Below are 72,089 nucleotides of genomic sequence, written 5' to 3'. Positions count from 1 at the left end.
TGAGCATATTTTCACCGTGTTTTTAACATACTTTAACTGTATTTTACTGCCCACGAGCCAGTGGTAGAGTAAGAAAACTATATAGTTTTCCATGCCAACTCTGTATGTGGTGTACCACTGGTGCAATTCATTCAAGTTACTACAGTTTGGGAATCCAAGATAGGTGCTGGAAGTATGTGTTTAACACCACAGGAAAGTACCTAACTTCTGATACATGTTCCAGCAACAGACATAGTTTAACACAGGGGGTTTTGACATCTAACATAGATGGCAGGTTTTTTTCTGGTCAGGACAACAGACATCTCAAGTTACCGATCATCTACATTGTGCCACTTTCCATGGAGTCCACATTTTAACTCATTAGGATTCATCATGACCCATGTCACGATTTTCCTCCTTCTGCATTAATTTCTGGGAGAAGGGGACAGGAGGCCATCTTACTGTGTGCTAGCCTCGGTGAGTTTTCAGTATGATGCCTAGGCAAGCAGTGTGACAGTGGAAAGTCTCTTTCTACATGTTGTGACTACTACAGTCCCCAGGAGGTAATCCCAACCATTTTTCTCTAGTAAAAATTTTGATGCCTAGAGCAAGATCATTAGTGGCCACTGATTCTGTGAAGGTACCAAAACAGTAAAAGTGATGTTGTGTGCTATTGCACAGCAGCGAAAATGAGGAACCCTTCCTCTCCCCTGCCCTCCTCAACCAGATCTGAGCCTTGCCTGGTTGGTCTCTGCACTGTGATTGCAGCAATTTCCTTGTTTTGCTGTGGCCAAATTGCTCAGAAGTGTTTAGCTAGGTAAATATCTGTCTCTTGGCTTCATGAGTAAATCACTGTCTCTGCATACCTGCCGGCAGCACCTTTCTTCAGGGCTTACCTGTCCTAATGGTGATCTCAGTGGAAGGCATGAGTCACCTCCAGTGTTTGTGAGTCACCCAGACTTAGATAACAGCAACAGCGTTGTGGAAGAATTGCAGCATGTAATAGAAAACTCCATTATTCCATTAATTTTAAATCCATCTGTAGGTTATTGTAACAGGGTGCAATTGTCAGTGTGCTCTAGAAATAGCTTTAAGATTTTATAGAAAAACTATTATTATCTATTAAATTCTGTAGACCCTTGGTCTCTCTAAAGCCCTAGTTTCGTTTGAGGTTGTTTTCCACCTTCTGGAGCCGTCTTTCACAATGAAGAATCATACGAGCATGTTGAATTTAGACTCCTTCCCACTTAACTATCAGCTGAGCTCCTCCTTCCTGCTGACTGCTTCACATGATCTTGGGCTGAAGTCATTGGGAGTCTTTGATTCTGATTCAAGCAAAGCTAGGATTTTAGCTTTATACTCTTGTAGCTATTTCTGATGAAAACCTTGAACCATTTGACATATAACCTCTGAATCTGGCCTACTGTCTTAGCTGTTCAAAGGGCTTTTTATCTTCAAATCCCAGCATATGGACTCCCTGTTTGTTTTTTAATTCAAGCTGGCCTTGAAAAATGATAAAAACAGACTGAAATAACAAAGCTACTTCGCTTGTTTTACTTGCAGAGCTGAGAAACGGCTAAGCAAATGTCAGCCAGATTTAATTCAAAAAGAAAAATAGCCTTCTATCTTATGTGCCAAGCTTCAATTTGAATAATAATGAACCCCTGAAATTGCTGATAGGTAGACTCTTTGACTGTAAAAAAAAACCAACAAAAAAAACCAAAACAGAACCAAACAAAAAATTGAGGATGGTAGAGTGTATTATTGGGAACTATAGTTGTAGTTCAATGATGCTAGACACAATAGGGAGCAAATCCGCATTGTTACTAGTGAATGATGAAATTAGATCTCCAAGTCTAGAAAATTGGTTGTATCATTTGTCCTCTCCTGGGAGAGAGTATGGGGTAGAGGTGATGGCTGCCCTGCGTCCTGGTTGCCTGGGGGACCCCTTTGTTGCAGACACATAAAGTGCTCTAGCACACTGTGTTTCTGTTTTAGCAGATGAGAGGAAATGACGCACCAGGGTGATGGTGCCAGAAGTATGGTGAAAAAAAACACCACCTTTCTAGATAGCAGTCTTTAAGCTGCTCTCACGACAGGCATTTAAAAGAGATAAAAGTACAGCCATACTTTTCTTCTTTGCTGTTCTTGCCTGAGGAGGTAATCATTCTCAGGGACAAATGAGGGAAACATTTAATTACATTTCTGAGAAAGGCAGCAGAGACAAGCAATGAGCTTTCTACTCTCTGTGTGTGTTTGTGTATGTGTGTGAACACTTTGAGGGAAAAAAAAAATCTCAGTTTCCCTGGTTATTCATTGCATGTCTTCAGCCTGCCTAATAGATCTCCAAGAGGTTATCATTTATAACAAAACAATCATTGGGGGATACTTGTAATTTTTTTTTGTCCAATCAACTTTCCCAGTGGCTCAAAATTTTTAATGTTTATTAATGAAAGAAAGCCAAAGCAGGAGAAGAAAATCAATCTGTGAGGTAACAGGACGAAAAATACCCCTGAGACTGATAGTTCTTCATATGCTATTAACTATTCATCAGAAGTATGCTAACAGTCTCTCTGACTCATTTAGAATAGCTTATGTGATAAATGTGGTGTCCAGAGACCGTCCAAAGATAATGGCAAAAATAAAGACCATTTTCTTACAGCTAATTGCATAGTCTAGAAAACTAAGTTATAACTGTGTCTAGGAATATTTTAGTGAGACAAATGTATATTTTCTAACTGCCATGTCTAGCTTTGCTGCTAGACACGTCAGAGGAAGAGATAAGAGCTATCTTTTGCATATGCTTTAATGGAAAGCCTATGGGTTAGACTGCAGTCATCACTCAGATTAAATTGCAGTTAAGTGTGTGTGCCCAAATGGCTTTGGCCATTCATGCTAATGCTGAATTCAATCTAATGGAATGATTTTGACATAGTGAGGACTTGAGGACTGGCATGTTCTCAGAACTTTATATTCTGCTTTAAATGCCACATTCCTATCAGTATCAATGGGTGTTGAGCAAATAAAACCAACTCTTCTTGATTTGAAATTCTGTTCCTGAGTGTTGTGGTAGATTTAGAGTTTACTACATGCCATATCAAAAGGTTATATCCAGGGCATGGTGTCCATCTGTACGCATCCAGAAATACAGACGCTGGGATTTCTCCACAGCTGCAATAACATTACTGCACGTTGCAGTGTGTGGGACCACTCATGTCAGCTCCATAGATCATAGATAGTCCCTGGAACAGGATGCCAGCTCAGATTCCTAATCCGGTCCCCTCAGGTCTGAGAGTGTTCAAACTTTCAGAAACCTCCCCCTGGGGAAGTCTGGGGGAGAAGGATAGTGAAAAAGAAGCCTCAAGACACTTGGTCCTCTCCTCTTTAATCCTGCCACCCTCATTACTAAGCCTCTCCTGGGAGAGTTGTTGCATACTGTGTCCCTGTCCTCCTCTTTCTTCGTGCCTCAGCTTTGTGCTGTCTTCTGAAATCTCTGTGCATTTACTTACCTGTCTAGTTTCAGCAATTCCCTAACATCCCGTGTGTTGTTACAGTAAAAAGAAGTTCAGGAGAACCTCACTTAATAGGTTTTTGTTTTTGTTTGATGATTAATTTGTTCCAAACAGAAAAAAAAAAATAGAACTTAAATAACTTTTGCTCCCTACTGGGTTTTAGACAAATAGCAGATTTATATTATGGGAAAAAGTCACAGGGAAGAAAAATTGCGATTTTCCATTGTATAAAAATATTTTGAACAGTTTGTAGAGAAGTGACATAAGATAAAAGAAGCTGAGTACCAAGGCCAGTGCAAATGTCTGAACTTGTTTAAACTTCCAGTGCGGGAAGGTCAGGCTGTAAAATAAAACACGTGCTGCCCTGTCAGGTCACTCCACAGGATTCCAGGCTGCTAATTTTGCTTTAAAGTGCCTCTGAGTGATGTGACTTCTGTGAAACCTGCTTCCTAAAGGTCAAGCTGACATCCACCTCCTAAGTGTTGTATAATGGGATTTCCTGAATTCTTGAATGGGCAAAATATTTCTGGGTGGTGAGAAGGCACCTCTTTTTACATCTTAAAATGAGGGCTGAATTACAGACTGGATGCATGGATAAAGCTTTTCCAGAAGTTAGTGTGCCTTACATGTATGCTACTTAGAGCAAAATGTAACCTTCATCTGAAGTGTCTAAAACACAAAACGCTGTTAAGCACGGCACCACACAACACAGGATTAAGACCCCCAAAGAGCAAAGAGGGTAATGACATTGCACTTATCTCCCTTCACTGTCCTAATCAAGTCATTTTGCACAGATTCTGCCACTTTGGCTGTCTGGTTTTGACAGTTTTTAGATTTGCTGTGTAGCTGCTCCCTCCCACCAGCTATCCTTCCATGTCTCCCATTTTTCCCTCTGTGTAATTTGGTTCCTCCAAGATGGTCAGCAAAGCCATTTGGGAGCTCTGTCAAATCCTGGCACAAAAGACCTTTTGCAGTCAGCCCTTCCTTTGCTTAGCAGGAATGAATTCATCATGGGGGTCTCAATACCATCAAGTTTCATGTATAATTTGCAGCATTAATCCAAACTTGGATGTGACCTTGACTTCTTTCTCATGAATATGACATCTGGTTAATTTTACACACATGTTGCAAACTACCAATCTTTGTTTGTCTAGAGCCTGATGTATTTAACAGCTTGGGGAATGAAGACAATGCCAGCTACACTTGCTTCTCTTAGCCAGGCAGAACATATGTAACTCTCCAATATAAGCACAGACATGTATATATGGAAAATATGTTTTAAATCTCTGCTGAGGAAGTAGCGGTGCCCAAAAGTTAAAGGGAAGATCCTTTTAGCTTAAACAGTTCTAATCAAAACCATTCAAAGCACCCAAAAGAAACATTATTCAATTCATTTAACTTTTACCTGAGCATTGGCAAGCATCCATGGACCTGTCCTGAGCCCCGCTATGAATGGCTTTTGAATCTGGGAAGCAGTACGTGCTGAAGTGGTGTTTGGATTCACAGTAACAGCACATGTTCAGCTGTGTAAGAGCAGAGCTGAAAGGATGAGCAACCTAATACTTGGTTCTCCTTGCACCAGACATGTGGGAAGATATTTTTGTTTAAATTTACCAGTGAGAGGGAGGAAATGTTGCTGAGATTCTGGGAAGCTTCTGCCTGAGACTTGAAAGGGTGACGTTCTCTGGTAGACAAAAAGCAGAAACATCAGCAAGCTCTAAAGGAATTAAATCATCTTGGCTGGGATGAACTGAGGTTTACAGTGTGGACTCATCTCTGCTTGATGTAGTCTAGGGGAGCCAAGCTGAGCACATTCCTCAGCTAGCGCAGTGTAGCATCTCACTGCATAGACCAACAGGCAGATAGGGCCAGTCCTGCACTTCTCATCTGTCTGACCAAGGTTAAAGTGCACGTTGTTACAGAGCTTACCAATGCCTGTGTGTTTGTGCACAGGACCCCTCTCAGGCAGCAAAATCATTCTGGGATAGATTCCAGCAGTTTCTCCAAAAGTTTCTCCTCCTTTCCATGTTAAACCTCTACATAGGTTGGCTTTTCCTTCCTGTTGTTCCTACCAGTAGTCAAGTCACAGGAACTATTGTGTGACTAAGTTTTAAAAATCCTTTCTGCAGGCAGGAAGGCATTTGTGATTATCTCTGACTTGGGGGTATTGCTTTTTAGCAGATCTTGAGAAATCAGGCTGGAATTTCCAAATGTTTGTTGGACAAAGAGCGATGGTCGATGGGGTTACTGAGGACAAAGATTGCTGCACCAGGGAGCAGCTGAGGACCTAAAGGTTAAATCCCCCACTGGCAGCAAAAGACCAAGAATGAAATCCCAACAGCTATATACTATGCCATCTTTCATAAGGCTATTGTGCAAAACAAACCACTTTCACAGCAGGGCATCCTAGACTGCATTCTTCACTGGCAGTCATTTCTGAGCAGGCTCTGGCTCCCTTTCCCCTGTGGAAGACAGGCTGAGGATGCTTTATGCCCTCACCTGAAAGTGAGAGGTTCTTCTATTGCCATGAACTCTGAAATATGCGTTATGCTTCCGAGAGTGATGTAAAACAGTAATGCTTTTGACTCAGAGACTAAAATATTCACACTGGACTACTTGCCATGACACTTTTACAGCCCAGCTATAGGCAACTTGCTGATATGGATTAAATTGTCATTTTTATTAGAACTCTCCCTTTTCAGTGGTCTAAGATTTTTCCCTGAAAGGACTGTTTTGATTATACTGTTCCTCCTGCTTTAACTCTGGCCAAGAATTAATGTATGTGGAAAGTTCCAGCAAATACATTCTGATTTTTCTCCCAACTAGCTGAGTGTGAAAGGTCTGCCACAGAGAATGAGCAGCATGCGGTGTCTGGTCAGGGCGCTGGACTGAATGCCTCAGACAGAGGAAACATGGCTCCAAAGCAAAATTTAATCTTCACAATCCCCAGACTTCTGGGAAACTCGAATTTAAAATCTCTCTGTTGCAACCAACTCCCATGCCTCTCCAGAATGGGGTCATCCCTGCTCTTGCATATCTAAAGGTCTTGTGATTTCACACAGTTTGGGATATTAACCAGCACAAAACACAGTTCATGGCTTGGTGCCTTTTGCAATTTGATGTGCAGATGGTAGCTTTGAATTTCAGTGCTTCTGTGAATATTAAAAAGCCTGATAACATCATTTTGTTAACGTAAGATTGGATGCTGCTGATATCCTGTGCTGGAGCATTTTAAAAAGAGTTGGATGCTCCTTAAGTTACTGAGAGTGACTACGTTAAGGTCTTACTCCTGAAGAAGATATTAATCAGCTTTCTAAGGCTACAGATCCATCACAGCCAGCTATGGCCTGATCACCTCCTTCCCAGATTTAGAGCAAGGCTCAAAATGCCATGGGAGGATTGAGTCCGAGGAACGCATTTTGGCTCCTGTGCGGCGTGCTGGAGCAGGCAGCATGCCCCGAGCGTGTCATCTGCTCGCTGGCTGCCCGAGAGCCCTGCCACCATCTGCCTCCAGCCATGGAAACCCACGGGGGGATGGAGGGCTGCGCGGAGCTGGCGGGCCCGGGCAGCCCCAAAACACTGCGTGCTGCGTCCCTGAAAAGCATTTCCTTTTAAAATCAGTCAGCGAAAGTCATCGTAGGAGAGAGAGCGCATGAGCGAGCGAGCGAGAAGGCTCCTCGGAGATGGGGCATAAAGATGCACAATTTGGAAAGAAAACAAGCATGAGTAGCATCTTGATTTAGAAAGACGTAGAGCCTTACCACACACAAGACTTAGCTTAACCGCCACAGCGATATTAGTAGCTATGTCCCTGTTATACATTATAGATTTTACTTTGGTCTATGAATTTTGTATAATGACTCTCTTTGTTGATTATCAAAGGCTGACTTGGTTGCCCTCTAGCATCATGATGGCATTGGTGTCCCAACACTGAGTCGATGGTGTTTTAGAAATAGCTGGGTGGATCAGATTAACTCGTAGCTGTTGTCCAACTGTACCTTGGGGTTTCAGATACTGCTGCTCATCTCCATATCATCTATCTGTCTGGTTTAACCTCACTAGCACTGACACAGTCCCTAGTAGACTATAAGCTCCTAGAATATTTCCATTTTGGCTTGGATTTTCTGTTTAGCAAAGATGTGTAGATACTGTCAGACTCTGAAGGTAGCGTGGGTTTATCAGTACTCCCTCTCGCAGCCTCACATTGAAACAGCTTCTACAGATACAAGGGTCCTTCCAGACTAAAAGCAGGTACAGCCCAAAGGTCTCTGACTTTATCGTTTAAGTCTATGTTGCTCTAATTATAGCTGAACAATATATTTTACCATCTGCTGGCAGTTCTCTTACAAATTGCTAGAAAATCTCACTTCATTCAGAAGCTTGTCATCCAAAATTTAGTCTAAAAGCAATTTATTTGGAAACAAATGTTTCCAGATGCTTTCCTGAAATGAAGCACCAGCTTTGATTAAAAACAAACAAATAGCTGAGACAACTGAATGAGTTCTGGTTTGTGGCTAGTTCATGCCATGATGTTTCTTTCCTCTTCCAAACACCAGCAGAAGTAAACCAAGTGCACATCTCTATGTTTATGCTTGCACTTCAGGCTTGGCAAGGCGTGTGAGTGGGGTAGCTGGAGATGGCTGGGGTGGGCTGGAAAAGCAGAGCTTGTCAAAGTGTGCACATCATCTGCCGGGTAAGTCCCAAAGAGATGCCTGACTTCAGCTCCCAGTGACTAAAGGGAAGGTACCAGGCTGTAAAACATCCCGTTCTGCCTTTGGGCTGTGCCAATGACCATAAGATAGTCCCCTACTTTATTGAAAAATGGAAAAATGTTTTTTTATGCCCATTCTGAGCACTTCTACTGCTGACAAGACTACATAACCGTAGTCGTCAGACTATGGCCAAAAAAATGCCTTTTTCCAAAAATGTGTATTCTTCCTTGTAGGGGCTACTTTGGCTTCCCTGAAAGGAACAGGCCTGAAGTTTAGTAGCCAGACATGTTTCTGAAGAAGATGCTAGACTTAATGACAGTTTTAAGAGTAATTTCCACAGTGGGCCCTGCTTTATGCATTAGTTAAATTGCACACAAACTTTGCAACAATGGCATAAAATTCATTAACTCTCAATTTTTCACACAGCTGGATACTTCACCACATCAGACAGATACCTCAATGTGACTGAAGAAGGGTAAATCCTTTCCTCTTTCCCCCTCCTCTCTCCTCCCTCTCCCCCACTTTCCCCACTCCTCTGGTTGCAGAGTACTCAGATCTGCTTTCCCCTTTTGTGGAAGAAAAGGGCAAAGTTTTAGCCTATGAATTTTACTGAATGTAAAATGAAAGTCATCCATGTGTGAAGAGCAGCCATATGATATGTAAATCACAAAATCATGGACCATGTAGGGCAGCCTGAATTTGTTGTGGCTTTGGAGCCGGGAGGGGATTTCAGAAGCTGGGAGGAGAAGAGCAGATGACCATCTCTCCCAAAAGGAATCTGTGTTACTTGTTTTGGCCAGGGGACGGAGTTGGTAGCCAAACTGCAGCAGAGGGTGTGTGTGTGGGGGGGTGGGGTGTGAATTAAACATTTTAAAGACAACCTGTCTAAGTTAAGGCCTTATTAGTCTGTTTTACTGAGGTTCATGGAAGTGGAAGCTCAGGAGCTAATGTGGCAATACAGTGACTATTCTTTTTATCTAGACATTTTCCTATTCTTTTTATCTAGATTGTGGCTTGGTATTGTAGCATTATAAAGTGATTATGTATTTATGTGGGTAAGGGCTGGCTCAAGAAACATTTATTGTGTGAATGACTGTGATTGCATGCTGCAGTGTGGGACAAAGTGGAAATCCAAGGCAGACATGTTTCCATACTTGGGCAAAAATCTCTTGCATAGGAACATTAATCTCTCTTTAGCTATCAAGGAAATTTGCATAAGCAAATGTCCATTTCAGAATGGTACATATTTTGAGATTAACAAATATTCACGAAATGCAGAATATATGTTTAAGGCACATTTCAATAAGAGACTTAGTTGAACACTTGCCATTTGTCAGTTGGGTCCTGACAAATTGTGTGAGTTGCCAGTGTCTCTAGCCTCACCTGTCATGAGATAACAAGGAATTTCACTGAATTTGATTCAGTTAGTACTCTGAAAACAAGTGCCAACAAGTATTCATCCTCTTCACTCCTCCTTCTCTATCCTTCTTTCTGAAAACAAACCAAGCCAAAAGCCCTTCTAGGTATTTTGTAGCAGTGTTAATGTTTATAGGAAGCTGAGCAAGCCTCAACATTGCCCATATACTGGGTAAGCATAAGAGTCTTGGCCAGTGTTTGCAAGTATTTTATTGCTGCCCTCTAAGTCCTCATAAATGCCCTAATTTTCTGAGGGCCCTGCTCCCCAAAGCTCCAGCTGATGTTGAGAACAGGTGTGCACCGCTTTGTACTTCTGAGAATCATGACATTTTTTCAGGCACCCATTTCTACAGTGACAGATATCAGATGAGCTATTTGTTTAACTCACTTTAGATATCCAAGTTAGCTGGTGACCTAGTTGTCTGGCCACCAACAACTTTGCCCTTGGAAAGGCAGTAAAGGCTGTTATGGCAGTGTGTGGAAAAGCAAGATGAATCTGCACACAGCCAGGCTCCATATTTTTATACTCAACTTGGAGGAGAAGATGGGAATAGAGGCACCATGCCTTGGTCTGCTCAAGTGCTCACAGCCAGGTGCTGCCCGTGTTGCTTCTACGGGGCCTGCAGAAGACAGAAGGGGAGGGAAAGGCCCCAGATCTAAAATTTGTTTCCATAGTTCTGGTTATGGAGTTACAAGGAAATTACTTTCTCCAAAAATGTGTATCCTTCTTTGTAGTGGCCATATCAGCTTCCCTGGAAGGAAGAGACCTGGGGCTAAGTAGCCAGATCTGTTTCTTAAGAAGATGCTAGAACGAATGGCAGTTTTAAGAGTACTTTCACAGTAGGCCCTGCTTCATGTATTGAATTACACACACGGCTGCAACAGTGGAATAAAATTCATGATCAGCTCTTCATCTCCCCACTACCACTGTTCCTAGAGACAGGGCCTTCTATATCTGTGTCTGTTGGTTGGATGTGCAGAAATACTTGTGTATAAAGTAGTGTGGGATCAAATGGAAGGCGGATAGTAAGATCCCTTTGAAATAAAACCAGTCTTGTCAGTGATTGGATTTGAGCTCTCTTAAAGCTCCCTGTAACAGTACTGAACAAAGGACATGTCTCCAAGACATTTTCTGGTCTGGCTCCTGATAAGATAGCATGCTGCATGCTGTGTTCAGAAGGGCAATGTTTTCTCCTGAGTCAGCTTTTACAGGGGGAATTAGTTACTTCCATTTTTTCCTTGGAGCAGCTCAGATGGAAGGAATGAGATTTTGGCAAGTCTGTAGAAAAGGGTGGGGTGTCTTATAGGGGACGACGCTAAAATGGAAAAATTTACAGCCTTGATTTGAAATTACTCCATTATCATTTGGATATGGTATAACTCAATAAATTCCTTCTGTTTTCATAATCATAGGAATTGTTAAATTTCTCACTGTGAAGGAGAGAATTGTAAGACAGAGTTCCCTGAAAACTAAAGCGTTTACAGTAAAAGTAAGCAAATCATGGCTTCTCATTTTAAATTCTGACTGTTGTTTGAGGGAGAAAAAATAGTCATCTAAGAGATTTCTCAGCCTTTCACTCTGGAAGAAGGAATTCTTTGGTGGGTCTAATTTTTCTAACACATCAACTGAAGTAGAAACAATTAGTTGTCTCTTTTTTTCTACTGACCGTTAACGATAGTCTCCCTCTTCTGATCATTGCTGCCTTTGTCACCAGAAATCTGTGGATGTAAAAGAAAGAAATTGCAATCCCCATCTACACATTACCCACCTGGGAGACATGTCTTCCTTTGCAGTGAGAGCGGCTGGCAGCCGCACCTCGTGAAAATGGCTGTGAGACAGGGCCACAACAGGAAGAGAGCAGGAGAAGCCCAATCTGTAGAGAAGTCCCTCCTGCAGACATTTTTACCTCCTCTGGGTTTGGGGTCAGCTGAAGGCACTGGGACCAAGCTGGCAGTGCATAGGTTTGGTCTTCAGCTTCAGAAGCTCCTCAAGTAATGCTGATTTCATCAACAGCATCTTGTGCTGACTGCCTCCCTTATTAGTTCTTCCAACTGGGATTTCTGAGACAGACACACCAAGCTCAAAACAATATAAAGGACTTTAGTTGCAATGACAGTACAAATACCATGTACTTTTTTTTAGGGGGAAAGAGCCTAAGGAGCAATCCTTCATTACTTGGTACATAATTATTTTTCATTCTTTTAAAATGCAGCAAAATTCAAATCTTCAGACCAGGAGAATTTTGTAATTAAGAAGCTTTGAAGTGGAGTAAAAATTAGAAGCCAGGGAGCGCAAGCATTCCAGTGCCAGCCCCCTAATAAAGAACATATGGGCAAATGATAAACTGGTCTAATACTTCTTGTAGCACTTGAATGTGGCCAAGCTCTGAGCATCCTCACAAAATGTTTTTAATGGGCCAACTAGACTATTATAGCTGTGGGTGAAAGGGAGTGAGAAGTTTTAGTTTTGGCCAATAATTCCTGATCAGTCCAGAAGAAAACTCGATTTCTCCTTGTTCTTTGATTAATACTTTAGGTTTACCTATGTAAATTTTCTTCCATGCAGCAGAAGAAGCAACAGTGGTTCTCCCTCTCAGTACATATAAGTAGTGCCAGCAATTTCTGTTGCCACTTTTGGCTTCTTTTATATTGGTATCTGTCTCCTTAAATCAGATGCATGTTGAGAATCCCAAGCAGTAGTTGCTAATGCAGCCTACTACGCAAAATGCAGAAAAAAAGCTGTAAACAATACGATGGAACGAATTACTGCAAGCAACCTCCAGTGTGAGCCAGCCCACAGTTACATGTGCATGCAAATGAGACACCATTGTGGGGCTCGATCAATGCTCCCATATACAGTGCTTATTTTTGCTTTGTACTTATACACAGTCTATAAATGACACGGAAAATAGAAGCTAACTTTCACTTGTGTTATTGTGTCATGGAGGATATGGCTGGTGCAATAGAGAAAAGCAACAAACTGGCTCTCTGGCTCTGGAAACTGGCAAAGTAGATATGATTTTCTGCTAATAAAGTGAGGCCTCTGGAATGGTGGAAGCCAAGGAAGAGCTGGCAGAGACAGTATCTCCCCTGAGGGCTCGAGGAGTACAGCTGCCATTGCGATTTGGGCTTGCAACCTCAGATTTTTGCTCCTTAGCAGTAAACTTCATTACCAACGAATTAGTTATCCCATGGAGTCTCATTGCCTTCTGAAACAGCCCGTTCAGCAAACCTCTCGCCTCTGGAGGGGTGGAAGACTTAGATATTTCAGAATCGAATCTGAGAACCTGCGATAACAAAACTGTAGCTCATGTCCCATATTTTGAAGCCTACGACTGCCCTTTCCTTGGAGCCAGCAGTAGCCGGTGATAGCTTTCTGGCCACGTTCACTGGCCTAGCTTGTAGCCATGGTATCAGTCAGAAGAGAGCTGTGTTTATAAGAAAGCACAGCTTAGATATGATAAGAAAAGATGTGGCTGGGCCATGTTTCTGTGCCAGATGGGAGAGGCCTGCTGTCTCACCTGACCATGTGTGAACAAATAGCCCTGGGTGCCTGTGAAGGAGCTCCGGCATGCCTCCTCGCTGTGTTGCAGAGCAGAGGTGGTGGTGGCAGTGCTGGCAGCTGTCAGCAAACTTCTTGCCGTGGGGAAATGGTTGCAGCAAAATGGGAAATGAGTGTACGTGGCTAAGACACTACTGTAGTTAGAAATTACATTGCTTCCTTTACCTGCTTCTCCTTCTCTACCCCTCACCATTTGACATCAAATGGAAGTTATAGTTGTGCTTTGAAGCATTCAGTGTGCGTCCCTCATAACTCATCAACTGAGAGGAATCACAGTCCTGGGCTGTATCCCAAAGGCTTTGTCATTTTTAGTCTAGAGTGGTTACAGAAACCAAAAATATGGGAGACGTGTGTCTCTTTCTCCATCAGCCACCACTTCCAGTTACCCTCCCCTTGACCAGCCCATTCATCTGAACTATTCACAAGTGAGGTGCTGGTGCTGTTGATGTCTTCTTGATGTCTTAATGTCTTCTACTGCAAGCGCAAGTGATGGCACCTCTTTTTCTGGGTAACCCAAAATGAGCAGTTTTCCAGGGCTAGGCAACTGGCCCCTGCTGTGCTCTGACCTGCTGAGTCGTGACCCTTGTCCATGTGGGGGTCTCAGAGTCCTTATTACTCAGCCTGTGAATGTTCAGGAAATACCTCATCTTTCATAATCTGTGCCCCTGACTTGATCATCTCACCCATTCTTTCTTCTTCTTCACTCATCTGCTCTCCCAAATCCTTTCTTGACTCCTGCGTACTTTCATCTCCTGTCCCTTCCAGCAAACATCCATATATCTACTTTATTTGTTTTTTTAATGGGTTGAGCAACTTCTGGAATTTTTTGGTCTGTCTTAGATCGTATTTTCCATATAAAATGAAGCAGATGGCAGCACTGTGCTTTTTTTTTTATTTGTTTGTTTGTTCCACTTCCTGCCAAGAGTGAGATCTGGAGCAGCACAGGTTGGGTGTAGGTCAGGTTGAAGAGGTTCTGCATGTCCCCTTGAAGTACCAGCTCACATGCAAAACTGGCAGGATAAATGTTAGCAGTGCAGTTTGTGAATGTGTCAGGTAATTCATCTGTTTTGTGAGTGTCAAGCAGGTGCCTGTTTAGGGAGCTGTGCTCTGAGTTCTTTGTTATAAACTCTTCAGTTAATTAGTCTTACCAACTTCCCTTCACCAAAAGAAGAACATGTGGTCAGCTTGGGAAGGGGTGTCAAGCCATTAGGATTGTCTGAACAAGTTCAAAGCAGTGGTTTGATCCCAGAAAGGTCTGTTCAAATGTAACAACCTTAAAGAAATCTCTCTTTCAGGGAAAGGGAGGCTGTATGTGGCTCAGAGAGCACAAAAACAAATCACTCAGCATATACTTCTCATCCCTATCATCCTAGAAGGTAAAAGAGGTTTCAGGACACTTTGAATAACTGTAGATTTCAGAGCTCTTAGAGAAGCACCTCTGAATATTACAAAACTAGGACTTTATTCTAATTGCAAGAAAATTGCATCGCATAAACCAAAAAAGTATCTCTCTTATTTTCCAGTAAGTCTGAGTAAACCCCTTTCAATTCCCTCCCCTCCTAGGGTGAACACTACATAGGAGTTAGGGAGACTTCATACTGGTCTGAGTAGAAGGGTAGAAACTGAAAGATCAGCCCTGGAAAGCTGATTGACTGAACATTTGTTTAGAAAACTCAGTCTTTTTTTTTTTTTTTTTTGAGAAGCATGAGAGATGCTAATTTTGGAAGCGCTAAGAGTTATGGGTGAGCAGCAGAAAATCATGAAGAAAAAAATAAACCAACAGAAAAGCATTTGATAAATAACTGACATAATGCATTGATGAATAACTTGCAAAATATGTTTAGTTTAAGCTTAGTTCATGTTAAGAAAGTGATTGTTTTGATGATTTGACATCTGATGAATTAGGAGAGCCCACTTGACTAAACATCCCGAGCCAAGTGGCTGGCAGGTGAGAGACATGAGACAGGCCTGCTCTCAACTCCAGAGTGACTCTACATAGTAATAGTATTTGAAATGTATGAAGTTTTATTTGGCTGCTGTGCAGAGCCGTGCCTTATCGACTGTACAAACTTGGTCAAGACAGGTGTCCACAAATGGGCAGAATTTCAGGGGTCGTGCTCCACATTAGGACAAGGCCGTTATCTCAATTTCTGGGACAAGGCAAAAAACAAATGGTCTAGTAGATGTCAAATGTTAGGTACCTGAGATCAGGAAATGAGGCTCAGCAACAGCTGGAACAGGTTACTTAAAGATGAGAGACCTCCTGGTTGTCTCTCCACCGCATTTGTTGAAATGCCCTTGCAAAAAGACTAAAGAGCAGTTATTGCCTATTTTAAAATAATATCTTCTAATTTGACAGAGCTGCCTTCTGTCCTACCTGCTGATTTTGTTGATGAGAAACGCATTTTTCCTGCTACTGCCAGTCGGCAGCGCTCTTGCAAACAACTGACTACCAAACTCCAACCAGCCCCATGTGGCAAATCTGCAAAACCAGTGATGGTGCACAAGTCCTTCCGAGGCCACCACTCAGTCCACAGCACCTCGTGACAGGTGGCCAGGCAGAAGGACCTGGCTCTTGGATGGCAGTTCGGAGACCTGGCAGCACGATGAAATAGTGCTGCTCGCAGACTTTGTTGTCTCAGAATTACAGCATCCCAGACCATTGTTTTAACAGTCACTTTTCAACACTGTGGCTTTGTTGCTTCTGGCCTCCATTACCAAGCCTGGCGTTGTGGTTTTGTTTCTTTTCAAGGAATACAGAGAGAATGCACCTGCACTGCCAAGTGCTAGGAAGGCTCAAAATATGGTTGGGGAGAGCCCAGCTCATGTGCACCCATGCATAACCCCCAAATGTGAAAATGATGTACTGGACAGTGTGTGTGAAATACCAGACCTCCCCACGGGGCTGTCAGTGTGGTTCCAAGCCTGTCAATGTCTTCAGAAACCAGAGCCATCACAAATGCCCCATTAGTCAAGGGTTAGCTGGTCCCACAGCTGTCACTGTGAGTGCCCTGTCCTGGGCTCCATCTACAAAGGATTCACCTGCCAACATGAGTGTTTCATGGTGAAGAGGACAGTGGGGTGGCAGGACCATCTGCTTGGTTTCAAAGGACCAAATCAGGGCCAGAAAGTAATTACAAGTGTGTTATGGGGAAGATGTAGCACAAGGTCATTTTTCAAATCCCCCAAAGAGAGAATGGACCAAGCTGTGCTTGTAGCTACACTGAAATTAACTGTGAAGAGCTTTATCTTCAGTGGTGATACTCTAAGGTTACACTGTCTGAAAAAGGTAAATATAACTTCAATTTCTACAATATTCTGTGGTCACATTGAAGATATCATTTTCTGCATGCATACATAAAGCTATACAAAACCTTCACAACAAAAATCAAATGTGCAAACGTGCAATATATAGCTATGGAAATTAAAGCCTGGATGTTCAAAACTCGATATCAAAAATCAGGACGTTGAAACAGGAGGCGGACTTTCAAAAATGCTGAGCACTCACTGAAGTCAGTGTGCAAGGTTAGTACTCTTGCTTCCTCATGTACACACCTCTGATTTATATACCGAAAGACATTTTCCTAAAATTCAACCTAAGTCTCAGTGGTTTCAGGGGGCTTGTGCTCACTCAGTGACATTTATACTTCTAATCCTATAGGCTTATGCCCCCCTTGAAGCTGTGGGAAACCTGGAATAATAATGCAACCATCAGAAACAGAAGTTTGACTTTCTCATGTGTGTCATTCTCACAAACGAAGAGAAGAAAAAAAGAAGAAACCAAAATTTTAGTGAGTAATTGTTTTGATAAGGATTTACTTCTTGTTTCTTTGGGAAAGACCTTCATTTCAAAAACCGAAACATTTTACTTTTTGACAAAAAAACTATATAAGTTTTAAAGACATTTAATTTTAAAAGCTCTAAAAGAAAATTATTCTGGTTTTGCTGAATTCTTCATACCAAATAAACTTTATGCTCTCATCCACATGTGCCCATTTGCCTAATCTCTAGAAAAGACAACAGAACATTTTTATGCTGAACACTAGCATTCTGGTACATAAGTGTTTCTGCTATCCCATATAAAACACACAATCAGGTTCTTTTTACAATCACCTTGGTTTTTATTGCTTGTAACCCTGAACTGAAGACAGTAGACACTATTTTGTTTTGAGTTGCTATAAGTTTTGACATTTGTCTAAGGGGATAATTCATGTAGTGCTGTAGGAATGTTGTTTGAATTCCAGGAGGAAAAACGTCTTGTTTCGAAATAAAGGCTTGTTTAAAAATCACAAATCTCCTATGAGAAGCCAGATGATAAAGCCAAAAAAGGGAACAAAACCAATTCTTACAAGGTGGACCTCTAAGCTTTGACTTGCCTGATGTATGAGCTGTCAGAAATCCAAAGCTCACCATGTGCGGAGAAATGCTTTGCAAAATCCCTAAGTTAGGGCTTTCTTGGCAGGATGTATTTCCTGAGCAGCATTTTGAAAATTTTCATTGCTTACGATTGTAAAAACCTTTCAAAGTTGTGCCTTTCTGCAGTAGAAGTAAAAATACCATGTTAGGGCCTATTTTCACCGTTTTGCTTGTGCTAGTGTAATCACTGTTTCTTTGCCATTTCTAGAGCTAATAAAGGCACTCATCCTTTTGGTTCAGCTGCAATACGTGACCTCCTAAACATTGTTGTGTGTCAAAATTAATGAGTACTTAGGAGGTAGAGTACAGCTCCTGAAACCTTTGGTGGACGGCCACGCTGGATCCATCACTGAAGAGGTGGATCACCAGTGCTGGTTACTGACTGTAGTAAACTAACAAGAGGAAGACCCGGTGATGAGAAGTTCTGCTCCACCCATTGCTCCTCCACCACTATTTCCTCCAAGCATGTTCTGTGAGCTACTGAGGGTGTCCTGCAGCTTCATGGTAGCTTGGCTTATGCAAAGATAAAAGTCTGCAGCAAAAGCTATCTGATGCTTCTCTGGCAAACAGAAGATGGACTTGAGCAACATATCTCATGGAATCCTGCACTCCCTGAGATGCATATGATCTTTCCACTGATTAAGAAGATTTATGTATTCCAGCTCTCTGGTAAGTGCAAAGCTGGTTGTTCAGAAATGAGGATACAGCTGTAGTGAGTGCAAGTGTGCACAGTGTATTGGGTGACTTTTGTGCTTAGCTTTGTGCAAATGCTTTCACATACCATGGGGCTAGAAGTGACATCATGACCAGCAACCTCATGGTTGTGTGGGCAGCTATTCCCTCTAATCCTAGGGAATGCTAGATCAAGCTCAGTCTCAAAAATAATTAAACCTTTTGCATTCACTCCTCCCAGGGGCATAACTGTTCCAGATCCTCTGTGCTCAGGTGGTTGGAAACTTTATTTCCCAGATGAGATGTGGTTATGGCTCGTTTATACTCAGTCTGAATTGAACATCTAGGGGAAATCCAGGACACATGGTATGTTCGGGGCCTGAGATGGACTGTAATTTCACTGATGGAGCTGCCAAGGAACTCTGCTCAATGGACAGAGGGGTTTGGAGAAGGGTGGTGCCCTTGCAGTTGTGAAAGAACTATTTCTCTATATTATCAAAGCATAAGCCTGTAGCTCAGCTGGTCCCAGTGGATGGTGAGGGTAGGAAAGATTCCCACTTACTAAGCCAAACTTACAAAACTTCCAAACATCTTTTGCCTCTTGAGCTCAAGTAACAATAGGCTTCATTTTCTCAGCTTCAGCTCTGCTCACTGAAATGAGAAGTATTGGTTCCCAGGGGGGAGATCTGCAGTGAAGTAAAACAAGCTGTGTGCAATTACTGCTTTCTGAAAAATGGGAGGATGCTGGGCCAGTACAAATGGTAAGGTTTGGTTCTCAATAAGCTTTTTTTGGAGCAGCACTGAAGGGCAAACCCCACAGCCCTAATTCAGCCGAACATCTCCAAGTCACATTCTGACGAAAAAGAGGCTGAACAATTTATCTGGGAACTACAGTTGCTTCTTCAACCCCTTGTAAAAAAAAAAAAAAAAAATCTCTAAAATATAGCTTTTTCTATGGCATCTCATTTTGTCACAGCAAATGATTACTAGAGAGGGTTTCACTGAAGATAAATAGTACACAGAAAGTCAGTGATGTTTGAGGACCAAGTAACACCCTGCACTCCTCCGTGTTTCTCCCTGCACTTGTGGCACTTGCACATTCTTCCAGGTTTGCAAATTTTACTTCTCTTCCAGTGTTCCTGCTCCAGCTCCCTGCCCTGTGCCTAAAGACCCAGGTTATCCACTTAGGTTTGTTTAAAGTATTGTTATGACAGATGTGTCAAGAAGTCTTGGCTCATTGTCCTCCCTAAGGAGCCGTGGGCATTTCATAAAAGGACAGGTTCTCTGGTGGCCGCCTCCGGGCTTGCAGCGGCAGGGTTGGAGGCGGTGGTTGCTCCCCCAGCCTCTTCTGGAGGGCTGTCAAGTAGGATGACTGGCTTCACTGTCCCTCAAGGGCTTGTGTGGCACTAAGAGAAGGCAGCAGGCGATCTGGAGTGGCCCTGTGTGTGCCCAGGTAGAGCTGTCACCAGCTGGGCAAATAGAGCTGTCGGGGACGCAGGAGCCAGTGCAGGTCCCGCCCTGGAAGGTATGGCCTTGTGAGGTGTTCGGGGAGTGCAGCAGAGAGTTGTCAGCCAAATTAGTTTACATTTCCCCACATGATGGGGACATGCTATTGTGATGACAGATAGGCTCTTGACTGTTTTCCGGGGTGGTTCCTAATCTCAGTGTCCTGCTATTTCTCTCTCTCCCTCCTGGGCAGCCAAGACAGCAGTAAAAGCTCCCTATATCTCTTTGGAAATGGCCAAGAAACAGGCTGCATCTTTCACAGAGGCAAATATACTTGTTCTCCTCACATTGCCCACCTCTTCAGGTATTGTTTCAGGACTTCCAGGCTGCTGTGAGCTGGGATCCATCTGAGAGACTGTCTGTCCTCAGCCTGCCGCTGCGGTGGAGCTGCCCGTTTTGGCGTTTGCAAGGTGTCCTCTGCTTTAGCACTGGTGGGGCTTTCAGACTTGGAGTGTAAGGTTTCATTCCAGCTGAAGGGTGTTTCTGCTCTCCCCTGCTTCTGACCTATTCTTCACCTATCCTTACTGTCGATAAGGATGGGTTTGGATCTGCCTTGTCTGGAATGGCTGGAGTTTAAGAGCAACAGGGCTGTTTTACTGTGTCTTGAGGTGCTATGATTTTAATAATTTCTGCCCAACATCCTTGTACTTTTGGGGGGTGGAGTGGAGGGGTATGCTCCTTGAAGTAACACTGATGTCTGAAGTTAAGTCATGTAACTCTACAATTGTCAAAACACACATCTGTGTTTACTGAGTAACCTATGTCTTTAGTGCAGTTTTTAAAAGGCCTCTTCTTCCAGTTAAGCTGCCAGAGATAATTTCAACACACATTCCAAGTCCTAGATGAAAATACTGCTGATGAATAATGCCCCTCACAGAGTCTATGATGGATAACAAGTTAAACTGAATAGTTAGACTAAACTTTGTATAGCTCAGAGGTTCCTATTCATGACGCTACTGCTTTGTTGCTTACTCGTGGCATCTTTTTAAAAAAAGAAACAAAACTTGTTGGCGTAGTTATTAGGCTTTTGAAAATAAATGAAGCAAACTCTGAAAATGTAGTAAAAGCTGTCTCACATGAGGCAAACACTGACGCAGTAACCTAACTGCTTGTTCTGTATTCAAAGTGCAGCACACGTTCACACAGAACCTTGCTGCAGCTTACTGGAGCAGCAGCTTACAAGAGGATGGAATATTTTATAAGAGGGATCTAGAGAAAATGAGAAAAGAGTACATGTCCACACAGTGGTTAGTGATAACCTCTCCCCTTGGCTCCATGCTGAGCTTCAAAACAAATAGCTAAGCCCTTCCAGCAAAAAGAAGCATGATTGCTGAATAAGTGCAAGCCTTGAAGCCCACTGTTCCAGCTACAGCAGGTATCCTTATGCTGTGTTATTTCATTATGAGTCTGAGAGTTGTGTGTTTGTTTCTAATAACTGCAATAATTGTGGTTTCAGAAATATTTGGTCATTTTTATTAATAATTGCAACATTTATTTCATGTCTAATTCATCTCTAGCTCTCTCCAGCAAAGAGAAGTGAGGAACATCCCCCACACACACAGACCTTCTGGGCTGGGTTAAAACATTTCCCTGTGTCAGGGGAGGTGCAGCCTCACAACTCTTCTGATGGAGAGGAACGGAACCTGGTTCTCTCACATGACACACAGATTCTCAGATTGTTGACTTACTGCTTAAAAAAGGGGCTGGGACCATCACCACCACTCCCACCATGCCCTCTTTTGCCTCTAACTATGCTTAGTCATGAGAGGGAAGGATGCCAGGGTGGTGGGTACAAGGTCTTGGTGGGACGCCAGCAAGGTGTTAGCTGGTCGGTGACAGCAGGCACTGGGATGAGGCAGCTGAGGTGTTTTTTGTGGCTAAATGACTTACCTTGTGTCAGCTGGGCTGGTAACCGATTACCTGCCAAATACAGGGTAAAAATATATCACCTTATATCTCTTTCCTTTGCCAAGGGGAAAACGCCCACTGCCAAGACAGAACAACTGTGAATAAACTTCACCAAGCAACTTTCCCCTCACACTTTAAATGGGTTATCTTAAACTTACTCACCGACAATTACTGAAATGAGTCTTATTTTCATCTAGCCCCATAAAAATTGATGTTTTGTACAGAGAAATTGCTCTTCTCCCATGTTAAGGAATTCCCTTTTTGGATTTGGGACTTTTTAAAATTCTTGCCAATATAATATATACTGTCTATGATTCTGAACCTACAGAATATACTCATGCTTAAGTCAGGACAGTTATCCTTTTATTCCCCATAAAGAGAAATTTCACATACCACAGCAGATCTCAGGTTCCTCTGCTCTGTACTTTAACTGCTAAGGCCACAGCTTACCCCTTGCTACTCCCTGAGTTGCAGCAGTAAAGCTGTTTGTGAGGCTGGGCCATGAATCATATTGTAAATTGATTTTTCAAAAAAAGGAGAGTAGGGTGGGGGAGACCAGAAAACCACCCAGAAAAATCCACTCATTTTTTGCCATCTGGAACTGCAGAGAGAGTTGCGTGCTCCTATACAAAGTGAGAGTCCCATAGGCAGTAGAGTTGTTTCAATTCAGTGACTTTTTACAACCACCCCAGACTCATTTTGCATAGAGTGCAAGAAGAAACCAGGCATTCAAGGAGTGAGGCAACAAAGAATTAAGGAGGAGGTCACAAAATCTGAAATGAAATGTCATTGTGGGAAAATGATCAAAGCATGCACCCAGGGAACATAGATGTAAACCGCCTAAAACAGCTGTGCAATTCTTTAGGGACTCAGCAGAGTTTTTACTGGATCTGTGTTGCAATTGTTCTCATGGTTCATGCTTTGTAAATCCATAGCTTGCTCTAACTTGTAGTGGTGTGAACTTGATGAACTGCTGCTTGGGTCATTTGATATTTATGTTAGTATTTAAACTTGGGATTTTTTCCCCTACAACAAAATACAACTGAAAAGCAACACTCCAGACTCCTCTACAATACAAATCCAATCCCATAGATCTAAAGATCAGAACTGAATAACAAACACAGAAAATATACTTGAAGAGATTAAAAGGATTAAATAAATAGCTTTCTATAGAAATTATTTTTTTAAAGCCCTGTGGAATGTGATAGAAAACTGAGGTGCTGCTGTATGTTTGTGACCATCAAAGGAGTGTAGTCTGAAGGGCTTAAATTCATTTTCGAGGATTTTTTGAATGGGAAATTTGAAGGTTGCCTTCCTCTCAGTGCAGCGGTCTCCTCTGCTTCCTCCTTGTCAGCTGTTGAAGGAGTGTCTATCGTTCCCAGATCTCTGAACGTGTTTGATTTGGGTCCCTGCTCCAATTTCCCAGCTGTTACTTGAAGGCTGTGTTGAGGTTTGGAGTATCTTCTCTGCCGCACTTGTTGAGCCCACAGAGGCCTCCAAGAAAACTAGGAGATTTGCCAAAGCATACAGGGTCAGAGGGAGTCCCCAAAACTGTGGCCGCCCTTGCAGAAACAGCAATCTTGGCAACTTCATCCTGGTAGTCTTGGGAAGCGGAATTGTTTGTTTATCTGGAGAAGCAAGAGCAGCACCGCAAATCTTTCTTGCATGGATAGGACTTGCAGCTTGTCTTGCTTGTGTTAGTGGTCCCATCTCCGTAGTGTCCAAATAGCGCAGCCTGAAAAATCCCAGGCATGGCATTACACTTGCTGTTGAACCCTCCCTTCATTTCTCTCGGATCCTGCAATTGCTCCTGTCCCTGCCAGAAGGTTGAATATTTATTGGACCAAACGAAATGGAGAAAAACAGGAAGAAGAATGCAGTGATGTTGTTCTGCAGTAGGACTTCTGGTGTGGTAGATATCCAAAAACCTCAGTCAATAGGCATGCCGTCTTTCAGATGACTGTCTTACAGCGTGTTAGGGTTTGGGAGCTTTTTAAGCTAAAGGATAAAAATAGATGGATTCAAAACAATGTGAAAACAGTCACCGTTCTCTTTGCATTCAGTCATAGGATTAGTTGAGAAGACACTGAGTGATGTCCAGCAGACAAACAATTGTCAGCCCTGTCCTAGGATCACACCCTGTGTTAATTATCAGTAGTTAGGCTATGTTAAGTTGTGACTATAGGAGATGTGTGTGCCATCTGAAGACAGCTGTACTGTGTCCCCCCCTTGGAATGTATTTGATGGATTATTTCAGTTTCTGCTTTTGGAACTATGAGAAAAGCGAAGACATTACTATAGGTTTCTGCCTGCTATATTATCTAGCTGGGCTCTTGCGCCAGCAGTTCAGTCTACCTATGGTGGTAACTAGGTGTGTGCATCTTGCATGTCATCATCTTATGTTTATTCAGGTACCAAAGACTCATGGTAACCCTTATAATTACTAGTAAACATAGACCTTTTAGTGATTACTACTGTAATACTACAGAAGACCATCCACTGTCATCTTCCAGAGACTCTTATGATATGAGACGTGTTATTCCTTTCTCCTTTTAGACAACATTTTAACTTTGTTTGCTGCTGCTAGCTGTATCCTATTTTTTTAATGTTTACTGACTCCTCATATAGACCAAATATGCTCTTATTCATAATTTAGATGAGATACATACCCACACCTTCCCCCCGGCCCCAAGCAATAATGTACACTTATTTGATAATTTTGGGTGGGACTTTTGTGTTTTAGAGCTTTACAAAACAGGCTATCCAAATATTGTAGTAATTAGTGTTACAGCATTTCTTACGTAAAAAACGGAGTTTGAGGATCATGAAATGGCAAGCACCTTGGAGCATTTGTAACTTTAAGATATTTCCTAACTTAAAATCAGAACAAAATCCATCTGCTGACACCACTTACTTCTAACTTCATTGTCTCTAGACAGACCATACTGAAATAATGCATACACCTTGCTGTGGAGCCCATGGAAAGGGAGTGAAATCACTGGAAATTCAGCCTGGATATGGTCAGGATCTGGCCTCAGTTTACTTGGTGGGTTCACCAACTCTGGAAACCTGGTTCAAATTGTGGCTGCCGAACACTGTGTACTGTTATCCATGTATGAATTGCCACATGAAAGGGCAATTTTTCTCTTCACTTCATGAAGTTGTTCCTTCTTGAGCTCTGTGGTCCTTTTTTTTTACAATTCTACTGGATGTCATTGGTGAAAATGAGAATTGTGTGCAGAAAAGCTAGAAGAGATATTTTAATGTATGAGTGTGGTCTTAATAAGTAAGTAGGAAGTTCGGGTGGTAAACTGGGAGAAACAAGAAGTGGCCTATATCACCCAAGCCTCTGGGATTACATGTCAGGAAGTTACATGTTCTCCTCTCAGCTCTGCCAGCTCAAACCTTTTGTTCAGAAGTAATGTTGGTCTAAACCGTTGCCTTCTGTCATCATTGATCCCAGCTACTTCCCACATTATCCTTCCTCCCCTCAAGTGCACACATTTGTTTTCTCAGTTGTAAACCACGTGCAACTCAGAGACAGGCTAGAATAAACCCCTTTTATTCCTTTGCATGTGGTTCCTGATCCCAAGCCATGCATGCTTGAGTTGGGAAGAGTGACAGTATGGATCAAGGCTGGGAACTTCCTTAGCTGGCACCAACTCCACAGGACAAGACCCTTGGACCCATGCTCTGAATTGCCACCTACCTGTCGGCAAGTTGGTTTATGTTCTGTCCCTATTTTCCCCCTCCCTAAAGCCAGAAGACCTTGCACATGACCATCCATCTCTCAGAGATATTTGGAGAATTAAATAGCTAATACTGTTTCAGGCCCTGATTTCTCAAACTGATATTAAGCTTTTAAAATTTACTTGGGCCTACAGAGTCCCAAAATACAGCTCTGAATTCTAGAAGTGTGGCATGTTTGACGGTGATTGTATTGAAATAAACAGATTTACGTTCATTTAGAGAAGCCTGGACGTGACTGAAAAAACTACATTTCCTGATAGTATGAGCTTTCATGGATGGTATTTTACTGTCACTGTTTGCCCCCTGTTTCTCAAGTTGTTTGAAGGGATGAAAGGAAAGCTTCTAAACAAAGAAACATAAGCCTCCTTAAAATGGATTAGCATAATGTATTTAAAATTTCAGAGAAATACAAAGATTTTGGCATGTCATGCAAGAGTGGAATTACTCTTAACGCCTTTCATCCAACTTCGAAAAGCATGCTTCGTTATACACTATCTACTGATGCCCAAAATGTCCACCTTCAAAAGTGAACTTTTTCATCTCTAATGAGAATAGTGACCAGAATTGCCCTAATTTTCTCCTTGTTCCTGTGCTCCTGCTTCTTACTGCACCCAAACCAAATATATTAATGAGGATTAAATCCAAGTCAAGTTAGAACCTCAGTTGTTTCTCATTAACAGTGTGTGGTTGGATTAATTTGTGAGACTTGTCTCTTTTTCATCCTTATTGCACTGTTTATCAGCTGATTGAGCTCTGCTTGTACTTGTGGGCAGAGACCAATAATGGAAAACATAATCCTTGAGGTGCCTGAGAAATTTAAGACTGCAAGATCATTCCTGTTTTCCACACAAACCCTGCTATAAGACTCATGATCAAGTGTCTGAAAGTATTTGCTTTTGCCAATGGGATAAAGATATTTTCCTTTCAAATAATGAAAGAGATAATTCATTTTTTGTTTAGCAGAAAAAAGATCTACCTGACTTACCAGGCAGCTGAACAAGCTGTTTATGCTTGCAGAGGAAGCAAATGTGTAGCTCACATCTTGCACTTCCATCTGCTGTCTTCACTTTGGTGAAAGACATGTTTCAGTTAAAATAGTAATCCAATGTTTGGTCTTTCTGTGCCTGGAGTGGGGAAATGGTTCAGTGATGTCCAGCTGAGAGGAGTGGGCACAAATAAAAATAATGAATAGGCCTTAAATGTCTGATTTGTATTTGTGTTTGGGAGCATTTGGGAGCTCTTCTGTTATAAGCACATCCTAATGTAGAGAAATTTTACCAAGTGGAAAAATGAGAGTCAAGTAACTACTTCTAAGTGGTGCTGGAGTCACCTTAATGCAGGGCAGTAATTTGCTCCTTTGGAGTGCAACCATCAGAGCCTAAGAAAAGGAGAGGACGTTTCTGTAAAATGATACCTCTTCGAAATGGCCATCCTTGGTCTTTGCTCTACATCTCCTGATGAGCAGGAAGAGCAGAGGAGTGGGCAATTAGCTAGAGTGATCAGCAGAGGAGGAGGAGGAGCATCTCCGTAGGGTGGGCTGGGGCTGCGTCCCCATGATGTGATGTTCCAGCTCCAGGGGACAGCCAGCTGTCCTAGCCGGACCGCAGCAGAAAATCAGAGAGGGATGTTCACAAGTTTATTGCTATACTTCAGAAAGGGAGCAGATGGTATTGCACATGATCTGTTTATCTTCCTCTTGTCCTTTTCTGTTGTTTCTTAAAGCATCCTTTGTACAGCTGCCCTGTGTAGCCTCTGCAAGTGAGCAAGATTAGTTCATCTGAGCACTGAACAGTTTATTTTTCCCTGGTTTGTAGGAAGATGCTGGAGCCAATGGTTATTACTGACACCTAACATTTGAATTGATCTCCTGTTACTGCCAGTCAGAGATCAATAGAAAGATTACACAATGAAATGACTAATTTCAAGGGGATTTAAGCTCCTAAATACCTTTTCCAGGCTTTAGCTCTGTCTCAGCTACCCATTTGCAACAGTCATTCCCATCTCAAATGAATTGCAAATCTGAGAGAAGTTATGAAACACCTAATTATTATAGAGGGAGGAGGCAACTGAATACAATGCATAGCAGGGGTCTCGGAGACACAACGTTATCTCCTTGTGTGTGTATCATCTACTTCATTACTGGGGATCTTGCTAGTTAAAAAAAAAAAAAAAACAAAAAAAAAAAACCTACAAGAAAAAGAGAGAAAGTACCATGCCCAGACAGTTCATTATGTCATTGAAGTTACTAGATTTTTTTTTGTGACTAACATTTTACAGATTTTATGGAAAAAGAACCAAAGTCTTTGTCAACTCCATGGTTCCAAGAATAATTTTGTGATTTAAGTTCTTGAAAATATTTTTTTTTTTCATCTGCTCATTTCCTCAGTCTTACTTTGAGAGAGAGTTTTGAAAAATATTCCAAGAAATGAAGCAATACAGGGCAAATGACTGAGTTTTTGGAATGTAGCGATGTATTTCATTGGGAATCCTTGAAGCAGATGAAGTGATAGACAGAAATGTTTCACTATGGCTTCAGCCTGGAGAACTTGTCATTTCAGAGCAGCTGGAATATTGGCACAAGATCCCATGTTATATTTTTCCTTTAATCCATTCATGATCACCCCCCAAATTATTCCATTCTTTGTCTTTAAATAAAAATAAGTGAATCCACTATGCACCTAGAAAAATATAAAGATCCAGTCCTTGCCTTATGCAAACATCTAATCACATTCATAAAACTAATTTGCTCCAGCTAAGAATGTAGAATTTAATCCATTGTCCATCTACTAAAATGGAATAACCAAAAATTATTTATTGCCTTCGTTTCAGACAGACTTAACTGCAAATGTATCATAAATCCTTTCTCTGTTTTTTTTTTTTTTTAAAAAAAAAAAAAAAAAAAAATCCCAGCCAGCAGTCTCTATCCTTCCAAGCATTAAGCATTAAACTCATCTTATCTTTGTGGATTAGGGTTGACAAGGAAGTTAGCTTTCCAGCTGGGAGGCATGGTCCATGTTCTCTTCCTAAATATTTTCCATGAGTTTTGGTGGGTGCTTTATATTCATTTTGTCCGGGTAAAAATAGCATGAAATAACGTAGTCATACAATCTCTCTGAGGTTAGATTACTTTCAGGGTTTTCTTGCCCAAACTATGTACTGCAGGTGAAAATCTTTCATCCCAAATGAAAGACCAGTCTTCATTTCAATAGTTTGCTCTTCATACCTGCGTGTTCCCCACTGCTGGCTGAAGATCCAGTCGGAAGACATGACTTTGGAGCAGACTAGAAGCCTGACTAAAACAACCAGGACTGGGCTGCTGTTCCTCTAAAGTCTGGATCATTTTGTGGGATAAAGTTTAAACAACATACGTTAATATACAGCTGATGCACTGGAATTAAAGAGCAAAAGCATGGAACCATGCTCACCATTGCTCGTTATTAATGATCATGTCTGTGTCAGTGTTTTTTTGTACCTCTGTCAGTTAGCTTTTGAAGTTGCGCATGCCTTATGGGCTTATTTGAGGGAGGAAAGATGACAGCGAGAGAGAGCAGATCCATGGAAAAATAACGATGATGGAAAACATGGTGAGTGGAAGGAAAACAATTCATAAGAGAAAGGTATTAGAGACCTTTCCTTTCTTTTCTATTTCTCCCTCCTAAGGGTGGGGGAGTGTGTCCTTCAAACTTTCTGCGCACCACAGGTTTTTTTCCGTTTCAAGACCAAAAAGGACCACTGCAGTAAATCAGCCCAATTTCCTTTGTAGCATTAGACACAAAACTTCCTCAAATTAAGCCTTGATCAAAACAATGTTTGGAGGAGAGGGCAAAAGGAGATACACGGTGAAAAAAATCAGCTGTTCCTTCTAGGCAAAATGTGCGTGCTTGGTGTAGCTGGTACATCCTAATGCTTGAATTTGGTGTAATTTTGGAAGCCCTGGCAGGGGAGCTGCCGGTCGGTGAGGACAGTGGCCACGAGCCGAGGCAGGAGATGGCAGCGTAAGGGATGGTTTTCTGGGGTGCAGCCACCTGAGGCAGGGTTGTCTCTTCTTCCATATGTGTGTGCGTAGGTGTGTTTCCTTTCTGTTAACAAAAGGAAGACCTAAAATTATGTCGTTGTATAGATAAAGCCATGCTGTGCTTAAATCTTGGTGGTTGTGGATTCTGGGCCAACCCAACTCAAACAGGCAACAGAACTGGAATAAGAATGGACAAGTGTAACAAGGGTTATCCCAAGTAGGAGATGTCTTCAGTACAAGGAAGAGTAAATAGACTGGGAATTTTTAGGTTTGATAAAAGAGATGATGTGAGAAAGCAGGTCTGTGAATTCATGTATGGTGCAGAGAAAACAAATGGTAGATCCTCTAACCATTTACATAGCTTAATATTTCTGTATTAAACTCAAAAGCTTGTAGTGAAATTATGGTGCAGCAGCTTTAGACAAAAGTGAATAATTTCTTTTTTTTTTTTTTTTTTTTTTCCATAAAACTTATGATAATATTTCCATAACTCATTGCTGCAGGATATATTGGAGTCCAGAACTGTATACGATTTTTTAAAACATTATTTAACAAGTCCATGAAGGATAGGCTTATTAGTGATTACCAAATGCTGTGGACCAGGATGCAATCCACAGATGCCCCCCGAAGAACTAATTTGCTAGCAGCTTGGAGGGTACTGTGATCACAGTTACTTTGTGACAGATACTTACACAAATATCTGTTATATTTCATGTGTCTTTTACCCTCAGCTTCCACTGTTTGTACTTTTAAAACAGGACACTGGGCTGGATGGATTTTTCAGCTGAGGCAGTATGCCAGATTTTATGATCCATGATCTAGAAGAATTACTCCATATACATTTCAAAGCCTTTCCACTGCTTTTCCCCCAAGAACTAGAGAGAATTTTACTAGTTTTATGAAAATAAGGCTGATAATCTTCTGGGGTTTACTCCACATTTTTGTTTTCTTTTAGTGAATTAATCTGTAAAATGTCTTTATTAAAAAAACAGTACTGAGGCTCAGAGACTTGATTCTAAGTTATTGCATGAAACCTGACAGTTCCCAAGGCTTCTTAAATACTTGTTCAAAGTAGATTTTGCAAAGTTAGGAGCATACTGGTAACTTGCTTTCAAAGATGAGACTTGTCAGCTTTCACAGGAAAGCTTCATGAATCTTTCTTTGTGCTTCCTTTGGTGGCCTGAAGGATTAAAGTTAAGAGGCCAGGTTTCAGTCCCAGGAAAGCACTGTGAACTGCTGAATTTGCAGGGTGTTTTGAGATAGTGATGTGAAAATAAAGTTTAAACGGGGAGGAAAATATGGACTACTTGAGTAGATGAAGTACATAACTTTGCTTGCAGGTATAAACTGTATCTTGGCTTACACCCCAGCAGCTCCATCTTATTATATCTATCTGAATAAATCCAAAGCAATGCCATAAAAATTCAGCTGTAAGTCATTCTGATATAATGAGCCACTCTTAATTTAAGGAGAATTCAGCCCACCAGGTGAAGGTCTCCTTTTGGCACTCAGCAGCCTATCCAGTTCTGCTTCTCCCATCTGAGATTAGAGTGTTTCCCCTACCCTCGATGTAGCTCTTCTTTTAAAGTTCATGAAGTACGTGCTTGGGAAGTACACAAAAAATTGCAAGCATGGACTCGAATATCACTTTGTAGGAACAAAATCCTCATTGAGGTTGCAGCTTCTCTAGCAATACTGACTAAACATGCAAAGTGAGAAAATGCGATGTGGAGGTGCGCGTGGTGCCAGCAGCTCATACAAATTAAATATTTGGTCCCTTTTATTTCACTTGTGTCAGTGATTTCCTCAGCCAGGCTTCAGTGGTTTTAAAAGTGCAAACCTGCTGCTTTCTTCACCACTTGCAGGGCCACTGGGACCTGCACTCAGTGTGCTCTATGGGAGTCAGCAGCTGCTTAAATCAGAGAAGGCATGTGGCTGATTAAATCACACGTCATATTGATTTATGGAGCTCGAAGGTCATTTCTTCGTGGCTTGTAAGTGATTTTCTTTGGATGAAAAATATAAAGGAAGAAATTGTAGATAACCTCTTTATTAAGAAAAATGTAAAAATAATGAGTAAAGACAGATTTTCTTCTTTTTATAATTCCAGTGGAGGAAAAAACCTTTCTCCCACAATGGCATCCACAGTTAAAAAGAAGGAAAAAGAAAGCCTCAGTCACCACTGACAATATCTTTACAATGTATTGATCTATCTAGTGGTTTCTGACTTAGTGGTTAAGTACATTGCCACTCCTCTTCAGACTGAATTTAGGTACTTGCTCTGCAAGCTCTTGCTATAGGTTAAAAACCCCTGCTTACGATGCACATGTAGTTGCCTGAGCTTTGTATTCTAGTTCTGGTGTTGCCACTCACCCAGCCAGCATCCAGCTCTTCATTTCATGCCTGTTTTCAGTGCATAGCTTGTGGAGTAAAATGCTATACCAGAAAAAGACAGAAGAATCTCTTCTGTAAAATTACAGCAGGCTTACCAGAGGTACTAATGCAAGAAATCCATCGTATTTCAATGAGGAATCATTTCTTTGTCTGGAAGAATTTGTCTTTTTAAGCTATTAATTGAAAAAAAGCAAAGATGAAAGGCTAAATTTATCTTCATTACAGTAGTCTGAGTATGTCTGGAGAAGCCTTTTTTTTTTTTTTTTTTCTGGCATGCTAGAAGTCATGTGCAAGAGCAAAACTTGGCCTATTTGTTTTAGTCTTTATAAAGACTTTTCCTCATGCCTTTCATTCTTCTCACCCATCACTCCTGAGTAGGAATGTTGTTGATCTCATGGATAAGACTGAGAGCAAAACTCCGTGAAGACCCACGAGTGCTGAGTTTCACCCTTGGTCTCCAGGTATCACATGCACCACATACTGATTCTATTTTTGTGGAAGCAAAAAGCTTTTCAATAGTGAGGCTCCTTGTCACTGAGTAATATAGAAATCAGAGCAATGCCAAGGCTGTTACCCATCAGGAATCCTCAAAATAACCAGAAATGCCCCATGGGAGACTCAGAGCTAAAGTAAGTTAAAGCTCAAACTGTACAGATTTCAGAAATTCAAATCACAGTTTGCAGAACTGCAGTTCTGGTACAAAGTCTGTTTTTTTCTGCTTTTTCACCTTGCTAATGAATCAAACGTTGTTTTCTTGTCACACCCCAGGAAATTTTGTTCCACGGACCTATGCAATTGCTGCCTTAGCAGCTGAGCTTGGTGGCAGTTCTGGCAAAGGAACTGGATGCATCCACAGGGAAGAACTGTGGAAAAACAGAATTTATAGAACTGCTTACAGCTCTGTCACAAAACTCTGACAACTTATAATTAAAAGTAAAGGATGGATTAACTGTATCAGAATATACCATTAATTTAGATTTATTTCTTTACCACTTTGCAGTGGTAATTCAAAGCTGAACAAAAAAATGCATCCTTTCAAAAGAGCTGATTGTGAAGCCTTAGTGATTGCTCTGAATGACAGCCTCTGGGACCGCAGAGTCAGGCAAGGTGGATGGACTGATTTTAAATACATAATAATTTTTACTTTTAGAGACAACTCAGATCAGTGTTTTCCCTTTTTACTTTCCAGAAATGTTCATCATATCTTTTCCATTATTTTATGTCCTTTTGAAATTCTAGGTACCAGACAGGACAAGAAAGAGAAGTGCAGTAATTCTGTAAAAGAAATGGTTGTTCCAGCATTTCTGGCTTCTCAGGAAGGAAGTAAGTAGTATTATATTTTCCATATAAAAGAATAAACATATGCTTCCAGTTGCAGTGACCTTTCAGATTAAGTGAACAAGACAAGAGCAAAAAGCAACGTCTTTGTGAGAGGGTGGATGGTTTTGGCTTGATTGCTGCTGCCTGGAACCCTGCTAAATAATTTATGCTTATGCGAAGTGGATGTACAGCGCTACCAGGTTGCAGGGGCGCATTTACACTCACTGCACAGGAGTTCAAATGTCAACATAAGGCACCAAACTGAGGAAAAAAAAAAAAGTGGAAGGAAGGGGAAAAAAAAAAGGAGAGGAGACGCAGACTTTTTTTTTTTTTTTTTAAACTGGCAGTCAGTGAACCAAATAGTAGCTGCCTCCTGAACTTCTATGCATGTAGGGATTCAGGAAAAACAACTTTGGGTTGCTTCTTACACTCCCTGTAACAGTGATAACCTCATAACATGCCATTGTCTTGGAAAGCTCACAGGCCGTTTGCTACAAACTCAAGAGAAGTGGACAGTTTGGATAGACCTGGACATGCAGGCATTTACCTGAAGCAAGGTTGCACTTCAGGCTTGAGTTATGTTTTTAAGATTTGCTTCCTTTTTTCCTGTTTGATGCCAGATGTTGCAAACAACTTCTAAGAAGGCAGAAAAGCACCTCTCTCCCTGTCTGCTCATGGGAGGAGCTCATTAGGCCCTGCCGTGGTGGAAGGGGCACCAGCTGGATCTGCTGTGGTGGAAGGGGCACCAGCTGGACCTGCCGTGGTGGAAGGGGCACCAGCTGGACCTGCCGTGGTGGAAGGGCCACCAGCTGGATCTGCCGTGGTGGAAGGGCCACCAGCTGGACCTGCTGTGGTGGAAGGGGCACCAGCTGGATCTGCTGTGGTGGAAGGGCCACCAGCTGGACCTGCTGTTAGGAGCATGGGCCTTCCAGCAGTGCCTTGCCCTAGGAGGAACCTTTCTCAAAGGCATGTGCTACTCCATTACAGGCAGTTCCATACCCTCACTGGAGGTCACCACGGGCCAAGGGTGTCTGCTCAACTGGCAACTGCTCAGCCAGACCTGACATGTAGGACCTCAAAGCTGAAGAGACTCTGTGATGTTTTATCACAAGAGCAAGTACCACTATAGAAGAAGATGAAATATCAAAGGGACGGGACTCTTGCTCAGCATTCAGTAGTTTCTCAGTTTTATCTGTTCTTTTCCAAAATAAGCATGGTTTTAGAGGGGGAAAACCAAGAAAATTAAGTTTTCCTAATTTATTGAGCAAAATCCAAATATCAAATAATTACAATTTGCTTTCATTTAAATTAATAAAAAAAAAAAAAAAGAAAAAAAAAGAAAAAGTCATGCATACATAGCATATTTATATTGATATATATACTTTTGGTTGTTACAATTATTTTTGGGTTTTCTCCCAGAGTAGTTTTGCTTTATTATTAGTAGCCAGTGATGGCTTTTCAGCAGCCTGTGGTAACATTAGTAGTGTTGCAGGTCTCCTTGTTGACCTTCAGACATTTTATAAGTTTCTATTTTCTTCATCTTTCAGATAAAATCCAGACAGTGGCACAAGAAGGTACTTTTTTTTTGGTTAGGTTGTTTTTCTTGTTGGTTTTTTGTTTGGTTTTTTTTTTTTTTTTCCTGAGGGTTGCTCAAGGACTTGGTGCAGGACTGAGAATGATGGTCATGCAAATACTGCCCAGGACTTTGGCTCTTCCCAGATGTTGCTGCTGTGTTTTAGCAGTGGGTGAAAGCGGAGGAGATTTGCTGCCTCTGAAGAAAGTCCTGCAGAGACATCCTTGTGCAGCAGGCTTTGTTAGGGAGAGAAAGGCATTTGTTTAAGACATTTAATGTGTCAGCACAGAAAACTTGCTTAGTGGTTACTAGTTTGTAGTTCATATGAGCCTTTAACAGATATAATTTGGTTCTCATATTTGTTGAAGTACAGCTTTGTAATTAGTGACCTTAGTAGAGAGCAATACTCTTTTTCTCAGTGTGGTAGGGTTTGAGGGGTGCTCTGGTTTTTGTCCTGGGTGAGTAGGCACGTCTGCAGTAGACCCAGAAACATTTTGGAATAAGAGCCTAAAGCCTTTATAGATGACAAGTGCTACATAAATCAAAGGTAGTGAAGATATGATAAGATAGGAGGTAATAAATTCTGGAAGTAAGCTGGTCTGCTTGTATATAAAGTTTGGTTTAGATTTCTTGTAGGATTTATGTTGCAGCATAAAAGACTGGGGCCTAAAATCACTTGACATGCAGTTCTCCAGCGAAGTGTTTTCAGTCTACATCTGGCAGAGCCCTCGTGGCCTGTGAGCTACTTCTGAGGGGGATCGATGACAGGTAAAGTAGAAAGCAAGGTACTGTCAATAAAGTGAAATTTCACTCATCAGAAGGCTAAACAACCACTAAAAAAATGTTAGGAAGCTGAAAATCAATTTAGTCGAAAATCGTTAACCTAGTGTGTTCTGTGCTAATGACCTTTTGTAGGAGGGTAGTGAGTGGTGGGGAGGATTGAGTTTTTCCAGGGCTCGACTATGGCATTTTTTCTCATCTAAAGTAAATGTAGGGAGCCAGTATGTCATAAAGCCCAAGTACAGTATCTTGCTGCTGAAATTGTTGAACTGGAGATGAAATGAGTTGGTACTAGGCAAAGGTTCTCGTTGTACCAGGATTTGGGGCACCTGGATTTTATTTTTATCACTGTGTCACTTCGGACAAGTCACCTTTAAACAAGTTTTGATTTCTTCCCTACAAACCAGAAATTATATAGAGAGATATTGTGAAGCAGGGTCACCTCAAAACAGACTTCTTTCATCCTCCAACTCAGGAAACCAATCTTATTAAGCACTTATCCCATAGAGAGTGGGAGGAACTCATAGCTCCCTCTTTAAATATTCCTTGTATTAGAGGTAATGATGACTGACAATTCTTCATGATCCATGTTGTCATTCCAGCAGCTGATACAGTAGCTGAGGCTAAGATAGTGAACCAAATCAGCAGAAATTAATTGATGTTTTGTCAGAGCCATATCTGACATAGTGTTTGCAAGTTTAGCTTCCCTTTGCACGGCCGCTTTCCTGCAACAGTTTGGAGAGGCAACAGTAGCCTTGAGAATGAGCACTTCCACAGTGGAGCCATAATTTCTATTTCTATAGTCATGTAAACTTCTCTGAAAAAAAAGTAGAGACCTGCTGTTTGGGTTCTGATCAGAAGGGGAACACTCATTTGTGTCTGAGGAAAATCCATTTAGCTTTAATTGGAAAGAACAATAATGTGTGTTTGAACTACCATGTATGGATTTATTTTTTTAATTATTATTCCTTGTCTTTATTTTTATTACACTTCTTTCCTTTTTTTTTTTTTTCCTTTTCATGCAGTTGCCATTAAGTGTTCAGACACCAATTCATGGAATTTGTACCATTAAACTGTCTGGTGGAGCAGTAAACAGCTCATGAGTGAGTTTTCTATAGTAGCTGTGGAAACCATAAGTCTTGCCCTGTGAAATTCAACTATTTGCAGTACCTAGATAGGGATGAGATGGGGCAGACTGGAAGGCACTGTTCTACCCTCGAGTCAGATTAGCTGAGCCAGAACCAGTTTCATAATAAATCATTAATTTCGTACTACAAGAAAGAAGGAACCTTGAGTTGCAAGTGTCTTTGCATTGCTGCTTTCCTCCAGGTTGTCTTCGCAGTCATGATGAAGTCCATCTGAAATATAAGTTGTTTTCTACAGATAAAAAACTAGTCTGGATTCCAATGGATGTTCTGTATATAGAAAAAAAAACCAAAACAAAACAAAACAAAAAAACCCCAAACATTTATGCAAGGGTTAAATACGTCATTATTATCATGTACACTGTAAGGAACTTATGTAGGAATAAGTGTCAGGTAGTTCTCAGTGCAGCGTTTTGCCAGAAAAATTCAGGTGAATTATGGAGTCAATTACAAATTCTTTGATGGCACTGGCAGCAAGAAAGTCTGACCTGTGAGATACAATGCACCCTTTAAGCTGCAGCCAAAGATCTAATTAATAATAAACCCAGCTGCTGCAACCACAATCTACCCTTCTGGGCCGTGTAGTGTTACAAGAAATAACCTGGTAACATAAAAAGTCAATATGTGGTTTCTTTTACACTAATATACATGTCTCTCAGTCACAGAGCCAACGACCAGGATAGTTAGGTATATATATTTCTTCCTCAATGCAGGAGGAAATGCAGAAATCTTCTTGTGGATCCTTCCTAAATTTTACATTATTTTTTCTGTCTATATGACTTCTGAAGTGAGAACAATGCATAAATAATTGCCCTGAATTCACCTTTGGAAGGTATCTACAGAACTAGAACTTGGCAAGAGACATGCTCATCAGTATCTTCTGCATATGCATCTGCTTGCCAAAGTTTAGGTGCTGCTTTGGTCAGCTGTAGACTTGACTGTGGAATTCTATCCCTGAAGTAGGAAGCCCATGTCCTAATGTGGCATGGACTAAACATTTTACACCTAATTTAGGGAAAACAGAGTTTCTCTTTGAGGAGGTAGTAGGCAGATGTTGTTTCTTTATGTCGGTGACTGACATAAAATACTGCTACCATTGTAGTCTCACCTATTGAAATGGCTTTCCATGATTTAGGATGAGGGATTTCTGTACTGTATGGTAATTTATGTTTTAATCCTGAAAAATTGACAGTAATGGTGTAGCAAGCCTACTAATGATAAATCCAAAACAGCCTACAATTCATAACCATGTTCCAGAATGACTTGGCCAATTTTAGAATGAATTCTGATAGATGTGAGATCAAAAGGGGCCACACTGCACCTAGTCTGATCTTAACACTGTTGCTTAATACAACAGCCAGGAGCAGAAATTGTGTCCTCACCTGAGCTCAGGCTCTCCAGGGCGGTCCTCCTTTGCCAGCTGTGGTTGGACTGTAGGCTTTGGCAGAGAGGGTGAAACTAGAGAAAAATCCAAATGTTGCAGTCTAAAAAATTGCTCTTACCAGCTGTTTTCCAGGCTGGGCACCCCTGGCAAGGGCTTTGGAAGCCAGTGTGGCAGACGGGGCTGCAGGTTCCCACACTAACAACGGACCTTGCCCAAAGTCATCAAGCTGTTCAGTGGTTTACTGCGTATGGTGATGCTTTGGGAGCGTGTTTGGTTTCTGTTGCCTCATGGGTTCCTATGTAGCACCCCATCACCTTGCAGGGATGAAGCCTTGTGAGGTGCTCGGCACTCTGGGCTCCTGACTCCCACTGGGTCCCCAGGAGTTTTGATGAGTATTAATAATTTTTTCCCATGCACGCATTGTGTTCCTCCTTCATCGACTGCTGTAGGCATAACCTCAGCCTCCCCACCTCCAGTTTTGACTTCTTCTTCCACAGCCTTCTGACACTGCAGAAGACTTGCTTCAGCTGTGAGTAAGGATAAGACTAGGCTAAACGTGCTTTTCCATGCAGCACAGAGGTTTGTAGGGAGAGTTTTCCAGAGGAAGTGGTTCTTTGTAAGGGCCTAGAGTACACTTCAATTTCAAGACAGTAATTCTAAACTTTCTGCCAAGGTTGCAGTGCTATCCTGGACTCACTGAAGTCTTTTGGTAATTGATTGATCTACTTGTTGAGGTTAGGATTTAACCATGGAGATATTTGGGATGATTTCACAGACTGTTACTTGCAGAGAGGAGTTACCATGGTATGGGGAGCCTATTGCAGTAGCAATAGACCTGGCAGCAAAGGGAAAAAGGAAAAGCTGTATTCAGTTTCTACAGACCTCTAGCAAAGTACAGCCCTGGGCTATTGCCCAGAAAACTGGCTATTTTTGAATAATAAGTCCCCCTTTTGAAGCAGAAATTACAGATTACACGAGGCCCTGGCTCTTTCTCTTGCGCTGCCTCCCCCACCCCGCACGCAGCGTGCTTGTGAGAAGTCCCACAGCTCCGTCGAGGTGCAGCCCAGATTTGGCTGTGTGGAGAGACCCCTTGCCACGCGACTGTTAACCCTGTGGGGCGAGCCCCCTCTCCTCCGCTCACTGCACCATCAGTGAGGTGTTTCAGCTAGCTGCTCCCCACCGCTGCCATCGCCAGGCGCTCCCCATAGTTGTTTTCCAGTTGCCTTTATGGTGGAGCGGGTGTCCTGTAGCCCCGGGGACCCACAGATGCTCCTTGCTCTGGTTGGAAGACCAGAGTCTTGCTGCCTATCCCTGGTTCGGGGGTTTCTGCACCTCCAGGCTATAAGCCTTGAAACGGTGCAGTAACGCCGTTCGGCACATTCAGGAGAGGCTGGCTGTTTCACGCATTATTTTGCCAACTATAATTTGCTCAGATTTATGGCATTGCTCCAAGACCTTTCAGACCCCACTGGTTTCTCCCTTCTTCTCTACCAGTGGTTCCACCCTTCTTGGTTGCCACTGCTCTGCAGCTTTCGGGAGCAAGACATCCTTGCTCATTAAGCCACAAGCCACCTTCTGCTATTTTTCAGCTGGCTTTCCCTGAGATATTCCCTTTTTACTTCTCAGCTGCTCTTCCCTCCCCTGTGCTTCATCTCTCTGTGCTGGAGAGTCTTCTGCATGCTGAGTAACATTTGCAGGCTGGGTCCAAATTGTGTCAGTGAAAGCACTGAGGCAGTTTTCCCATGTAATAAATATACCTCACGTGATGCTTAAATCAGATTAGAATGGTGCCCAAGGTGTGTTTTTAATAAACAGCAGAAGAAAATCCTATCCCACCCTAACATTTTCCCCTGTGGTTATACAGGATTTCTTTTAAGTTTGTCTTTCAAAACACCTTAAAAATGGTCTTTTGACCTACTGATTCCCTTTCATCAAGTAGCAAGAACACCATTCCTATCCTTTCAATTCCAGTGAGCCTCAGTGTATCTAGTTGCAAATACAGAATTTTTGTTTTTAAAATTTAATCTGACTTGAACATCGAAGGGTTACATTCAGCAACAATTCCAAGTAAGGCAGATTCTTATTCACTTTCTTGGTTAAACTCTGCTGTGGGAATGGTACCCTATTTGCTGTTAGTATCAGCTGTGTGGTATCCCTGGAAGTGTAAAACAGAGTGTGTGGTAGAGTAAAAATGGCAATAAGTGTCTAAAAGACCTCCAGCTGAGATCTTTTATCAGATATCTCTCTGTTTTGTTTTATTTTCTTTCTTCCAAGTTAAAAGTCACCTGTTGCAAACTGATGTAATCCTATCTGAGTCATGGCGAGGATTCAGGGAAATATTCTACTGGGTTTTTTCTTACCTACACAGAGGAAGAGTTTCAAAGCCTCAGCCGCGCTTGGCATCCCCGTACGTTGGGTCTGTCTGAAAGGCCTGGAAGGGAAGGCAGTGCACAGAGGCCGGGGAGAGCGGGGCAGGGGTGGCTCATGGCCGCAGGGCAGGGGAAGCACTGAGTCACAGCCCCGCATCCTCTGCCTCCCAGCCAACAGCACCCTCTCCTTAACATTAATATGGGTTTTTTCTGATCCCTCAGACAGCACAATGGAACAGCAGTTTAGCCTCAGAGAGAACATGTTGTGCAGCAGTGAGGTGCTTCTTGCTTGCTATATTCTATATATATATATATTTTTTTTTTTTTTTTTATGAAGTGCTTTTATTTTCAAGGAGTGGCTGACAACACAGAGGGTAATTTGGCTGAGAGGAAGTATTTGCTACAGGAGCAAAGCTCACTCTTGCTACAATCTCAGCTTAAACAGATTTGTGAGCTGACCCGTGGGGGGCTGCTTGGGGAGCACCACCTTTGGGGAGGTGATGCTGGCAGCCCTACGCCAGAGGCAGACGTGATGCCTCGGGAAGCACCACCGTGCCAGCATGAGGATTTTGGCAGCGGGCAGCATGTGCTTTGCCTGCCTGGCCTATCCCGGCAAGGTAGGTGTGAGCCTGCACAATCCCCAGGGCAGTTTTTCTGGGTGCTAACGTACCCAGGACGTGTGTGCCAGCCCCTTGAGAACAGCCTCGCTGGCTTCTCCAAAGAGCAGGAAGAGGGAGACAGGGAAGGCTGGTGGGCCAGCCCCTCTCCTGCCTTCACCTGCTCTCAGAACGTGTCTTGGAAAAGGTTCCATGCAGCTGAACATTTTATTTCCCCATTGTGTGTGTGTGTACCTCCAAAAAAAAATGTGTGGTTTGTGGAGTCTGATGGTTAGGGAAGGAGGATTTGGAAGGAAAATAAGAGCTTAAAAGAGACTTTTCCTATTGCGAAGTGCTGAGGGTGACTGGGGGTGCCCTGTGAAGGTGCCCCGTGATGGCACTGACACCCCTGTGCCCACATGTCCCCGCAGCATTGGGCAGCAGAGAGCCTCCATGGCACCTCTCCACCCCCAGCGCCGGCTGCTCGCTCACCCCCGTGCTCCAGCCCTGGCTGCAGGAGACCCTCTGCACCCCCCACACCCCCCACGCTCGGCTGGGGTCCGGGCAGACCCCTCTCCTCTGTGAAACTGGGGGGAGAAGGGAGAGCTGGTGGAATCCCTTTTGCATTGTCACGAAGCAAGGTTTAGGTGAGATACATGCAGTAGTGTAATGCGGGCAAGGAAAACACTTAATGAGTGCAAGGGAAAGCCCACGCATGATGAGAAGGGAGGACAGATGAGTTTGGGGCAAGCGTTCAAGCTCAGCTATTTTTATACTTTAATTCCAATACTTAAGAATGACTCAGATGTTCTTCCTTAGATGATATAATGGGCCCCATGAGAAATTTCCTAGGTTAACAAACCTTGCACTTGCATAACACCACTTTTGCAATATATGCTTCTCCCCGGTGAGCAACCTGGGGAGCAGAAAGGTTAAATGTCGCAAATGCCAAAGGACTTGCCTTGATCGAGTAGCCCAAGGAAAACAGAATTCCTTGTGTAGAACTCCTCTGGAGTGCTGCTCAAGGTGATATGGAAAGGGAAAGGCTGACTCCGTGTTTCACGATGCTACCTGCAAAGGTTGTCCCATGTGGGGAGAAGGGAGTGCTTTGCCATGCGCCAGACACTCTCACTGCAGTAAGTGATACAGGAATTACAGAGTAACTGCAGGGCCAAGTAAGAACGTGTTGTTCAAGGAAAAAAACAAACAACCAACCAAACAAAAACCAACAACAACCAAAAAAAAACCCAACAAAACAAACAAACAAAAAAAAAAAACAAAAAAAAAAAAAAAAAAAAAACAAAAAAACAGAAAAAGCAATAAAAGGGATGGTCGTGGCTGGCAAAATTGAAGTGTGGGAAGAGCATGGGAGACAGAATTCAAAGAGCTTTTGGTTCATTAGCAGGCAAGCATGCTGTGACAGCTCATTGTGAAACAAATGCTTTTCTCCGTATGAAAATGCAGGTGTTTATTTAAAACAAAGGCTGAGGATGAAATTACTTTCTGTGGCTGGCTGCCTGGGTATATGTGGCGTCCTGGGTAATCACTGCTTTACCTGTTCACTCAGGAGCAGGGAAATCTAATGCTTTATAAATAAATAAATGTATGATCACTCTGTGTTTGCACATCATGTGCCACAATGGGGACCTGGGGCTTCTAGGGACTACTACAGCATAAATAATAACAGGAGGATGAGTACCTTGCTGTGAGCAAGCCTGTTTTTATTATAAATTAGGTCTTTTATGGGAGTTAAGTGAATCATATTTTTTTAATATATAATTTTGAGTGCATGTGGTTCTCTAACTCAAACGATATATCTTTCACTGCTTTTCTCTGCAAAAGGTTGATACATTTCAAGTATTCAGTCACTCCCAAAATGATATGCGGTATTTCTAGGCATGGTTTCACCTGAACTCCATTGTAAAAGATACCCAGCCACTGATTCATAACCCGGAGCCATGAAATGTGCATCCCAGCCTCTAGTAATGGTGTAAAGAAACACACAGACCAACTCCTGCAGCAGTGTAGAAACTCAGTGAGAATGCTGTAGGTAGGGTAGATAGCAAGATTTGTTTTGCATGATATAACCTACAAATAATACTGGCTGGTTGGTTTTAAAAAACCTCAAGAAAAAATGAGATTGAAGTCTGTACTTATTTGGAAGTGAAAGTGTTTGTGGGGCCTATCTTGATTTTATAGTGTTGGTAAGAGAAAATGCTTAAATGGGAAATTTATTTTTTTTTACTCAGATGGCATCAATATATTTTGTTTTAGTTTTTCCATTTCTATTTATCTTACAGGGATTCATTTTGATCTACCAATTACCATTTTATAATGGTTTATCTGTCAAATCTCTTTGAAATTGATAGCTTTGTCTGTAAGAATTAATTATGGAGTGTTCATTTTGCAAAATGTTGTTATCTTTTTGCCCCATTTAAAACTGGAAAAATGTCAAAATATCAGTATTTTCTGGAAAGTAGAAGTGTGCCGTTTCTGACCTCTGAAGTCCCAGGCCCATTATACAAAGCCCTTAAATGTATTTTGAAGTTTAATTCAGGTTATTGGAGATTTATGCATGTGTTTAATAACTCTGTTACAGAGCTATAAAGAGAAAATAATAGCTTCACACTGTGTCGAAAATATTACCATGGCCCCTTTTCAAGTCCATATATTCTTACTGTAACTATAATTTAGAAAATTATTACAACAGTCCATTAATTATTTTCTTGGCATAGAGAACAGCCCCATATAGACTGACACCTTCTCAAATGTTATTTAGTGCTACATACATGCAAGCACGCATACATATATATATATATATATATATATGTACATACCTGTGAATACATTTAACGTGTAAATTAGAAGGTATTTTCTTGCACAGGCTTCCAGTAGTTAGAACAAACACATTCATAACAGAGCTGGATAATTTTCTAAACAAGATTATACTATACTATTTTTACAGTAACAGGGAATTCACCTCTGACCCATGAAGTGTCCTCTTATTGTAGACTTCCGATCCACTGAATGACTGAATATATTTACATTCAAATGAAAATCAGTGGTACAGTATTACCTGAATGATGCATACTTATAAATTGGTGGGCTTAGTCCTTCAAAAAGCTCTAATATAGGTTCAATAAAAATTCAAGGTTGTGTTTCAACATTAAAAAGAGTGGAGACCTGCCAACTGGAAAAGTGTGATACCTGGAAAGGTACAAGTTGATTTAATTGATTAGATTTCCCATTGCAAATATTGTCATAAAAATAAAATCTCCGAATAAAAAAGAAGGATGATATTCACCAGAAGTATTTTAGAAATCTCATACTGGAAATGAAGCAAAGCTTCAATTCTGATTTATAAGAAGTTGTTCATCTGTGAACAAGAAAAGCAAATGTTATGACCAAATTAACTTTGCATAAATAGATGTAGCTTATTTTGTGGAGACCATTCAGCAAGAAAATTAATTTATTATTACTTTGGTAGGAAAGAAGAATGTCCTGTTTACAAGTGTGTCTGCTGAATTAGATATTTTCACATTGTTTGGGATTGTTGCATTAATTTATAAGGCTCCAAACTTGAAGCTGACAGTAGGGTTTTCATATATTTCTTTAAGATGGACAAACTACAAGAGGATGGACAAACTACAGGAGATAGCACATAAAACGTTGCCTAAGAGAGAAACATGAAAGGCACTGGGAGAAATTTATATGATAACTGCAATCAGAATTTGCAGTCCTACCAAGTACTGACAGACTACCATGGACCTAAGCTTGTGAAAAAAAGTGTCCTGATAGAAGGCCTTCTGGATTTATGCAGTGATTTATCTAAATAACCAATACCTCAAACACACCTCTATTACAGCTCCAGATGTATTAGGTCGCCATGAGGAGCTGGCCACTGACTGTTTTTAAACCTTTGTTGCAAAAACAACATTGTTTCAATTTGGAGCCATGAAGTAGAAATAATTACTGCATCAAGATGAATGCCTCTATTGATTAACGAGGGACATAATTTAGACAATCTTTATTGTCATGCTCTGATTAATTAAAAAAAAAAAAAAAAAGAAGAAGAAGAAGAAAGTGAGGCTATTCTTCTGGCCAGCACTGTTGAGCCAGTGAGTAAGAGCATAGCCAGGCCCAAGGAACATACTCACACATGTTCCTTGAAGATAATAGGGCTGCTCAAGTGTTCAAATTTATGTTAAAGATACACATGTGCTTTCAAGTGTGTTACTGACTTCAGGCCGTAGTAATGAACAAAAGGGAATTTCAGGATAGGCAGAATAAAATGTATTAAAATCTTGTGCATGAATTTGAGGGGTCATGTCAGGTGGCCTAAATCTCCCCACCAATTCCTCAGCCTAACATTTCTGGCTGTAAGCTGGCTGTGGGCCTCCAGGACCGAATATTGAGACTATTGCAGGCCAGCTCCTGCAGACACGTAGCACAAGATGGGTCTGTGTGCTTTCTATTCCTCACGGTCTTTCTGTTGATACTGAAGCTACTTGTACCAATGTTTAGACAAAGTCACCCCTTTCTTTTCCTTCTTCACATTCTCTTTTGAACGGTTTAAGTTTTGTCACCCATTATTTAGATTTTTGTTTTAGGAAAGACACAAGATTTTTGATTGAAACGTGAGGATTTGGTATCTCTTTCTTACATTGCTCATTTTTGCATTGTAGCACTGCAATGTGAGATCTTGAATGCTGACCATGGTAAATATGACAAAACTTCTCGGAGGTGACAGGGGAAAGTTACTTCTACATGACACTAATTGGCTCAAAAATTAGCTTTCTGGTTTTACCCTTGACTGATTTGATCATCCATAACCCCCACTGACTTCAGTGGGCACCAGCTGATAGTCCTGCCTTGTGTCCAGAACCGTTTCCAGTTCTGGAGGAAGGCGAGACATTTGATACTGAGAGTGCCACACACCAGGCAGAGGCTTACAGGGTAACTTATTTTAATTCCGCTTGTTTGGATTCTGATGAGAAACCAACTTTCATATAATTTTCTGCAATCAAGCTGGAAGCTCTCCTGGCTTCACCGGTATTCCAAGATGTTAATTTCTCGGGGTGGTTGCAAGCAGCTTCCAGAGCCCCCTTTCCTAGGGCAGAGCTGTTGAGCATGTGAGCTGTGGAGCCCGGAGCACCCAGGTTTTAGCAGCTCTGGCAGCGGGACGGTATCCCTCGGGCCTGTCTGCTCGCGGGCTGGGGATGCACGTGCGAGCTGCTTTGAGGCCAAGAGCTTCCAGGGCCTGAGGACCACTGGCTTCAGAAAAACCCTCCAAGGACCCATGTGCGGCCCAAAGTCTTGGATTCGGTAACAGTTCAGTGAAGACAAAGTGCTCGTTTAAAAGTTTTGGTTTTTTTCAGGGAAACTTTGTTTCCTTTTAAGATTTCTAGCCTGTGCCACCGAAAAGCCCATTTATGCCTTGATTTATTTATTATAAATTCTTGGAACACACATCAAAAGTCTTCATGGATAGAGCTACCATTTACTTTGAGGAGAATCTGTGTTGTATAACTGATTATATAACTAAATGTAATTACTTCTTCCGAAGTATACACAACAAAATCTCAGCATTTTTTAACTATCTGTAGATCTTGGTTATTAGCGTTTATATATGAATTTTCATCCATGCCAAGTGTGATGTGACCAGGCCAGATGTTTTCAGACCTACCCCTATTTGAGGAATATATAATAGCACAATTGCAGGTCTGTGTTCTGCATAGTGAAAATCAGGCAACAGGAGCATGGGAATTTATTTTTTTTTCCCCTTCTCTGATGTTTCTCTGCATGAATCCAAGCACATATGGATTGTCTTATGCCTCTTCAGTTCTGGGATACTATAGTATTCAGAAGCAGTATGCAGTAGCATTAATTTCAAGACTGGAAAACATTTCTGTCTCTTCCCACCACCCCCACCACCCCCTATGGTAGGGCAAGGTTAGATGTATCATACAGAATCTTTGTGGTTCTGCTTTGAAAAATGAGTTAGTAACGATAACTCCATCTTCATCAACAGATCTACCCTGTAACCTCTTGATTTTGTGCTTGGATTCTTCCGATAGTAAATACGTACTTCTCTTTAACAGGCTCATCTGTTCAGGAAGTGGCAAGAGGTCTAGGCTACAAAAATGTGACCCCTTTGTTGATTCTGCAGCACCCGGGGGAGGAACGATGCTCCAGATGCAGGACCACATCATTCTCCCGCTTGCCTGCTTGGGGCGACATGACCTGGTCTGTCCAGTGCTCTTCCTCCTGCACGCTGAGTGCTCGGAGGTGCCGCCGGGTTCAGACTGTTACCTGTGGCACAGGAGAGCCAGCTCACCCTGCTGTGATAAGGGTTGGGCTCTCGGGACCACAGATGAGTGACTTGGCTTATTTTTTTAAGGAATAATTAATGATTCAGCTTCATAATCTGGTCTGAGCCTGCACTGTTGGAGGCCATCTTTGAAAATTCAAGAGATGACTGGCTGTATATTATTTCATTGGCCTGAAAGAAACATTTAACTATATGTTTGGTGAGAGCTTAGCTTCAGAATACCTAGCAGTGAAACATTTAGCCTCTTTAAATGGCAGCCTTTGAATTAGTCTTTGCAAACTTAGCCCAAAGTTTGTTTGAAGGTAACTGGTATGTCATGCAAAGCCAGTATGCTGGAATGCAATAATGCAAGCTGAAGCTGGGGAAGCATGTTCATATTTGGAAGGCTGTGAAAACCAGACAGAGAGCAGACGCACTTAGAGAGAATTCATTATAAAGCCGGTGAGCAAGGAGTGAACAATACCACGGTGCTCGCACAGTTGCTCAGGGCTTTGGTTGATATTCATTATTCACTCCTGTGACTCAGAAGGCAGGAAGATGACATCTTCAATAGAGGCAATTCCCCAAAGTGAATGTGAACTTCTGGTCACTTCCAGGTTATTTATCAATTTATCTCTCTTCCTCCCATTCTTGGACACACCACAATTCTAGATTTTCACTTTCATACCCTACATACAAATGTAAAACAAAATATGTCTAACATAAATATGTATTTCATGTAAAGCATAATAACATAAAGGATGAAGAGCAAAGATGTACTTTTTCAGCAAATGCAGATGTTGAAGACAAAGCTCAAATCCTAATCCAGGCCCCATGCAGAAGCGAAGGTGTTCAGACCACCCAAATTTAGCCACCCAACTTGGCTGGTTAAGTCAGCCAGCTAAGCTCTCCAGGTTCCCTCTGGAGTCGATGGAAAAACAGAGGGAGAGAGAGAGAGACACTCGCTTCCAGGAGCAATTCAGTAAGCCCGTGTCAGGCTCCTGTTCTGAATTGCCTCTAGGAGAGCTTCTCTATTAAGGGAGTTTAAGGAGGCGGGCCAGGTAACTTAACCAGCCAGGCTGGGTGCCTAAATTCAGTGCTCTGAACATACCTCTTGTTGTGTCTTAGAAAACAGTATCACATACCTTTACATCTGTACACTGTATCCCATGAAGCCAGGAAAAAAAAAGAAAAAAGGTCCATTTTCCCACTTTCCTCTAGTTTGTGTGTGTGCTCCTCATCTTTCCAGAATTCTTTGTCCCTCTTTTCCTAGAGACTCACAAGTCATCTGCTTAGGAACCTGGAGGTATCACTCACACACAGCTTATGTGCCATCTAGTAGTAGGGGATACTGGCTTTTATTCCATTCCCTGTCTTTATGTCTTTCTACAGAGTGGTATAATGGTATCTTATAATAAAAATATTTATAGCTGTAATTGTCTGGCATCACGGAGCCATTTGGAAACCTCCCAATCAGACAGCAGTCTGCTGGAAGACGGTGAGTTGGTAGAACTGAAACGCTCTGTTGAAATAGGTCAGTTTGGTTGGCGTTTTTAAAGGAAACCAGGCAAAGCGACTAGCTGCCTGGCTCTTTGGCGGGTCAGCCAGCAGGCAGGCAGGTCTCGAAAGACTTCATCTGTTTTGCCAGAACCACCACGATGCCAGCTTGTCACCGTGATGCTGAACATAAAGAGTTACCAGCTCCTTGAGATTTATCACAAAGTGAAAAATCTTTTGCTGGTCAGTTCCGAGATACCTAAAGTTGTGCAGCTTTTTTCTCTTTCCCCTCCTCCCCCCTCCCCTATTACTAGGCAAAGCCAGTTCATCTGAGGATCCGCTGTTATGGTTTGTTTTGTTTTCCCTCCCCCTTGCTCTAGTGCCTCAATTATTTCCGATCTGCATGTTTATTGTTTGGAAGCGAACTCGCTTTCCTGCTCTTTCACCCGATACTTCCTTCCAGAAGGTCTATCTTTCTGGCGCTTGGAGAATGTGATTTCAGCTCCAGCCTTGCCAACAGATGAGCTGCAGGCAGCTGCTGCTAACTCCACTGCTCTCAGCTTTGCAGTATGCACTCAGACACAGCGAGGAAGGAATCAAGTGTAGACCTTGGATATCTTCTCATACTCCAAGAATAATTATTTTACAGGACTTTTTAAAGGCGGAATCAGGTGAGGGAAAAGAGATGGCAGGGACAGGGTGGAAGAGCAACTGAAGGCTTTGGTTCTGGAGCCAGAGAACCGAGTCCCTGCAGGCACATCCCTCTGGAAAGGGGTACCTGGTCATCTGGGGACTCGGAGACAGCCCGGTGTGACAACACCCCTGTCCTGTCTGCTGCTGGCTGCGGAGCTGGTGTGCCTTGGCCACGGTTGCCTGATGGAGCCGTAGGGCTCAAGCAGGGCTCTGTCCTGGGCCAGTGTGACCCTGCTGACAACCCGGGGAAGCCATTATGTACTGAGTTACAGCTTCCCGTGCAGCCTGCGAGAGGGAAAGCTGGCCAGGACGCCTGTATTTTTCTTGAAACCTCCACAAAATGCGTCACTTGGACATTAAGAACTCTCCAGAGATGAGAGCAGGAGATGTGGTGCCACACTGAGGCCAAAATATACAAAAGCCCATCTTAGATACCATTTCAGTGGAACATAATCAGTGTTCCTTATCTGAAGGAAGGCAAACTATTTGCCTGCCCTTCTGCCAGGGAGCCTATCTCTCTGGCTGCTGTAAAGAATGAGGAGAAACACCTTTATTAGGAGGATTCCAAGTGCGATTTGGGGGCCCAAATGGCAAACACCCTGCCCCTGTTCAGTCTCTCATCCTGGCCTTGCTCATCTTATAATGAAATGATGTAAATGTATGCAGGAAAAGTGTTGACAGCGGTATATCTGTTATGCCCAGCTTGACATGCAACTTTAATATCTGCAAGCCATTATTTTTTGACTGTTTTCCCTCTGCCAGCAATTCAAGGCAAGAAAATCCATTTCAACCTGAATAAAATGACAGGCTACCCCAATTTAGTGCAGATCTCATCAGTTCACCCAGGCGGGCAGTGTTAGAAAATTTTACAGGGACAGATGCCCATAATAAATCAGCTTAGGCTTCTGTGCCTTTGATGCATTTATAATGATGATGGTGATATTACATATGTGCAGGGTACCTTTCATCCAAAAGGCTCCTACACTTTATAAACTATATAAAACACATAATGTTATATCTGTGCAACATTGAAATGCTTGCTTTTTTTTTTTTTTTTTGATATCAGCTTTGATCTAAAAGCCTCAAAAACACCAGTGGATTCTTGTTTAAACAGGAGACCTTCCAAAAAAAATCCTCTCTGATGTGAGATAAATGCGTTGCAATCACATGCTTTCAGAGCTGTGAACCAAGTATATTCCAGCCTCCACCCCAGAAAGCACTTAAGCGCACGCTAAACTTGGCAAATGTGTACCACCCGGTTGACTGAGATGCATTAGCTGAAGTGCTTAAGGCGTTAGCGTGCGCTTCAAGGCTCCCTGGGCTAAGACTAGGAAGCTGTTTCTTGAAGATTCAAACCATCAGTGAAGAGGGAGGAGAGGCAGGGAGTCTGTTCATTGGTTCACAATTTTAAACCTATTGGCTACTGCTGTAATTAAAGAAAAATGCAACAAAACTTGGCAGGCGAGCTCGAGTTTGCTGTGCTGGCTGGAAATACACTTTCATCCTGAAAAGAAATATTCTGAATGCATTAAGGCTTTTGTGTGTCACCCTGCTTGTGTGATGTGAAACGGAGAGCGTGCGTGGGGCCAGGGCTGGCAGCAGGTAGCTTGCTTTAAAACCTCGTGCCGTTTCCCCGCTGTTTCTCCATCCTTTGTTTTTCAGTGCAATCTGATGCATTCCAAAATCAGATTGATGTCGAGCCCTGAAGGTAGATCGTCTCAGGTAGGAATGAGTTAGCAATTTTAGTGGCCCCGTTGTCCTCCACAGGTTTTCACACATTAAACAGGAATGGTCAGATCTCCTAAAGGAGATGCATCATCCCACCATGTCAACAAGGCGATGGGCTCCTTGGGAAAGGGCGCTGCCTTGTCCTCACAGCACGGGGCAGAAGTGCCTCCGCTCGGTGAAATTACAGCCTAATTTACCATGTGGGTGGTCAGAAAGGAGACGTCACCTTAGCCTGTGCCCGCACCCCCACCCGCAGCGCGACGGCAGCTCGCGCAGCCATGCAGAAGCCATCTCGGGTGGCTTAGGCAATGGTCATGGCGCAAGGGCGGTGGTGAAGGCGCTTGCCCTCTCCCGCTGCCCACACTTGCTGCTTCCACTGATGAGGAAAACCAGTTCATGCTGGCACACAGCACCGCAAGCCACGCAGGTTAACCTGTGTGGGGTGGTGGAGCCGCTGAGGAGATGCCGATAAAGTGAATTCGGCCACTGTTCATTTGAGCAGCTATGTGTTTGCTCACTTCTCGTAAACAGGAACCAGAGGATTTCATTCCCACTTTTGAAGGACAAATCAACCCCCAGATCTTTCCACCTCTGGAAGCAGGAGCGAGGAATGCATCACCAGACTGAAACTGCACAAAACTTTCAGTAAGCAATACGCAATCCCAGCCCGGGGCTTGGCTGGAGCCTCAGCCTGATGCCTCCACTCCCACTGAAGCTGTCGTGATCCTGGAGGACATTCCTTGGCAGCCACTTTCCTTGCGCGGCACCCATCGTGTGCTGGGAGACAGATTCAGCCATCTTACCACGGCAACTTTTAATGAGAAATTCCCCTCTTTGCAGTATCCTGCTGATGCGTTCCCACATGAAATCTAACATGTGGCCAGCCTCTACCCTCCCTGGATAGTCTTCAGGTATGTCTCCCTTTAAAAGAACTTTAGCCCTGTGGTTTAGCGTTTCGGAGCGTAGGAATGGATGTGACTTCACAGCTGCACATGTTTAATAGGTTTGGATTTATGGCAAGTAGTTTTATTTGGAGAGAAATACAAAAGTAATTGGAGTTTGGCTGAGGATAGATGTGGTCTAAAGTGACTTGGATTTTCTTGTAGCACAAAGCTACCCAACATAAACAGATCTAAAAAAAGCCCACAAGGAACACATATATTTTCTCTCTGAAGGTTTCTTCAGCACCAATCTTGTAATTAAACAAGAAAGGTGTGCTGATCAGCTTGTGTCACCCGCTTGACACATGCTGATAATTCAGACTCACCCAAACACTAACGCACACAGATGTAGAAGGCTAAATTTGGAATAGACTGAGTACAGTTTTTTAGAGTGCTTCACCAGCATATGTCAAATAAACACTGTTGCCAGGATGTGAGTCAAACATCATTTTTAGCAGGCAAGCTGGACTGATCAGAAGTCTGAAAAAATCACTGTTACACACAATTATTTTATGAAGCTTTATATAAGATTAAAACATTAAAGCAAATTACTGGCAAACAGTTAAATCACAAGCAGCGTTTCCTTGGTTCTCAGTGAGTTTGCAACTTTTGTGGTGAAACGTGGTAATTTTAAAGGCATTGGTTTTACAGAAACATTTATAGAAAAAGAAAAACAGAGGGGAAAATGAAAAAAAGAATCACAGAGCCTGTACTTGAACCTAGAACATTATGTAGCATCTTTCACGTACCTGTACCAAGTGCCAAATGATGTGTGAGAGCCTCGTGGGCCTCCTTCGCAACAGGCAAGTCCTCTCAGAAGCACAAGGCATCCAAATACCATTAAAAAGTGGAGCCTGTGGCAGGACTGGGTGTGCTCCACCTTGCCGGTAACGTGGCCAAGGAGGATGGGCATGGGCCTTTACACTGGGAACTTCTTCCCCCCTGTTGGGTAAGGGCCGCTTCACTTTTTTCAGAAACAAGAAATGCAGTAAAATAAGTCCAAAAAGCTGTAGCTCTCACTAAAGATGTTTAAGATTAACCCTCACATGTCAATAAATATACATACAGAAGCACTTTTTATAGGCTGGGACTCGAGCTTTGCAGGCATCATCTAGGCAATGGAAACTCTGAAGTTACTGACTAGCTGCAAAAATGTATCTGTAAAAATGCATATATACCAATGGATAGAAAGTGTTTACTGATTGTACACAGATCTACTATTGAATTTGATTTAGTATTAATCTAAATCTAACTAGATGGCTTAGGGGAAAAAAAAAAAAAAAAAAAGAAGATACATCTAAAGGATAGTAATATTAAGAATGCATCTTTTTGGTGGATCCATTTCTCCAGGATATATTTAAAGGTTGTTGTTGTTGTAACTACTTATAAATTCCCATGGCTGAGCCAAAACAAACTCACAGAATTAAATCAGTGTATTTTTAATGTTCTGTTCAAAACAATGTAGAAAGTTGCCTTTTTTCAGGGCTGGTACAAGCACGAAACATGGTGGCATCATGCTGATTTCATGTGTATCATTGTATTAAATTGTGAGCATGACATCTTCACTGCCAGCAAAATATTCCAAAACATCTGAAAACTTGTTCTGGAGAGAATTCTTCAGAAATTGATGGCTTGTACATATATTCAGAATATTTTGTTACTATTTTCCTCTTCTCTTTCAAAAGCATTTGCAGTTCTCTGGAAGAGGCATGTAGCAGGATGGAAAAAAAAAAAAAAAAAAAAAAAAAGAAGATCAACATCTGCAAGTGACAAAATAGTTCTGGAGAAGTAGAATTACCTGATAAGTCAAAGACAAGGCTTCAAACAGTGTCGTCCACATTGCAAAGGCATGTGGTAACCCTGCCCATACAGGAGGTCCTTCCTCATCTTCTTCACGGAAAATGGCACTTGCTAACAGGGCTCCAGAGCCTACAGAACACTAAGTGCCTTCTCTAGTACTCTCAGCAGCGTGATCTCCTGTTGAACTGCAATGCCATCTGGAGAACTTGTGGTATGTACGTGGTATGCCTTCCCTGAGAGTTATCTTGCTTTGCTCTCAGGACACGGGAGGATTTTATAGTATTATACTTTATATTTAACGTTAAACATGGATGGTGTCTTTTATGTTATTTAAATGTTTTATTTATCACTTTGCAGCATGTGCAAAATGTGTTTTCTCTTGTCTCCCGCTTTCTGGGGCAATACAGAATATTTCCCCAAAAGCTATGCAGCCCTGAGCCACCTGCCAGATTCCCATGTATTATAATATTTTCGGCCAGCTGCTGTGGTAGCTGTTCATGCCAAGGGCAAGAATTCCCCAGCTCTGGTTTTAGCTTTCGCACAGTCCGGAGCCTGCTTTCAGCCAGTGCCGAACTGTGAGCGTAAGGCCTGACTCAGCCAGAGTTAAAATAAAAGGTCAAACTTCTCAGAGCCCGTAACCAGTTGGTGGAGCCCAGGTATCGTGCCCTGCTCCGAGTGTCAGTGCGAGGCATCCCCTTCCCCTCTGCTTTAGTGCTCAATCCCAGTCCCTTACTGGGGGCCTTCTGGGCAGAATAGCACATATATAGGCATAATGATCCCAGAGGAGATTTTTGGCAGCAAATACTGACGTGGCTGATTGCTGGGAGCTGGTGTTGTACCTCTGGCTGGGCTACCCTTAACCCCAGCTCTGCCAGGGACATGCTGCTGAACTGGGTGAGTTGGAAGTTTCTTCTATTTTCAGAGCTAATACTGGCCTTGTCATGCTTTTGGTTTTTTTTCTTTTCATTTTGTTTTTATGTTGTTATTTTCTAGTGCCTAGCATTTCTAAATAGTTTGCAGTTTTCTGGTGGACACATCACTTCCTTGTCAGAATATGCAGAGCTATTTGGGAGTGTTCGGAAAACGCTAGCCTACTTCCAAGTGACCAGTTGTTTTGGGTGCCCAGTTCAAAACACATGCTGTGTATGGGGTTTTGATTCTTCAGAAATTCCAGACGTTCCCCTCTGGAAGTCAGATATCTCAGATGGGAGATCCAAGATCATTGGCTGCTTTTATGAAAAAAAGTCAGACCACAGTGCTCCAGGAATATATTTGATCACACTCATGCCGGCAACACAGGAGAAATACCATCGCTGCCTAAAGAGCTTGTTTCTGCAGACTGCTGATACGGAGGAGGATCATAATTAGTGACTATGTATGCACTGCCAAAAAGCATCGTAAACATGCACGCAAACTTCCTTCTCAAAACTGGTTTGGATATGGGCAAAGTCACCTTTTGTGCTGAGCTAACACAGCTCAATGATTATTTACATTTGGGTTCTGATCACATAGAAGGTACAACAGTCCAGAGAAAGAAAAATCTAAGTGGAAGCGTTAGATGGACAACTCTGTGGGTAAAAACCTACTCTGATGAAAAATATGCTGTTGAAATTGCTGGGAAGAACCTCTCTGGATCCCTGCTCAGGAGGTGAAAAACCTTGACTCTTACTGCAGGTGAGCCAGAAGGAAAGGTTGTGCTCAGTCACTGAAAAAGTCCAAGTGGAGAAGAGGACATCTGGGAACAAGTGACTTCGTGCCACTTGTAACTGGTAGCTGGAGAGGCTTTGGTGTTATAGAGCTGGGTCCCATCAACACAGCTGGGAGCCATGAAGGGGAAATGCTAAAGAGGTAACGCATTCTGGCAGAGTTTTACATGCAATTTCTTGAGCACCTCTGATTTTGCAGGGTGTGGGAGGTCTGAATGAAGCCTGTGTGGGATTCTTGTACATGAAACTTTGAGGAAAAAGTGGCATACCTTATACTTACTGAAAAAAATGACTTCTGACTGCAGAATTATAAGATTAATGGTAATAATCCTTCAGTGTTTGATACTATATGTTGAGATATTAATGGGTTGCTCCTGAAGAGTTATAGATTTGATAATGAATTACAATTGCATTCCCTCAGGTAGCCTTAACTTTTGAGTAGAGGCCTATGCTGCTCTTCAGTTGACCTGAAAGCAGATAGAGATACCACCCACAGCATCACTTGCTTTCTAGGGTCTGCGCAACAAGGACCTGAGTGGTCAATGCCCACTGGGGCTGCTCAGCAGCACCTGACCAGCCTTATCTGCCCCAGGGGGACAGTGGGAGTTGTGGGGCAGAGTTGATCCAAGGGCACGTCAGGCTGTTCATTTATCTATTGATTTTTTCTTTCAAAGCCTGAATGACCAAGTTTCATGTAACACAGTATTGTACAACTTCTGCCTGTTGGGGACCTTCTCAGGTAGCACAGATTGCGTGACATTTCCATGACATGAAAATTTTGAACTCGTTTTGACTGTGCTGACTGACAGATCACAGCAACGTGTGATGTCATGGCAAAACTACACAAAAGGAAAGGATGCCTCTGACAGGATTAACAGCCTTTTTCAAGTGATTATTGAAATGGGCAACCTCCTGCTTGCTGTTTTGGATTGTTTTGGTGGCTGATTGGCACGCTGACCTCGGGTGCTCTATTGTTAAGCAGAGGAAATTGGGGGCATGTGGCTGTGAGAACAGGACAGGCCCCCCCGTGTAATTCTCTCATTCTTGTTTTTCAGACCTTTCCATCTCAGTAGATCTCCCTCAACATTCTCCAGGTTGAGCTCTTTGCCACATCTTTGGTAGCTGTGGAGACATCCTTTCTCAAGAAGCAGTGCAGGGCGAGGGGAGGTTGAGCACTTATACTGCAAACACTAATGGTGTCTTTCTTCTTTGTGGGTATGTTAATCCAAACAACTTATTAAAGAGCTGAGCCAGTTCTCACATATTTAATCATGTGTTTTATTTGGGTTTTGTTTGGGGGTTTTTTGCTGTGCAAGTCTGAACAACTGGTCCTGCTCATTCTCACCTTTTTCCTGCTCATTCTGGTCCTGTTTTTGACCTGTGAAGCACCTCTCCTTTGTGAAGTAAGTGGTGCTTTAAAGGGAATACTTCAGCAGAAGCACAAGGACAAAAACAGTATGATCACTTCTCTTCATCTTCAAAAAGAAATTCCAACAGCAATTCTGAAGAAATTTTTCATTTCTGACCACTTCTCTCATCTGGTATTTCCTTGTGTCCTTCCTTTTATACCTCCCCCAACCCATCTATGATTTATTAAAACAATGCCAAAATATTGTATTCTTCTTGTACAGCCAAAAAAGCAGTGAATGTCCTAATGATTATCTGCCTCAAGTGTGATACTTTAAAATATTATTCATACTACAAAGCAGCAGAAAACTCTCTCAGAACACCTTTGGAAGTGGGTAATTTTTTCCATCAATTTCCACAGGCTTTGGATGAAACCCAAAAGACATCTCTCTGCTGCAGTCATGGGTAACAGGCATGGCAAACTGGGTTGGCTTCTTTGGGGAAACGTGTTTAGTCACAGACTGTACCTGAAAGGTAACACACGCCTACTTTCATCTTGACAATCTCCAAACATGGAGCATGGAGAGGTGCACAGATACACATATCTGCATTTTAACAGCATAAAATAAATTTTGGATTCTGTGGCACTCTTACCTCGAGTGGGATTTCACTCCATCAACAACCTTGCTAGTTTTGATAGAGCTTTTTGAGTGAGGAGCTAAAGAATATGGGTAAGGCTGAAACACTGTGGTTCTTCATCTGTGTTTTTGAATGCATATGGCAGAACCCAAAACTCATAGAAGAAATCATTAGCATAGAATAATTTAAGTTGGAACAGATCTCTGGAGGTCATCTAGTAAAAAAAAAATAAGTTACTGGTTAGCATTCTGTTGTTTAGTTTTAAGTTTGACTTCATATTATTTTCCCAATTTCTGTTAAAACTCAGGTATCTCGTTATTGGGATATACCATGCAAACTATTAAATGAAGGCATCTACCAACTAATTAATCAAAGCTTATTCCCACCTGTGTTTGCTCATACTTCACAGAGTCCACTGATGAGACACTTTAGGTTGGGAACACAACAAAAAAAAGCAGTTTCTGTCTTGAACTGCATCAAACTATACCCGACTGTACTGACTGTAATTCCCCTCCAGCAGAAAGTAAGTTGAGAGGTGGGGTCCTCAAAGGAATTCCAGGTAAAATGATAATATTATAATTGCAAAATTATAGCAGTTCTGTTATTTTGTCACACGTGATGACAAATAACACAGAAACTCCACCTCATTTAGGAACAAACAGACTTTTTAGTTGGTATTCTCTAAGCTTTAGTGAGGATAAGTGAAGCCTCTAGTTGCTCTACTTACCATGTATAATTAGAAGGGTGTTCTTGGTTACATTGGTACAACCCAGAGCTCTCAGTGGAGTTACTGGTATACCTGAAAGATGTTTGACCTCCATTTCTTCTCAGACATACTTAAAAACACTGAACTCTTCAAATGACAAGTGTAGCCCCAGATCTCAGACTTCTGTTCAAGTGCTAACTTTTGCTTGCCCGCTGCCAGGATTTACTCCTCTGCAGCCCAAACATTCCTGGGCAGGAAGCTTCATGTCTGCCCAGCCTGTGGTTTTTCTGATTTGTATATAAAGAACTAGAGGGACTAACAGGTTTGATGGATGAGAGGTGTCAAACTTAGAGCATATGGCCTGCTTGGTCTTTGCTTGTGTCTGTGAACGCAAGCAAAAATATGCTGGGATTTTTCTCCCTTTGGAGTTTCTTTCAGGGATCCCATTACAGAGTGTGCTTTTGCAGAGCCTATAATAATGGAGAGGCAGTTAAAGTAAATCCTTGGGGTTTAAAGTTGGCAGCTAGAATGTGCCTATACAAAGGGTTGTATGTGAACTAGGCTTTCTTCTCGGGCTTGGTGACATGACATCAGCTGAGGACGCAGCTCTTGTAGCCTTCCTCCCACCCCAGACTTCTTCTGACACTCCAGTCTGGAACTCCAGTCTTAGTTCAATCAACAACGATGTCTTTGATGCCTTAGGTCAGATTTTTTTATCATAGTTAGATCTGTCTGTCTCATGTGGATAGTACAAGACAGCCAAAGACTATGTAAAGAAGTTTATAACTAGCTGTCCAACTTCCAACGCTGATTAACTAATTTGCATCTTTTTAAGACAGAACAAGCCTTCCTGAAATACAGCAATGAGCAGTGGTGCCCCTAGACCTTAGGAGAGCTGTGGTGGTAGCAAGCGTGGAGGTACTTCCTCAAAGATGAGAGGACAGGCTCTCTGGTAACATACAGGTTCTGCAAGAGACTGAAATCTGTGGATCTAGAAAAATTAATATCTACAAACCCTGATGTGTTTGTTAATATTGTTTTAAGGTTTAGAAGCAATAGAGGAATTTATATATTAGAAATTGCCAAACTCTGGCTCACAGTGATCTGACAGTTCCTGTGAGATAGTGGAACCTTTTCCTTTGTTCTGATAGTTGTACTACAGAGAAAGAAGATAAAAATAAGTATGTATGTATTATTTTCTTTAAGTGTTAAATTAGCAGAGGCTCATATGTTTTGATTCTTATGACAAGAACATGCAGTCCTCAAAAGCTGAGGAGATGTTTATGGCCAATATCAGGAAGGGCCCAGGGACTGGGGCATGGGATGCCTGTTGTAAGACTGAGCTGAGCAGTGTTCTGCTTACTCCAGCGGAAGGCAGGATATAAAATATCTGCAAGAAGACAATGAAAATTCATCCAAGGATGTGCCAAGCCTCTTCTGCTGTCTCCTGACGTTGCCTTTGCTCAGACCGTAGATGAGGGGGCCTGCCAGAAGCAGTAGCTGGAGCTGTAGGGCATGCCATGGGGCTGGTGTGTGCTGCTGGGGGGCAGGGAGAATTGGGGAATCTGCCCCACTTTGTGCTGCAGGAGGGAAGTGTTGGGGGAGGTTGCACCTTTTCACGGGTGTTTGAATGTCACCGGGGCTGTGTTCTCCCAGTTTCTGCTCACACGGGTGTGCCACACCTGTGACAGCCTCTTCCCAGTGAAGTAAGTGCTCATGCACAGGAGACATCTCTGGACATCTTCATGAGTTTGCATAGAAAAACAGATTCTTTTGTACAACAGAAATTCAGTAACAATATATTTGCATCCGGCATCATTTTCATTAGCCCTACCTGCCTACCACCTGCATGCCATCTCCATAGAGGATTGAATTCCAAGAGAGAAAAGGGATATGAAAGAAAATCGCATGTTTGTATATTAATAAGAACCGGTACAGTATAGAATAGTTTAGGAGAGAATACCTTATGTTTAACTACCATCTCATGCAAAATAATCCATATTTCATGGTCTTTCCAGCACATCCTCAGTAGTAGCTGTGAACTGGCCATTAAAAAGACACCACCTTAGTATAATGAACACCGGCCCACAGGATTTTGCTTATGCAGGGGAAGGCATCGTGTTGAGACAGAAGGATTAATTGAGCTCTTTAGAATTCCCTTTGATCTGCACCAGAAATACCCAATATAATACCTCTGACCTGATTATATTTTAAACCTCAGTTCCTCAATATTTGGACTCTGAACTGTCCTCACAAAAGGCAAATGCAAACTCAGGACTTTGGGGATTTTGCTTGTATCAGCTCCTTTATTTTAACAACACTTAACTATTACTCGGCCAGTTTGGTGCTGCTTAGTGTAGCAAAAAGGTGGTGTTTTCACTTGGAAAGAATGTAATTTGTGATAACTCCATCCATCACTTTGGCACTTACCCAAAAGATACAATTAAATCTCTATTAAAGCATTGGGACGCTGGAACACTGATCTTTCACAGATCATTTAATCAAAAGGCTCAAATAATGAATTGCTTGTAAAGAGGATGAGCCAAAGTTTCTGGTGGATATATGGGCATGTATATAAGAATAAAGTGTATGGGATTTTCATGCTTTCACAGACAGAATTTTAAGGCTTTTCTTTTGCAAAGGGTTGAACGTAGTTAAGTTCATGTGTGTTTACATGCCCTTAGCAGTTCCAATAAAGGAAAAAAAAAAAAAAAGGTCTCAATAGAATATTTTCAGTCAGGTTTAATAATTAAAAAAAAAAAAGAAATATTGCTGGCTTTTCAGCTCTTCAAGGTTTGCAAGCAGATGTATTCAAACTGCTCAGCTTCTGCTACAGGAAATGATGCACAGACTTGGGTAAAATAATTTTAAAAAATCTATATATGAGGAGAAGACTTCAATGAGCAAAAAAAAGGTATCTTCGTTTAAACTCTGCAGAAATTAAAGAATGATCCATAAAACATCATTCTTTACCTGTGTTCACATTCATGTATTCATGTATTTATGTGTTTCTTGTGTAAGTAGTAGATCTAAAATGGGTTACTCTCCATCCCACTGGGTAGACTTTTCTTCGGTATTCTGCTACTTTATAAATGTACTTTACTAGTTAGAGTCCAATGGCAATGAGTGGCCCTAATGATACTTGCTTTTCTATATAAATCCTCTGCACTTGGATGCGTGTACTCACATAAGGGATGTGTTCCCCTTCACAGTACTTGCTTACACAGGGCATGCTCTGTGCGCATAAACACATATACAGGCAGCAGTGCACGAAAGGTGGAAGCCAACATATGTAGAAGGTGTTTTTGAGACACCAACTGTTACAGCTACGGTCTTTTGGGAACCTGGCAACCCTACGCAACACCTGACTGATCTGTTTTTGTGGTGGAAGTTCTGCCCTGGTGCGTGAATGTGAGATTGGTGTCTGCTTTGCATAGACAACTTAATTATGATCACAAAAACAATGTAATGTATTTACGTGTGTATGTGCATAATAATGCAATTCAGAACACATACACTGCAATCCCTCTGTAAAGCTCTTACCACGTGACTGGGAGTTGATATACCTGTCACAGGAATGCACTAAGCACCACAACATATAGTTTCTGAGTGCTGCACTCAATGACAAATAAATTAGGAAGGAACTAGTCCTGGTCGCATTGTGGTCATCATTAAAGAAATGGTTCTCCTCACTCAGAACAGGAAAATTGCCAGTATCCCCTGTGACTTGTCGCTAGTCAAAGGTCTCGTCCTCAATGTGGGGTATCAGGAAAGTAGAAAAGAAGGGAAACTTGGGAAATACTTCCTTTAAATTATTTTTAGAAAACATGGAGCTGAATTGCCAACTTCAATGTCTCCTCATAACAGAGAAACCTCCAAAGTTGCAGGAAGTGCATCTGCCCTCTGAGAGGAGAGAACTGATGGAGACTTGCACCATCTCCATGCAACTTTTCATCTCTTCCTTCCAAAGGGCCTTGCAACTCTGCCTGTTTAAGGGCAAGTGTGCAGGTGCAGAGAGACATCCACACTCCTAGTCATCAGAGCGTAAACCATCCAATGCCCTTCTGACTGCAAGCTGTCATTTTTTGTGTTCAGAGTGACAGAACTAATGTGAAGGCTGTGTTGTGTTCTACCAGAGCATATAGTCCATCTGAGGGCATTTGTTTCACATCCTGATAAATGGCATGAGGACACATGAAAATATTTCAGGGTACAAGAGCAGCTGGGATAGTTTGAGAGTGTAGTACAGAGTGAAAGGAACTAAAATTAGTGCAGTGTCTTGCATAATGGCTCGTGAGAGAGATTCCCTACCTCAGACCTTGGGGACAGTTGATCGCAATAGACCAAAACAGAACAAGAACATGAATTAACAAGCCATGACTGAGGGTCTGCTGGTCAGGTTTGCTCCTGGGACTTCTTATACTTGTTTCTTAGGAACCATATCTATAGCATCCTCATCAGACCTTGTCCAAGCCACCGTGTCTTAGACATGACACAAGCCAGGGTAATATATAACTATCTGCATCTGAGTGGAGATACACTTTCTGTCAGTCAGATGCAAAGGCATTTGAGAGACAGCAGTGTCTGTTCTTTGTCTGTCCCTCCATGAGGATGTGCTATGCTTGTGTGCATGGTCTCCTTGTTCAGGCTACTCTTGTGTCCGGTGTTCTCAGTTCTGTGCCTTGGTTCAATTCCCAAATCAAGGTCTGAACTAATTTCTGAGCATACTCATACCTCACTGCACTGAGCATGTGCACTGGCTACGTCTTTTAGGACATAGCCAAGATAGGTTAAAGACCTATTTGAAAGCTTTCCCTTCACACAGAGAAGACTATCAACCTTTAAAGCAATTCATGATGGGCCAACACACGTGTAGCAGTGGTCTTCAGGTCTCACCGTAAGTCAGACAAACTTTAAGATGACTTTAAGACTATTTAAACACTTGGGTTTTTTGAGATTCTTGAGTTATTCAGCTTTGGAGACTCATTAAGACCTGTCAATCCCAAACCCTTCTGCTGCAAGTCTTCCGGATGCTTTGTCATTACAAGATTTCTGGCTCAGAGAATCATAGCATAGTTTGGGTTGGAAGGGACCTTAAAGGTCATCTACTCCAAGGTCCCCAGCGGGGGGACAGGAACATGTTCAACTAGATCAGGTTGATGAGAGCCCAGTCCAACTTGACCTTGAACGTTTACACAGATGGGGCATCTACCACCTCTATAGGCAACCTGTTCCAGTGCCTCACCACCCTCACAAGGAAGAATTTCTTCCTTACATCTCACCTAAATCTCCCCTCTTTCAGTTTAAAACCTTCACCCCTCGTCCCATCCCCACCCCCTGATCCAGAGTCCCTCCCCACCTCTCCTGCCCCCCCTTTAAGCCCTGGGAGGCCGCTCGAAGGGCTCCCCGGAGCCTTCTCTTCTCCAGGCTGAACCCCCCCAACTCTCTCAGCCTGGCCCCCCAGGGGAGCTGCTCCAGCCCCCCCAGCATCTCCGTGGCCTCCTCTGGCCCCGCTCGAGCAGCTCCGTGTCCTTCTGCTGTTGGGGGCCCCCGAGCTGGCCCCAGCACTGCAGGGGGGTCTCCCCAGAGCGGAGCAGAGGGGGAGAATCCCCTCCCTGGCCCTGCTGCCCCCCCTGCTCTGGCTGCAGCCCAGGGCACGGGTGGGTTCTGGGCTGCAAGCGCAGATTGCCAGTTGTTTAATTCCAAACTGGAGAGCTGTTAGTCTCACTGCTGACCGTGGCACCTGAGGTGAGATTTCATCCTTTGTCATCCCTTGCCCTCTTCCCAAAGCCACAAATCCTCTCCACTTAAAAGCTTCATGCACCTTCTCTTCCTGATGTTATGGTAGCCCCTACCAGCCCACCCAGAGTCCTGCTCCCAAGAGCTGTTCTTGCAGTCCCTTTGACTCAGGTGTTGTGTGGTGGTCCCACAGCACAGATCTTCCCCTACAGCCATCTTCAGTCTGTCCACCCATTTGCATCTATGAAAGCCAGCCAGTTTCCCTCCTGCAATATGTTTTTTTTCTGCAGGATGCTCTGACTCCCTTCTGAATGTGTCTGGTAGCTGGCACAAGCCATCTGATCCCCCAGACTACCAAGATCACTTGTAACGGTAAGGAGGATGCTGCTGCTGCTGCTGTGTCTCAGGAAAGCCAGAGTCTGACTCCCCTTACCCTACCCCATATACTAGGCAGTCTGTTCTGAGGATTTTGCATTTTTCTGCATTCCAGTTCAAGGATAGGAATGATGCGATGCTGTTCTCTGAAAAGGTTGACAACCAGTCTCACGGACATAGTCCAAAAACACTCTGTACACCAGCAGTTCTGTTACTTAAACAGTTGATGATTTGCACAAAGGTTACACAGTTTCCGGTTTCCTAACCATAACCCTTTCTGGAAATGTGGAGCCAAATTTTTGTCCTTGGCAGATCACTAATCCCCCCACAGAAGTCAATGAAGTTGTAAATGAGACTGGCGTTTGACCTACTTCCTATAATTGTTTTTTATTAAGAAAGACACTGCTCAGGTATTAGGTTCATGTGAATTTCTGTATTTGAATACACAGCTAAAGAGCAGAAGAATACAAAAACAGCTTCAGGAAAAACTACTCTTTCTATGCTGCTGTAGATCTGAAGAAACACTGGCTATGTGCCCAGAGGTAACTTCAGACTCTTAATCAAAATTGGGTCCTAGAGCTTACGATGTTACTCAAGCTTCCCTAATGAATGATGATTTGCTTACGTGTCCCTTGGCAGTGAGCTAACAAGGTTCCATTAAATAAAATGTAAAGTAATACTGTCCTGTCTAAGTGATGGTCTTTACAGTCCACTGTCATTATGCTGAATTAGCTTTGTAGAGACATCTTGAGGAAACCCATGTCCAACAAAGTGGAATATAATGTGTGCATCTTTGGGCAATATATGTATGGTAGATAACTGAAGGGAGCGTCTGTCAGTTCAGTAACATACCCTCAAATAAGAACAGGAAATTTCTTGGATCACTAGGGTTTCCATACTGCCATTTATTTTCCATCAGCAGTACATATCTTTGTAGATCCTGGTACTATGTGTGTGTAAATGAATGTGTGTGTGTCTCAAAGAGAATAAAGTAAAGAAACTGGGAGTGTGAATCTCCAAAGACCCCAGCTTTAGAAGGGGCAAATAACTGGTGATATTTTTTTGAGTGACCCTTGGGCTCTATCATGTACCACCCTTCAGGACACGTATTTCCTGTTACTTCTGACCACCGTTTCGTAGCTTTCATGTTCTTTCATGCTTTGCCTAAAGGGAAAAGATTATTCAACTATTAGGTCATCTTGTAGAACTGTTTTTCTTTCTCAAAAGTCCTCTTTTCCAGAAAGGTGCTTCAACCAAAACTGTAGCAGAGATTCCTAAAGGATGAGATACTGTTGATAAGCTTACAGGCAAACCCAGAATGACCCCACACTATGTCACATCATAACAAGAAAAAAAGACAAATTTCTTCTACAGTTGCTCTATGTAGCATCTTTATAGAAATTTCCTAACAGATTAAATGGCAAAGTTTTTTCTCTGCCTTTCCAGTGCTTGCACTCTCACAAATATTTTTGTACCATTAGCTATCATGGCAACAAAGATCCAACAAAGATGTCTATTCTGAAAAAAAAAAATAGTCCGTTTAGATGTATGGTTTTGTCAAGCACAGGTCTGAGATAGCAAAGATTTTTTATCATCAAACGAATATGATATTGTCAAAAAGTTAATTCCTGCTCTGCCTTTTAACCTCACAGCAATACCACTTTACCCTATGATAGTTTTAATGTTCAAACACTAAGAAGAATCTTGTGATGATGCTTCAGGATGTGGGAGGCATTCAGTAGGTGTAATTTCTCACTCTGTGTTGGTAAGGTATCAAAGCCCAGCTTGTAAACTCATTTTCATGGCAATTTTCTTGCCCTCCTGTTGACTTTGGAGATTGGAGTACCTGGGCATGTTGTGGCTGGGCATCCATCATTTGGGGGACAATACTGGCAATCAAATTTGGTTTATTTCTTGCTGCTTTCTCTGCCCTGGCTGTGCTATCTGTCATGGAATAGGCTGGCTCTGTGTGGAGTGGCAGGTCCTGGGAGCACTGCCTATCTCCCTGGAGTGGGAAGGAGCCCTGGACAGGTTCTAACACTGAGACCCAGCAAGACATGTGTGTCCATGTGCTCTTCACCCAATTCCCCCTTTCCTCCCACCTGCACACTGCTTCCACTGCAAGATAACCTGGGTGTACAGGCCAGCTTGTCTTTGAACTAATAAGCTGATCAATTAGCAGATACTCTTTGATCACTTATGGTTTTACCTTTGTCCTGAGGGTGGTTTCTAGTGCTCGGTGGTGATCCATCACCTTTGGATCATTCTTCCCTAACTGGTGTCACCGTCTGTGGCTCCATCCATTGTATCAATAGTGGTTTTTCCTTGGTGCAGGTGCACATCGTGATTCCTCCATCATACTGTTAGTCTTGGACCACAGGAGGTTTTGTGTGGAAGCTACTTCTGAGGGCATAGATGGACAGACAGACGAGCAAACAGGAAACTGTGTGAGCAGCAGTAAAAACCTGATACCTGGCTAGGGGCAAATTTTCAAGGTTTTTTTTCAGTGCCCTTAAGGCACTAAAAGACCTTAATAGCCCAGACCAGCCTCATTTGAGTCTCCACACAGACTCTCTGCCAGTCCTGGGCCTTTAGATCTTGCCTGAACTCTGTTGTGGGCATGCTTGTGCTCAGTTCTGTTTCTGATCTGGTTGCCTGGGTGGACCTATAGCTTGGTCTGCTGCTGCTTGTGACTGGACCCTGGAATGTCCCCTGGACCATATCCTTCAGCTTGCCTTGTAGGGGATTGTCACTGGAGCATGTTACCCCCACCCTGTTTGTGCCCTGTGGGATGGCACTCTAGCTGGTGAGGGCATTACTTGCATTGGAGTCACCCGTGCCTTCTGGCTTATCCTCTCTCATGAAGCAGCCTTGTTCTTGCTGTCCTCTGACACTCTTATAGCTCTTGGCGGCAACACTCATTTGAAATTTTGGTAAGGGACTATCTTGTGTGCTGTTTGGTTATCTAATTTTAGTGTATCTTGTTCAAAGAATGCAAGTTGTGCTTATCATAAAGCAATATTTAATTTCTAATCTTCCCTTGTACAATAAGTAAAAGGCTCTGGAAGTGGAAGCATACAATGATGAAGATGATGGCCCACCTACATTGGAAGTGTTGCCAAGGTTAAGTGAGCAGCTGAGGTCCGCTGGTTTGCTCAGCTTGGATAAGACTGAGGGGTGACCTCATCACAGTCTACAACTTCCTCAAGGGAGGTAGCAGAGGCGAAGGTGCTGATGTCCTCTGTCTAGTGACTAGTGATAAGACACAAGGAAATGGAATGAAGCTGTGTAGGTTCAGATTGGACATTAGGAAAAGATTCTTCACTGAGAGGGTGGTTGGTCACTAGAACAGCCTCCCCTGGGAAGTGGTCACAGCACCAAGCCTGTCAGAGTTAAAGCTGTGTCTGGACGATGCTCTTAGTTGTATGGTTTAATGTTAGGTAGTCGTGCAAGGAGCAGGCAGTTGGACTCGATGATCCTCATGGATCCCTTCCAACTGGAGCTATTCTGTGATTTGCAAGGCCCAGGACACTTCCTTCTGGCTGGAGGCAATGCTGTTATAGGAACAAGGCGTTTCCATGAGGAAAGTAGAGTGTATGGAAGACCACATCTGCTGATCTAACTTTAGTCATCATTTTAGAAAGATAGAGCAATTTGCAGCCAGTTGGGTGTCAGGAAGCAATGCCACTTGATGAATTGGCAGGACTTCTTACATGCTCTTTTCCCAGCTTTGGCTGCCTGCAGATGGGTCAGCCATGCTGCTGAACAGCCAGCGTGGCCTCTGACTGTAGGTGGAACAGCCTAATAGCGCAAGAAAAGGTACACTGATGCCTACTGATTGAGGAAATGGGAAAAGGGCATTTCAACACACTGGCTTACGCACAGGGCCTCTGTAGCCTTGATACTGTAGGCAGCTTCCTGGACTAAGAGCAAAGAAGGGTGAAAGGAGGAGTTGAGTATCCTGCATGAGCTATCCATGGACCTAAGCTAATAGTAGCTGTCAGCAGCTAAAGCAAACAGCGGTCAACGAGCTTTGCTCTCTCCTCCCTCACCACTGAATCCACAAGCACAGCTTGGAACATCCTGTAACTGTTAGTCATTGTGTAGGTAGCAGATTACTGAGCGCCTTAAATATAGAGGAAAGAAAGGGGCATGTACCATCAGAGGTTAATTTGTAAAGCGTGATGGCCCTTGGTCCTACAGAAGGGCTCCACAGCTTCATTAATACAGGTTACTTTGCGGTGAGCTGCACTGCCAGGAATTTTCCTTGAATGTTCTGTAGGCTTCAATGATGTAAATATTGGGTTAGGTGTCCCCTGAGCAAGGAACATGGCAATGACCATGTTTCAAGAGGTAACCTAAACCTTAACCCATATCTGGGTAATACCCAATTCATCCAGGGGCTGTGGAGGTGATGGAGTCTGGTTTACTCTGGTTTTGTCTTGCAGTGGTGTTCTCTGGTGCCTAATTAGATTCAAACTCCAGTTGTTTCCTCAGGACTAGAGAGTTCAGGGCATCCATGCTCTAGCCTTCTCAGTGGAAGAGTTCATGGGGGGTTTTGCCTCACCAGCTTCTTGCCTATTTGCCTAGATGGAGGAACTTAAAATATCTGAGGCTGTCATGTCTTTGTTAACATTGCGCTGGTGGGCCAGCAGGACCAAAGGTTCTGGGAGGAGACTGACTCAAGTTATACATACACATAAACATATGCACACTGTGCATGGTTACATTAACCTCATCACCTCAGGAAACTAAGCTACAAGTAGCATGAAAGGTAGTAAGATTATATGAAACATGGTATTTTCCTCAAGTAACAAGACAGTCATTTAAGTTTGTTTGGACAACAGGTTGTTCTGTGATATCTGAACAAATACATACATACAGAGAGAAAATTATCAGCAGAACAAAAGGGGACAAAAGGAATCCACCTTGAAAACACACACAAGTGACCACCACATTTTTGAAGCGTGGGTCCGCTTGTAATACAACGTACATACACAGGTGTATTGAGCAGTTGGTATAATCTAAGGTACGTTACTTAAAGCAAATAAAATTGCTTTTCTTCTCCTTGCAGAAATGGAGAACAACATAATCAAGATTTGTGGTGGAATTATGTTTTTAAACCTACCTAGCAGAGTACTGTCCTGGCTACGTGGACAGCAAGTCCATCCACAATGTTTTATTTTGAAAGAAAAGGAATCCATTTCAAATGTTCAAAACACAACCAACTAACCATGGCCAAGTCAACTTGTCCTAAGCATCCCCTTATGGATGATTATAGGCTATGTTTGGCTCCGCTTCTTGTTTCACATGGAACAAGATGCTGCGGCTGCTCCTCTAACCTATACACTGTCGTAGTGGTCACGATGTGGTTACAGAATTTCCCACTGCTCCAGAGCTGTTGTGTGGATGTTAGATTAGGGCAAGATGCTGTTCCCAATGCTCAAGTTTTGCCTCATGCCAAGGCTATTTTTGGATGAGTTGCTCCGCAGAGAATTCCCCCCCAGCATTTGATAGGCTTCAATGTTTTAGGAATTAGGTTAGGTGTCAGCTGAAATCTGCAATCCTGTCTGGTGTAATTGTAAACTACTGAGGTTAAGTTATAGACAGCAAGAATCAGCTACTTAAATTCATCATGACTTGTATAATACTTGCTAGGCAGTAAAATAATAGTTCATAAAAGCAAGGATGGCAGTGTTTAGTTCTGAATATCTGTGGAGCTATTTCCTTTCTTTGAAGTTTAAGAATTGAAAGCACTAAGTACTTGCGCACAGCTGAGTTCATTGTAGACATTTCTGAAAGCAGCTATGAATATATTTACCTCTCCAAACTTGATTAAGCCTCTGGTAAGTGCAAAATATTGTCAGGTCTGTTTTGCATTCTCTCAGTGAATGTTTTAATGTCTGTCTCCAGCTTTATGCTATCACAGAGTTGGCAAGGCACAGGCAAAGCATTTTTTTTCCCAGCTCCCAACCATACCATAAACTCCATAGGCTTATAAACAGTATTTATTCTGCTGCATTTTCTAGTGCAGCAAGTATAGAAAGATGCCTAACAGAGAAAAGAGAGCTGCATCTCTCAAAGATAAAGTTGGTCCAAATAATTGCTAATAGAAAAATTTTTACCATACTGTGAAAGAAAAGTTTCAAAGGATAACTGGCCACAGATTGCAATTGTTCTTGTATAAAAGCTGCTTTGAACTGTGCACGGCAATGTGACTCCCTGCTTGGGACTGCTGGAGCTGAGCAATGATCCAGTGCTATTCCTCAGGAAGCCTTTCTTGGCATGCCCTGCACTCAGGCCCCCCCAAACCCGCCCTTCTCAGAGAAAGAAACAGCATAAGGGCATCTCCTGCAACACATTCCTTGTAGCTGTCCTACAATGTAATTGAATTTAATGAACTTTAAGAAGGAGCCCCTATGTGGAAGACGACAAGGGGCATCCCCAGGTCCCAGGGATGAGGGACCACAGTCACTTTCCCTCCTCCCCCTTTCTCCCTGTATCTGTACAGATAAATCTGTATCTCGTATTGCAGGCCACAGACATTCAAAACTCTGTCACACAGACATAGTGTGATTGCTTTTAGGAATCATGTCATCTTGATAACTATGGGCTCTGCTTCTTTGAGTGTTGGTGGCGCATCTACAGATCACCTTTTTAGGTTTTTTTATGTTGAGGGAAAAAGGATTTAATTCTCTCTTTTATCTATTTATTTATTTATTTTACAGTTATTTCAATAACAATTTTTAAAATTCTCCTTCAGCACAGATGAAAGTGGTGTCTTCTTTAAAAATATGTCAATTGGAATTCTCTGTTAAACCAAGGTAGAGGATTTAAGAAAGATACCAAATATCACAGATTTCACACAAGAACAAGTGTTGTCCAGATTATCATTTATAAATATGAACTAAGTGAAATGCAAAGACTCCAATCAATAGCAAAAGCACAACCTTGATAACATGCATCAGAATCATACAGGCTTCACAAAAGGATGCCAGACAGCAAGATAGAAATCAAATCATTCCTTTATCAGATGAGAGCATTATAAAAATGCCCTCACAGAAGAGCTCCAGGACTCTGGAAGTACTGAACACCTCTGGAAAACCTCGAGGTTGCAAACCATATAAAGAAGTACTGAAAACAATTGGAGACTGCAACCATGGTGAAAGTAGTTAGGGGATGCTCTAGAGGTCTAAACTTAAAAGAAACTCATCATAGCCAGCCTGCAAAAGCTTGGTTAGGAGAATTCTGTCTTCATATTCTGCAGACTCAGCAAACAGACCATCTTAAATCAAGACATAATTTGTACCCTGTGAGAGTCACTTATCTCAGTTGAACTGTAGTTTTAGATTGAACATGGAAGTTTTAGCCATTTGTACCATTTGAATGAAGTTTTTTGAGTACTCATACAACTGTCAGGTGCTTCTGCAGGGTTCAAATCCTGTCGTGGAGGGGAAAGACTCTCTTGAGTCTCATGGGCTCTGGTTCAGCCCCCAGAACAACTGGGCACCACATTTGCCTGCTGTCCTTTCTCAACCCGGACTTCCAGAAGAAGCCATGATAGGCAAATACCTCTGTCATCCCAGAGCTGCGCAGCAA

General features: G+C 42.4%; 1 long non-coding RNA gene across 1 annotated transcript; it reads left to right on the top strand.

The window, feature by feature from the left end:
- Positions 1 to 54,317: 54,317 nt before the first annotated feature.
- Positions 54,318 to 56,948, top strand: LOC116960185. The gene is made up of 3 exons (XR_004406245.2): positions 54,318 to 54,872; positions 55,653 to 55,826; positions 56,740 to 56,948. It is a non-coding gene; the product is annotated as an uncharacterized LOC116960185 (long non-coding RNA).
- Positions 56,949 to 72,089: the final 15,141 nt, after the last annotated feature.

The sequence above is a fragment of the Tyto alba genome, unplaced genomic scaffold, assembly GCF_018691265.1.
Source record: "Tyto alba isolate M040663 unplaced genomic scaffold, T.alba_DEE_v4.0 Super-Scaffold_46, whole genome shotgun sequence".
NCBI lineage: Eukaryota > Metazoa > Chordata > Aves > Strigiformes > Tytonidae > Tyto > Tyto alba.
The sequence above is the reverse complement of the archived record's forward strand: the minus strand, read 5'-3'. Positions and strand labels throughout refer to the sequence as shown.